The sequence below is a fragment of the Etheostoma spectabile genome, unplaced genomic scaffold (assembly GCF_008692095.1).
Source record: "Etheostoma spectabile isolate EspeVRDwgs_2016 unplaced genomic scaffold, UIUC_Espe_1.0 scaffold00005843, whole genome shotgun sequence".
Lineage (NCBI taxonomy): Eukaryota > Metazoa > Chordata > Actinopteri > Perciformes > Percidae > Etheostoma > Etheostoma spectabile.
The window spans coordinates 1-54,001 of NW_022603307.1; the positions used below are offsets into that span (position 1 = coordinate 1).

Below are 54,001 nucleotides of genomic sequence, written 5' to 3' on the forward strand. Positions count from 1 at the left end.
TGAAGGAAAATGAGAATTGAGCAGAAGTACGTAGGAGGGCGGAGCCAGGCTAAGGCTGACTCCTGATTGGCTTTTACTACACAGCATCTTCTTGCTGATGTCTTTAGCAGAAAAGTTTGCTTCAGCCTTTCGTATTCAGACGTCTCTTTATTCTGGCTCTTGATAAACTAAGTCTGTCTTTATTAAGTCCAGATCTAATAGATTTCAGAGTAATTGATCCCTATGCTTTAATAGCTCTAAACAGGCAGGTTAAGCCAGGGGGTGGGGGGAGTTGTTATTTCTCCCATGGCGCCTCCTCCTGGAGAAAGAGAGGATCACCTCTTTGACCTCCAGAGGATAAGTCAGTGCCAGCGTCCACGTCCTCCAGTCCATAAAGACAATCCAGTCAACATCTTTCAACTCTGTCCACGTTTTCTAGTTGGTTCTTGGGATTGTCCTATTACTAGTGTGGTGGTTGAAGTGTGATATGGATTTCTGACGTTTTACCTTTTTAGAAGAAAGATTACATCATGGTCTGAGGGACCTGTTAACAGTTGGGTTTTATAATCCTTTCTGGTTTGTTGGTTAAAACTAAGTCAATTCTAGAGTGTGATGTGTGATTCTGGGCGGGTTGTTTCTATTATCTTAGTGAGGTTAAAATATGCTGTTATCAGCTTGAGGTGTTCTGTCTTTTTATGACTACATATCGTACGGAGTGCTTTGAGCTGGTCAGAGTCGTCAGCATCTTAGCAGTAGGTTGGTTGATAGATGCAGATAGCTGTCAGAGAGAGAGAGAGAGAAGGAGAGAGAGAGAGAGGAGAGAGCGAGAGAGAGAGAGAATAGTGAGAGAGAGAGAGAGAGAAGAGAGAGGGGAATATTTACCCAACGTGTTCCAGTGTGATGTCACTGGGCCATTTGATCTGATTGCCTTTCAAGTTATCTTAAAATTCATGAGATGACCCCCCAAACAGCCCCCCTTTTTAAACACCGGGTCCCAAACAGTCCTATCCTCATCAAGTGTCCTAACATTTTTTAGTTGTTTATGTTTTCTGAGTACTGGGTTACGAATGTTACGTCTTCCCTTGTGTGGACTCTGTCCTTTTGTTCCGGGCGTTGTGGTGATGGCCTCCCACTGCAACGCTGGTTCCTGGCTCAGACCAACCGGGGGGCCGCAGTCGAGCTGACGTTGGCTGAGCACAGCGTTCCCCCACCGCTGGCGTGGATCAAGGGCAGCGGAGCAGAGATGGAAACCGCATCGGGCGACAGCAGGCAACCTTCGGTCCTCCGCTGCTGCATCGCTGATCCTTGGCCCAGCACTGCCGCTGACGTGCTGGGTAGTGTCTCCGACTCGCCGATGGCAGCTAGCTGCAGCTCCGCTACTGTTATACCGGTGTTTTGTGAAATCTTTAGACAGGATCGCGGAGTGGTCGACTACAAGCAAATAACCCCAAAAAACACTTTTTCCTGCCAGGATAAACTGTCCCTTTACCCTGTCAACAAAATACAGAACAGATGTGTTCGACAGGCTCACACTGTCAATACACATGAACGCCATATTCTGCGGGAAATAAAGAGACACGTTTATTTTAGCAGAAAACGCAACAGGTCAGGGGGGGTGGAGACAAGTATCCTCCAAGCTCCCGCTGTTGTAAAGCTGGCTCTCGGCTCGGCACAGCTATGTGAACTGCCGGCATCCAGATGGTGGTGAACCGGTTCAGCGTCTCTGTTCCAGCTGTTGTTGCACACGGGCAACCACTGCAACCCTGGCTCCAGTAAACAGGGTCAGCTAGAATTCACTCACACCTCCCATTAGTTCTTCTAACCCTTGTATCATTATCTCTGCATGTTTCCCCCTTGGGTCTACCAAAGGAGTCCTCAGCAGACGGCAAGCTGGCCACCGCAGCAGTAAAGGAGGAGGAGGAGGAGAAGGAGGATGAGGAGCCTGCAGCAGCAGTGAAGGTGGAGGAGGAGGAGGAGGAGGAGCACTTTACAGATAGACCAGGTCTAGACCACACTCCAAAATTTACGACCCAACAGTTCTAGTAGTTTCCTCCAGAGCAATGTAGCTGGGCACCGCAGAACAGGTAGCGGGACCATGGTGACAGCTGCTACCGTGATTTTGGAGCATCTCTGATCCGAGGGAACATGCTGGGGAAAAAGAACATAAGGACTCCGGGGAATGACTCCCCAGAGCTAGGTTAGTAACTAGGTTAGTAACTAGGTTAGTAACTAGGTTAGTAACTAGGTTAGTAACAAGCATTTCTGGGACATGGATGCACATAAATGAAAAGATGGAAAGATAGAGGAGAGAGGAGCTCAGTCCCCAGCTGTCTAAAACTATTACAACAAAACCAAGAGAGACAAGGTAAAGAGAGGAGCCTTGTCGGGCTAGAACTCTCCCCAACCGGATCGGGCTGTATGCCAAGTCTCCCTCTAGTTTATTATATGCTTGATTATATGATAGATAAATCTGACAACTATGACGAGAAGCAGGTGGGCCGGGTTAGGCGGACGCTGCGACTCCTCACTCCCAAACAATATTCAATTCTATGTCCTAACTATAAGCTTTATCAAAGAGGAAAGTCTTAAGCCTACTCTTAAATATGGAGACGGTGTCTGCCTCCTGAACCCCAACTGGAACCTGGTTCCACAGGAGAGGAGTCTGATAGCTGAACGCTCTGGTCCCTGGACCCAGACCGGAACCTGGTTCCACAGGAGAGGAGCCTGATAGCTGAACGCTCTGGCTCCCGTTCTACTTTTAGAGACTCAAGGAACCACCAGTACCCCTGCACTCTGGGAGCGTAGTACTCTTGTAGGGTTGTAAGGTACTATGAGCTCTTTAAGATAAGATGGAGCCTGACCATGAAGAGCTTTGTAGGTGAGAAGAAGGATTTTAAATTCTATTCTAAATTTTACAGGAAGCCAATGCAGAGAAGCTAAAACAGGAGAGATGTGGTCTCTTTTCCTGGTTCCTGTCAGAACACGTGCTGCAGCATTCTGGATCAGCTGTAGAGTCTTTATGGATTTTTCCGAGCAGCCTGATAACAAAGAATTGCAGTAATCCAACCTAGAAGTAACAAATGCATGGACTAGTTTTTCTGCATCATTTTTAGACAGGATATTCCTGATTTTTGCAATATTACGTAGGTGAAAAAAGGCGATCCTTGAAATTTGCTTTATGTGGGAATTAAAGGACATGTCCTGATCAAAGATAACTCCAAGATTCCTCACAGTGGTGCTGGAGGCCAGGGTGGTGCTGGAGGCCAGGGTGGTGTTGGAGGCCAGGGTGATGCTGGAGGCCAGGGTGATGCAGGAGGCCAGGGTGGTGCTGGAGGCCAGGGTGGTGCTGGAGGCCAGGGTGATGCTGGAGGCCAGGGTGGTGCTGGAGGCCAGGGTGGTGCCATCCAGAGTAACTATATCTTTGGATAATGCGTCACGGAGGTGCTTGGGTCCCAGAGCAATAACTTCAGTTTTATCTGAGTTTAACATTAGAAAATTACAGGTCATCCAGGTTTTAATATCCTGAAGGCACGTTTGAATCATTGTATTGTATCACGCCCTCAAAGGTGAAGGTTTGGTATTTTGACTCTTTCGACCCACAAATAACCTTAGAAATAGAAAAAAGGACTAATAGGAATGATGAATTAGAGTGAGAATGGATTGTCTAAAAACAAAGTGTGAGGAGATGTTCTTCTGTCTGCACTCACCTTTCCAGTGAGGAGAACACATGGGAGCCGCAAGACCACCTGGACCTGGACCTGATCACCGAGTACATGCAGAAACACGAGGAGGAGGAGGAGGAGGAGGGCAAGAGGAAAGGTGTCAGGGAGGCCTCGGGAGACTCAGAGGAGCGAGGGAGCAAGAGGAAGAAGGAGGAGGTGAGTGAAGGAAAGAGGTTACTCCAGACTGAAGACTCCCAGAAATCTAATCTCAATATTAATGAATGCACAAAGAGGGTTTCACAAATGTCTTTTAGGATTTATATATTATACCGTAATTCCTCAAAGAAAAACTGGTAGTCATCAAACTCCGCCCTCTGATAGTGGCCGGGGGGGCAACACGGGCAAATAAAGGCCAGGGAAATCAGAGTGGATAATCTCCTCAGGGCCTTTCATATAAGGTGCATTCAAGTTCATTGTAATGTACATTTCTACTAATTTAATTTAACATATTCAATATATTCAGGCCAAGTTTTAATCAAGGGATGCGTGGATATGCAAAACCTACTTTTCAAAACTCGGTTTACTGACCCATCTCCCTGAAACTCGGCATATAGCATCTTGAGGTTGCTGTTACAAAATGTTACTAAATTAATTTTCTTTGCGTAAATTGTAAAATATGATTTTTTTGTAAATAGAGACCCAGACAACCCTTTGGCATATCTCGTTAAAATGAAATCCTATCAACGTGAATCCTGAGATTCTTTTTTTTCATCCCACTCTGACTCTTGACCAAATCTGTACAAAGGTACATATTTTTTCAAAGTCTGCTTTATTGTCAATTTCTTCACATGTCAAGACATACAAAGAGATCGAAATTACGTTTCCCTCTATCCCACGGTGGAGACGAGACATTTTTAACAATTAGGTCACAGACAAACAAACATAACATTCAAGTAAACAATATAAAAATAAGAAGGCACATACAATGAAGTAAAAAGAGCAGCAAAATGTGAGTTGAGATGTGCAATTGTGCATACAGTAGACAGTCAATATAATAGTGCAAAAGTCAGGCCAATAAATGGCTGAGGTAGCAGAAGTGTGCTCAGAAGTGTTTCAGGACAACAACAACAAGTTGCAAAGTGTGCATGTGTACAAGTGGAGTAGTGCAAGTGGAGTGGTGCCGGTCAGCTTTTGTGGGTCCAAAGGTCCAGGATGTTATGTAGCTGAGGGTGGAGGGGGGAGAGGGGGGAGAGAGTTCAGCATCCTAACAGCCGGGTGTATGAAGCTGTTGGTGAGTCTGGTGGGGGGGAACGTAGGCTTCTGGACCTCTTCCCAGAGGGCAATTGATCTAACAAATTGTGAGTGGGGGTGACTTGCATCACTCACAATTGTGGTGGCCTTGCGGGTGAGGTGGGAGGTGTAAATGTCCTTCAGGGAGGGGAGTGAAGCAGCAATAACCCTTCCAGCTGTGTTCACTATGCGCTGCAGGGCTTTCCTGTTGTATTTAGAGACAGCAACACAGCTGGAGAGGATGCTCTCAGTGGAGCCTCGGTAGAACGTGGTCATGATGGCTGGTGGGGCACTTACTCGCCTGAGTTTCCGCAGGAAGTACAGGCGGCGCTGAGCTCTCTTCACCAGTGATGCAGTGTTGGTGGTCCAGGAGAGGTCTTCACTGATGTGCACCCCCAGGAGTTTGGTGCTGGTCACTCTCTCCACCACAGCACCGTCGATGGTCAGTGGCAGGTGTTGGATGTGACCTCTCCGGAAGTCAACAACAATCTCCTTAGTCTTGCTGACGTTCAGCAGGAGGTTGTTGTCCCTGCACCACATGTATGTTTTTTTACACACGTGTGTGTGTATATATACACACACACGTGTGTGTGTGTGTGTGTGTGTGTGTGTGTGTGTGTCACACTCACCTAAAGGATTATTAGGAACACCTGTTCAATTTCTCATTAATGCAATTATCTAATCAACCAATCACATGGAAGTTGCTTCAATGCATTTAAGGGTTTGGTCCTGGTCCAGACCATCTCCTGACCTGGTCCAGACCATCTCCTGACCTGGTCCAGACCATCTCCTGACCTGGTCCAGACCATCTCCTGACCTGGTCCAGACCATCTCCTTAACTCCAAACTGAATGTCAGAATGGGACAGAAAGGGGATTTAAGACCTTTGGAGCGTGGCCTGGTTGTTGGTGCCAGACAGGCCGGTCTGAGTAGTTCACCATCTGCTCAGTTACTGGGATTTAAACCCACAACCATCTCTAGGGTTTACAGAGAATGGTGTGAAAAGGGAAAAACATCCAGCATGCAGCAGTCCTGGGGGGGGCGGGGATTGCCTGGTTGATGCTAGACGTCAGAGGAGAATGGGCCGACTGATTCAAGCTGATAGAAGTGCAACTTTGACTGAAATAACCACTCGTTACAACCGAGGTGCAGCAAGGCCACAACACGCACAACCTTGAGGAGGGGGGGCTACAACAGCAGAAGACCCCCCCCGGGTACCCCTCATCTCCACTACAAATAGGAACAAGAGGCCACAATTAGAAAGAACTCACCAAAATTGGACAGTTAATTTTTTCTATTTTTGTTATTGCCACTCTTCATTCTAACCCCAACCGGCCCGTCAGACACCGCCTACCAAGAGCCTGGGTCTGACCGAGGTTTCTGCCTAAAAGGAAGTTTTTCCTCGCCACTGTCGCACTGTTGCTGCTCTGGAGGAAACTAGAACTGTTGGGTCCTTGTAAATTCCGGAGTGTGGTCTATCTGTAAAGTGTCTTGAGATAATTCTTGTTATGAATTGATACTATAAATAAAATTGAATTGAAATTGAATTGAAATTAAAGACTGGAAAAATGTTTCCTTGTCTGATGAGTCTGGTTTCTGTTGAGACCTTCAGATGGTGGAGTCAGAATGAGAACCTGGATCCATCAGGCCTTGTTACCACTGTGCAGGTTGCTGGTGGTGGTGTAATGGTGTGGGGGAGGTTTTTTTGGTACGCTTAGTGCCATTGGGCCTGGTTTAAGTGCCCCGGCCTACCTGAGCCTGGTTCCTGACCATGTCCATCCCTTTATGGCCCCATGTCCCGTCCTCTGATGGCTCCTTCCAGCAGGATAATGCCCCATGTCACAAAGCTCACATCATTTCAAATCGGTTTCTTGAACAGGATAATGAGTTCACTTTTGAGTGTTTAGCGATCACTGAGAAAGTGGCTGTAACTACAGTGTACTTTGTCGGATCTGCTTAAAACTTTTCAGGATTCATCAGAGTCCGCTCCTGACGACATCTACATGCCGAAATTCGCTCAAAGACATAGCGCCCCCAAGTGGCAACAGGAAGTAGGCCTAGAAGACAAGGTGCTTTACTTACTCCTAGAGATTTCATCACATCAACTTCAAATTCAGTCTGAGTCATCTCAAGATGTTGAAGATGAAAAGTTATTAAAAGAATTTTTTTCGTTAAACGGTGTAGGCGTGGCATGGCGGCCATTTTGAGTGTTTAGCAATGAAGATGAAAGTGGCTGTAACTACAGTGTACGTTGTCGTATCTGCTTGAAATTTCCCACAAACACCAAGAGTCCAGTCCTGAGGACACCTACAGGCCAATATGGCCTTTTGGAGATAGCGCCACCACCTGGCAACAGTAAATATGCCTTATAGGACAAACATCATCCGATTTACATGAAACTTAGAACGTGTGGTCTACATGTGATAGTGAGGTGGCCCCTATATTATGACCACGTCCAGTCACTCAGGCCACGCCCCCTGTCATAACATTTGAACCGTCTAACGTAGATACTTATGTGAGGTGTCATTGAACTCAGCAGAGACTTCCTTTTTTATGGGTGATGTTGACCCGCCCCACTATGATGCGGCCACGCCCCTTTCACAGTTATTGACCTGTATGACGTATATAGTCAAACTGGTGACCCAAGTCAGGTACAGTCTTGTGTGAGGTATCAATGAACTCAGCAGAGACTTCCTTTTTTGTTAGTGATGTTTGAGCCACCCCCCTATGATGCGGCCACGCCCCCTTTAACAGATAATGACTGTATGATGTATGGACTTGTGTGAGGGTTATTGAACTCAGCAGGGAGTTCCTTTTCATTGGCGACCATTTTCAGCGTGTGAATGACGCGCCAATGCGTGGTCGCAAGGAGAGGCGTCCGCCGGTATCCCCGACTCTCACAGGTTAGCGAGGGCCCTCCATCGCTGCTTGCAGCTTTGATTTTCTTTGGTTCTCAAATGATATTTTTTGTAAATAGAGACCCAGACAAACCTTTTACATATCTCATCCAAATTAAATCCTTTCAATGTGAATCCAGAGATTCTTTTTTTTCATCCCACAATGAGACTCTGGACCAAATCTGTACAAAGGTTCATATACATTGTGTGTATATATATATATATATATATATATATATGAACTGCCAATATGATCTTTACCATGTTGGAAGTGTTTGATCTAGTCATCAATCCTGGATGACTCAGAACCTTTACATACATCAAAGCTATTTTTTAAACCTCCATGATCACGACATATGCGCCGGTGTTTGTCGGTGGCATCAGTGATCCTCAGCAGTTTTATGTCAGAGCACAGCAGAAAGCTCTGCTGAGCTTCAGAAATGCTTGAGGAAATGTAGCTTGTGTGGACAATACCACATTACTTGCTCAATAAAAGAGGTACACCTCTGAAAAGCTGTTTGATTCAGAAACCAGACACGCTACTGAGAAGTAGTTAAACTAGTATCATTACTGCTCAATACTGCTGGAGATACAAGTTTGATTTAGCAACAACAAGCTAAAACAAAAGGTCAAAGGTCAACTCATTGAATCAATGGTGCCCCTCATTGCTAATGTCTATCAGGGACAATGGTTCTAAATTACTTTACTGCAGTAGACCTAGTCCAGCAACATAAAGACAACACAATAACCCCTACAGATACAAGTGCAATGTAAAAATCTGATAATTAAGAAAGGTAATGCATCAGACAGACTATGTTCCACAGACATGCTCTAAATGTGGACATAGTTTCTAGTTTAAGATAGATCTCTACAGCGGCACCTCACTAACTCACTCTCTGTTTTTCTGTCTAGAAACGGAGAGAAACAGCTGACAGCGGACATCACCGCTGTCCCCACTGTGACAGAACCTTCACATCAAGATATTTTAAGATTCATCAGATAGTTTACAATATAGAGAAGCCTTACAGCTGTGATCTATGTGGGGCAGCTTTCACACAACAGAGCACCCTAAAAAGCCATCAACGCATTCACACTGGAGAGAAGCCGTACAGCTGTGAACAATGTGGGAAAACGTTTTCTTACTGTGGTAGCCTTAAAACTCACCAGCGCATTCACACTGGAGAGAAGCCGTACAGCTGTGAACAATGTGGGAAAGCGTTTTCTTTGAGGAGTAACCTTAAAAAACACCAACTTATTCACACTGGAGAGAAGCCGTACAGCTGTGAACAATGTGGGGAAACGTTTTCTCAGAGTGATAACCTTAAATCTCACCAGCGCATTCACACTGGAGAGAAACCTTACTGGTGTGAACAATGTGGGAAAACCTTTTCTCGTAGTGATCACTTTAAAAAACACCAGCGCATTCACACTGCCTCGTTGTGAACATGTTCCAGAGCCAAGCTGTTTCCTCCTCCTCATGCCCTGATAGCTGTGTTGTTATATTCTGATCTTCTCTCCACATTGAAGGCTGACCAGCAGTAACTCTATCTTCTGAACAGCATGTATGTTGTCATGGCTACGACTACATATTACGCTCCCTCCCTTTGAAGGGGTCGTCCTGTCATTCATGTAAATAGTTTTAACCCTCTGCTTTGAACCGTAGTGGACTCAGTTCTGAGACGCAGGCAGCACAGTTGCTTTTCACCGACTGTAAGACCCAGGCGGACCCAGCAGAGCATGCTGGGAAACGCCGGCCTCTCAGCTGATCTAACAGCTGATTAGTTCTGAATCGACTTAACATTATGACGTTTTTTTCTAAACTTTTTATTAATTTTGAATTGGAGGGATTTTAACTGCTATTAGTTTAATTTGAAGGCGTATTCTGTCCAGAACACATGTTGTGAGGCTGATAGTGACGTTTAGAAGTCAGAGAGACTAAATCTGTTCAGATTACAGATCATCTCCAGTCTGTTGTTCATTAAAATCAGCAACAGATCACATGTAGAGCTTTTTGAGAGCTACTCTGTCATAATAAAAACAACTAGAGACTGTGGACCAGCTGATATATGGGTCTGAGAACATTATATCAAATCGGACCACAGTGTTCCTGTCACTTCTGTCCAGCCTGAAGGCTGCGGAAACATCTGGAAACTGTCCGACTTGGGAGCGGATTCCGTCCCCCGTCCCCCGGCTCTCGTCCCCTTTACAGGCGAGGAGCAGCTCGTCTCCAACGAGCCTCATGTGAGCTGTCCCGCTCTGTCCTCTACAACTCAAGGGACAGATGTGCAGACAGTGACTATTGAGTCTTGTAACTGCGAGGTATTTTCCAACTAAACTGGCCTCAAGCACCACCCTGGCCTCCAGCACCACCCTGGCCTCCAGCACCACCCTGGCCTCCAGCACCACCCTGGCCTCCAGCACCACCCTGGCCTCCTGCACCACCCTGGCCTCCAGCACCACTGTGAGGAATCTTGGAGTCATCTTTGATCAGGACATGTCCTTTAATTCCCACTTAAAGCAAATTTCAAGGATTGCCTCTTTTCACCTACGTAATGTTGCAAAAATCAGGACTATCCTGTCTAAAAATGATGCAGAAAAACTAGTCCATGCATTTGTTACTTCTAGGCTGGATTACTGCAATTCTCTGTTATCAGGCTGCTCGAAAAAGTCCATAAAGACTCTACAGCTGATCCAGAATGCTGCAGCACGTGTTCTGACAGGAACCAGGAAAAGAGACCACATCTCTCCTGTTTTAGCTTCTCTGCATTGGCTTCCTGTAAAATTTAGAATAGAATTTAAAATCCTTCTTCTCACCTACAAAGCTCTTCATGGTCAGGCTCCATCTTATCTTAAAGAGCTCATAGTACCTTACAACCCTGCGAGAGCACTACGCTCCCAGAATGCAGGGTTACTTGTGGTTCCTCGAGTCTCTAAAAGTAGAACGGGAGCCAGAGCCTTCAGCTATTAGGCTCCTCTCCTGTGGAACCAGGTTCCAGTCTGGCTCCGGGAGGCAGACACCGTCTCCACATTTAAGAGTAGGCTTAAGACTTTCCTTTTTGATAAAGCTTATAGTTAGGGCATAGAATCGAATATTGTTAGGGAGTAGTAGTTAGTCACATAGTTGTCAGATTTATCTATCATATAATCAAGAATATAATAAAACTAAAGGGAGACTTGGCATACAGCCCGATCCGGTTGGGGAGAGTTCTAGCCCGGCCGGGCTGGAGCTCTCTTTACCTTGTCTCTCTTGGTTTTGTTGTAATAATAGTTTTAGACAGCTGGGGACTTGTTTTGATACACTGAGCTCCTCTCTCCTCTATCTTTCCATCTTTTCATTTATGTGCACCCATGTCCCAGAAATGCGTGTTACTAACCTAGTTACTAACCTAGTTACTAACCTAGTTACTAACCTAGTTCCTAACATAGCTCGGGGAGTCATTCCCGGAGTCCTTATGTTCTTTTTTCCCCAGCATGTTCCCTTGGATCAGAGAGGCTCCGAATCTGGTAGCAGCTGTCGCCTTGGTCCTGCTCCATGTTCTGTGAGCCATGTTCAACTGCTACACTGCGGTGCCCTGCTACGTCTCACGTCCTGCTACGCCCTGCTACGTCCTGCACGTCCTGCTATCCTGCTACGTCCTGCTACTGTCCTGCTACGCCTGCTACGTCCTTGCTACGTCCTGCTGTGCCTTGTTAATGCCGCACAGCGTCCTGCTATGCCATGAACTACTACAAAGAACTGCTACAAACTACTAATTTTTTCTATTTTTGTTATTTCCACTCTTCATTCTAACCCCAACCGGCCCGTCAGACTCGCCTACAAGAGCTGGCGGGTCTGGGTCTGGGCCTGGGTCTGGGGTCTGACCGAGGTTTCTGCCTAAAATTTTAGTCGAGGATGAATCTTTATTGTTGAGAATACAGTTGAACTTTCAGTATTAGTGCCAGACATTAAACATAATTCAGAGATAGAAGTTGTTGTTTTTTGCATTTTGAGAATAAGTTGAAAAGTTGAAAAATGTTTGGAATAAAATCTAAGGTCCAGTTTTGAGAGAAGGGTCTAAATATCAGGAATAATGTTGAAATATGGAGAATAAAGTCAACAATTCTCATTTTGACTTCATTTTCTAAAAGCTGAAACCAATCTGAAGATCTTCCTCCTCTGATGTTCTCTTATGTCTGGTACTATGTGGACAGTTGGTGTAACCACCCTAAATCTGATGGTTTTTAAAAACAATAGTTCAGGTTATGCCACTTTGTATTAATTGAGTAATTTTAATTCTCAACATTTTTCAGCAGTGGTAAACATTTTGCGGTAACGTCCACCTGGTGGCCGCTGAGCAGCGCTGCTGTTCTTTACTGAACCTGTTGCAGACGGAGAAACAGCAGGAAATAATCTCCTGGACAAGGAGGGACAAGAGGGACAGAAGGGAGGGACAAGAGGGACAGGAAGGGACAGGAGGGACAGGAGGGACAAGAGGGACAGGAGGGACAGTCTTAATGGCTGCTGCACTAGCTAGTTCTGGAGGAAGCGTGGGTCTTGTGTTCAGTGTCAGTGTATTTGCTAAACTGTTTATAATGTTTATGCATATTATTAGTAGAGACATATGTGGCCGAAGTTAAATTACATATGCTGTGCTGACTTTAGAGCTGAGCTCATAGTATGTCTGTATGTTGCTGTAGTCTGATCTAAACATAAAGAACATGGAGCAGCGCTGCTTTTTTCTTCTTTTCTGAACCTGTTGCAGACGGAGAAACAGGGAACGCGTAGCTCTGAAAGAAAAAGAGAATAATCTCCTGAACAGTGAGTTATTTAGTTCTTTCTTTTGATGGTGGCGTCTGAAAACCTCTTCTCACTCGCTGTGTTGTGTGTGTGTGAAACTGCGTCTGCATCTAGGGACACCAGACCGGATCAGGACAGCACGTTGACATCTTGGACAGAGACACCCAGCCCACAGCAGTTATCAGGAGCTGGTTTTTATTAAACTACTTAACTGGGATCGTAGAGTGGAATCGTTATTTTTAACAGAAGTAGAACAAGAATGGTTTATAAAGCTTTTTCTATTTCACAGTAAAATGTCAAATAAATGAAATAAAATCCTCAACTCCTAAAAGGCATTCCTAGAGTAGAAATCCAGTTTATCAAATATATCTTCACCACCAGAATACAGCTCCTACATCAACACTGGACATCTTCATTTAACATCACATTTTACACATAGAAGTAAACATCGCATTCAATAACAGTTACCTGCATATTTATATATTCATATCCAGAATTCATAACTTTCAGCCCTGCAGCGATGTGAAGGTGACGCCAGCAGACGGCGCTGGTCCCATTCATGCAGGAATTTAACAGAACCTGTTTCCAACCCGGTACATGTGGACCACTACACTGAAGGGACTACTGCTGCAGCAACACTTAGACATGGAGTTTATGTTGTTATTACACGACATGTTGGCTTAGTAGATGGGAGTGTTACAGTCATAGTTGGACATTAGAAATAATATTTTTTTAAATAAAAGAGTTCCAGTGTGGTTGTGTTTTCATTTCTCTGCGTGAAGTCAATAATCATCTCCAGCCAAAGACTAATTAGTTATTGAGTGTCAGTGCATCTGATATCTATCTTCTCTTTATCCCTGAACCAGGACATCGCTGAAAGGATTTAAGTAGTGATCCACCTGGAGCTGCTATGTTTTTTGCAGGTAATGTTGGAGGCTGATCACAACCTGGTTACACTATGGAACAATAGTAACGTTGGAATGTCTTGTGTGTGTGTGTGTGTGTGTGTGTGTGTGGTGTGTGTGTGTGTGTGTGTGTGGTGTGTGTGTGTGTGTGTGTGTGTGTTTGTTGTGTGTGTGTGTGTGTGTGTGTGTGTGTGTGTGTTGTGTGTGTGTGTGTCCCAAGATGGCGATGTTATGTCCCGCCCTACTCTGCCTCTGATTGGCTAGTACACGTTGTCTTTGTTGGTCGGATAAGGCATGAGGAGTGTGATTGGTTAGGGTTGCAGAAAGAATACTATGGTAAGCCAATCAGAGCGGAGTAAGCCAGATAGGGCGGGACATGCCGTCACCGTCTGTTGGAAACTTAAACACACCCTCTTCTCATGCTGGACGGGTTGTTGTTGTTTGCTATGGAGATATAAATCGTCCGTACGAGTTTTGCTCGCTTTGGACTCACAATAGGAACACAACTGTAACGTTTCTGCTGTCCTGCGTCTGATTGTGTACCTGAACGCACCGCAGAGTCTCCGGTGGTGAGTACCGTTCCAGCTGGTCATATTTACCCGTTCAACAGCAGGGTGGACACTGAACTTCAGCAAGTCGCACTCTTCCTTTCAGCTCTAATAACATATTCATCACGGTCCCACGTCTTAGGCTAGCTACTGGAAGTTTAGAGAGCTAAGCTACAGCTTATTCTACATTACATGAAGCTAACGTTAGCCCACAAATAAATGGAGCTAGCTAAGCTTCAGCAACACGGAGCTAGCTAAGCTACATCAACACAGAGCTAGCTAAGCTACAACACCACGGAGCTAGCTAAGCTACAACAACACGGACTACTAAGCTACAGCTACACGGCTTAGCTAAGCTACATCAACACGGAGCTAGCTAAGCTACAACAACACGGAGCTAGCTAAGCTACAGCAACACGGAGATAGCTAAGCTACAACACACGGAGCTAGCTGAGTCCATCCAGGACGGGGGTTTCCTGCATTGATCCTCTGTCTTATTCTCTCAAGGAGAGAGGGACATCTACCAAAACCTTTTCAACATTTAGTTTGCAGGTATTTTTATTTTGTTTGTCTTCTCACACTAATGTAGCTCCCAACACAGAATTACATTACAGACTAGTGTAGTGCGAAGAATGTCAGATGTTTTATGCCACTACATTACTGACCCTCTAAGAAGGACTATCCACTACCTTACTGACCCTCTCAGAAGGAATATACCACTACACTACTGCCCCTCTAAGAAGGAATATACCACTACATTACTGACCCTCTAAGAAGTTGCAGTACATATCTATATTATATGATATGTACTACTGCATAATCTCTGGGCGTGACTGCTGACTGGAGTGTGGAGAGGTAATATTTTAGTAACGGCCCGTCCTCGGTGTCCGGTACCGCTGCTCCACAGACGTCTCAGACTCTTGTTTGAATGTTCCTCCACTTCTCAGAACGGCATGCAGCGGAGGTCATGGCTCCGCTGTAGTTGTTGACCTCGTTGATTTCCAGCTCTACGTCAGTAACGTTTTTCTGAAGTTGCTCGCAGGTTTCTTTAAGACCCCGTTTCTGTCGTCCCAGGTCCAGAATGTCTTTACGGCAGAAGTCCAGAGACCTTTTAAGACCGTCCATTTGAGCTGTGTTGTAGTGGACATCGTTTGGTCTGCTCTTTCTCTTTTTATTCTTCTCAATGACAGCTGTAATAATTGTGTTCTGCAGCTCAGAGAGCGACGGTTCTGTCGGTTTGGCGGGGACGTTTTTCTCCGTCCGTGACCTCTTGTCTTCTCAGGGTGTTGTTTCACAGGTGTAGCAGGAGAGGAACTGCAGTCTTCACCATGTCCCCGCTTCACAAGCATACGACTGAATTTCGCTTATGTTCCGTTTTTCTTTATTAATTACAACCTCCATATCGTCCAGTCGCAGGAGTTCATCTTTCTCAAGTTGTCCATCGCTAGCATGTGCTAACGTTAGCTTTAGCTCCAGCTAGAACCGATAGCTCCACCTGTCGTAGTTTCAGATCGCTGCTTCTTCAAATACAATATGAAACTTCTTTAGGGCAACGTAATGTAGTTACATTAATAATGTGTGCAGTTTCCCACATTATTATTCGCTAGGACGACTTCTCATGTCGCCATCCTGAGTCGACCTCCTAATATAATATTACACAGAGATACCTGACACTCTGGTCCTATGGACTGGTCCCTCATCACCCTCGCGTTCTCGTCCATTCAAACAGAAGATCTGAATCTAGTAAACATGGTCAGCTAGAAGTCACTCACACCTCCCATTAGTTTTTCTAACCCTTGTATCATTATCTCTGCAGTTTCCCCCTTGGTCTACCAAAGGTCCTCAGCAGACGGCAAGCTGGCCACCGCGCAGTAAAGGAGGAGGAGGAGGAGGACAGCCTGAAGCAGCAGTGAAGGAGGAGGAAGGAGGAGGCAGCCTGCAGCAGTGAAGGAGGAGCAGGAGGAGGACAAGGAGCATACTGCAGCAGTGAAGGAGGAGAGGAGGAGAGCAACCTGCAACAGTGAAGGAGGTGCAGGAGGAGGACAAGGAGCAGACTGCAGCAGTGAAGGAGGAGGAGGAGGAGGAGCAGCCTGCAGCGGTAGTGGCAGTGAAGGAGGAAGAGGAGGAGCAACCTGCAACAGTGAAGGAGGAGGACAGGAGCAACTGCAGCAGCAGTGAAGATGGAGAAGGAGGAGTATGTGTGGAGAAGGTTTTTGGACCGCAGAGTGGTGAAGGGAAGAGTAGAGTTTCTGCTGAAATGGAAGGGGTTCTCAGAGTAAGTATGAGTCTATAATATTAATACTTGGTGTTTCTTGGTCTGATATATATAATATATTTACATATTGCAATAAATGTCAGCATTGTAACACGCCCTCAAGTTGAAGGTTTGGTATTGACTCTAAGTTGCAGACACAAATAACCTTAGAAATAGAAAAAGGACTAATAGAATGATGAATTAGAGTGAGAATGGATTGTCTAAAAAACAAAGTGTGAGGAGATGTCTCTGTCTTCACTCACCTTTTCCAGTGAGGAGAAACATGGGATCCGCAAGACCACCTGGACCTGGACCTTATCACCGGTACATGCAGAAACACGAGGAGGAGGAGGAGGAGGAGGAGGAGAGGAGGAGTAGGGAGGGCAAGAGGAAAGGTGTCAGGGAGGCCTCGGAGACTCAGAGAGCGAGGGAGCAAGAGGAGAAGGAGGAGGTGAGTGAAGGAAAGAGGTTACTCCAGACTGAAGACTCCCAGAAATCTAATCTTCAATTTAAAAATGAAGCACAAAGAGGGTTTCACAAATGTCTTTTAGGATTTATATATTAACCGTAATTCCTCAAAGAAGAACCGGTAGTCATTAAACTCCGCCCTCTGATAGTGCCGGGGGGGCAACAGGGGCAAATAAAGGCCGGGGGGGGGGGGGGGGGCAACAGGGGCAATAAAGGCCGGGGGAATCAGAGTGGATATCTCCTCAGGCCTTTCATATGAGGTGCATTCAAGTTCATCGTAATGTACATTTCTACCAATTTAATTTAACATTCAATATATTCATGCCAAGTTTTAATCAAGGATGCGTGGATATGCAAAACCTACTTTTCTAAACTCGGTTTACTGACCCATCTCCCTGAAACTCGGCATATAGCATCTTGAGGTTGCTGTTACAAAACGTTACTAAATTAATTTTCTTTGCGTAAATTGTAAAATATGATTTTTTTGTAAATAGAGACCCAGACAACCCTTTGGCATATCTCGTTAAAATGAAATCCTATCAACGTGAATCCTGAGATTCTTTTTTTTCATCCCACTCTGAGACTCTGGACCAAATCTGTACAAAGGTACATATTTTTTCAAAGTCTGCTTTATTGTCAATTTCTTCACATGTCAAGACATACAAAGAGATCGAAATTACGTTTCTCTCTATCCCACGGTGGAGACGAGACATATTTTAACAATTAGGTCACAGACAAACAAACATAACATTCAAGTAAACAATATAAAAATAAGAAGGCACATACAATGAAGTAAATAAGAGCAGCAAAATGTGAGTTGAGGATGTGCAATTGTGCATACAGTAGACAGTCAATATAATAGTGCAAAAGTCAGACCAATAAATGGCTGAGGTAGTTGGGTTTTAGGCAAGTGGCATAATGGTGCAAGTTATGTAAGAGCAGCAGAAGTGTGCTCAGAAGTGTTTTCAGGACAACAACAACAAGTTGCAAAGTGTGCATGTGTACAAGTGGAGTAGTGCAAGTGGAGTGGTGCTGGTCAGCTTTTGTGGGTCCAAAGGTCCAGGATGTTATGTAGCTGAGGGGGGAGGGGGGAGAGGGTGGAGAGAGTTCAGCATCCTAACAGCCGGGTGTATGAAGCTGTTGGTGAGTCTGGTGGGGGGGAGCGTAGGCTTCTGGACCTCTTCCCAGAGGGCAATTGATCTAACAAATTGTGAGTGGGGGTGACTTGCATCACTCACAATTGTGGTGGCCTTGCGGGTGAGGTGGGAGGTGTAAATGTCCTTCAGGGAGGGGAGTGAAGCACCAATAACCCTTCCAGCTGTGTTCACTATGCGCTGCAGGGCTCTCCTGTTGTATTTAGAGACAGCAACACAGCTGGAGAGGATGCTCTCAGTGGAGCCTCGGTAGAACGTGGTCATGATGGCTGGTGGGGCACTTACTCGCCTGAGTTTCCGCAGGAAGTACAGGCGGCGCTGAGCTCTCTTCCCCAGTGATGCAGTGTTGGTGGTCCAGGAGAGGTCTTCACTGATGTGCACCCCCAGGAGTTTGGTGCTGGTCACTCTCTCCACCACAGCACCGTCGATGGTCAGTGGCAGGTGTTGGATGTGACCTCTCCGGAAGTCAACAACAATCTCCTTAGTCTTGCTGACGTTCAGCAGGAGGTTGTTGTCCCTGCACCACATGTATGTTTTTTTACACACGTGTGTGTGTATATATATACACACACGTGTGTGTGTGTGTGTGTGTGTCACACTCACCTAAAGGATTATTAGGAACACCTGTTAAATTTCTCATTAATGCAATTATCTAATCAACCAATCACATGGAAGTTGCTTCAATGCATATAAGGGTTTGGTCCTGGTCCAGACCATCTCCTGACCTGGTCCAGACCATCTCCTGACCTGGTCCAGACCATCTCCTGACCTGGTCCAGACCATCACCTGACCTGGTCCAGACCATCTCCTTAACTCCAAACTGAATGTCAGAATGGGACAGAAAGGGGATTTAAGACATTTGGAGCGTGGCCTGGTTGTTGGTGCCAGACAGGCCGGTCTGAGTATTTCACCATCTGCTCAGTTACTGGGATTTAAACCCACAACCATCTCTAGGGTTTACAGAGAATGGTGTGAAAAGGGAAAAACATCCAGCATGCAGCAGTCCTGGGGGGGGCGGGGATTGCCTGGTTGATGCTAGACGTCAGAGGAGAATGGGCCGACTGATTTAAGCTGATAGAAGAGCAACTTTGACTGAAATAACCACTCGTTACAACCGAGGTGCAGCAAAGCTACAACACACACAACCTTGAGGAGGGGGGGCTACAACAGCAGAAGACCCCCCCCGGGTACCCCTCATCTCCACTACAAATAGGAACAAGAGGCCACAATTAGAAAGAACTCACCAAAATTGGACAGTTAAAGACTGGAAAAATGTTTCCTTGTCTGATGAGTCTGGTTTCTGTTGAGACCTTCAGATGGTGGAGTCAGAATGAGAACCTGGATCCATCAGGCCTTGTTACCACTGTGCAGGTTGCTGGTGGTGGTGTAATGGTGTGGGGGAGGTTTTTTTGGTACGCTTAGTGCCATTGGGCCTGGTTTAAGTGCCCCGGCCTACCTGAGCCTGGTTTCTGACCATGTCCGTCCCTTTATGGCCCCATGTCCCGTCCTCTGATGGCTCCTTCCAGCAGGATAATGCCCCATGTCACAAAGCTCACATCATTTCAAATCGGTTTCTTGAACAGGATAATGAGTTCACTTTTGAGTGTTTAGCGTTTAGTTTTTTTTTTCGTTAAACGGTGTAGGCGTGGCATGGCGGCCATTTTGGGTGTTTAGCGATGAAGATGAAAGTGGCTGTAACTACAGTGTACGTTGTCGTATCTGCTTGAAATTTCCCACAAACACCAAGAGTCCAGTCCTGAGGACACCTACAGGCCAATATGGACTTTTGGAGATAGCGCCACCATCTGGCAACAGTAAATATGCCTTATAGGACAAACATCATCCGATTTACATGAAACTTAGAACGTGTGGTCTACATGTGATAGTGAGGCGGCCCCTATATTATGACCACGTCCAGTCACTCAGGCCACGCCCCCTGTCATAACATTTGAACCGTCTAACGTAGATACTTATGTGAGGTGTCATTGATCTCAGCAGAGACTTCCTTTTTTATGGGTGATGTTTGACCCGCCCCACTATGATGCGACCACGCCCCGTTTCACAGATAATGACCTGTATGACGTATAGTCTTGTGTGAGGTATCAATGAACTCAGCAGAGACTTCCTTTTTTGTTGGTGATGTTTGACCCGCCCCACTATGATGCGGCCACGCCCCCTTTAACAGATAATGACTTGTATGATGTATGGACTTGTGTGAGGGGTTATTGAACTCAGCAGGGAGTTCCCTTTTCATTGGCGACCATTTTCAGCGTGTGAATGACGCGCCAATGCGTGGTCGCAAGGAGAGGCGTCCGCCGGTATCCCCGACTCGCACAGGTTAGCGAGGGCCCTCCATCGCTGCTTGCAGCTTTGATTTTCTTTGGTTCTCAAATGATATTTTTTGTAAATAGAGACCCAGACAAACCTTTTACATATCTCATCCAAATTAAATCCTTTCAATGTGAATCCAGAGATTCTTTTTTTTCATCCCACAATGAGACTCTGGACCAAATCTGTACAAAGGTTCATATACATTGTGTATATATATATATATATATATATATATATATATATATATGAATATATATGAACTGCTATGATCTTTACCATGTTGGAAGTGTTTGATCTAGTCATCAATCCTGGATGACTCAGAACCTTTACATACATCAAAGCTATTTTTTAAACCTCCATGATCACGACATATGTGCCGGTGTTTGTCGGTGGCATCAGTGATCCTCAGCAGTTTTATTTCAGAGCACAGCAGAAAGCTCTGCTGAGCTTCAGGAATGCTTGAGGAAATGTAGCTTGTGTGGACAATACCACATTACTTGCTCAATAAAAGAGGTACACCTCTGAAAAGCTGTTTGATTCAGAAACCAGACACGCTGCTGAGAAGTAGTTAAACTAGTATTGTTACTGCCCAATACTGCTGGAGATACAAGTTTGATTTAGCAACAACAAGCTAAAACAAAAGGTCAAAGGTCAACTGGTGCCCCTCATTGCTAATGTCTATCAGGGACAATGGTTCTAAATTACTTTACTGCAGTAGACCTAGTCCAGCAACATAAAGACAACACAATAACCCCTACAGATACAAGTGCAATGTAAAAATCTGATAATTAAGAAAGGTAATGCATCAGACAAACTATGTTCCACAGACATTCTCTAAATGTGGACATAGTTTCTAGTTTAAGATAGATCTCTACAGCGGCACCTCACTAACTCACTCTCTGTTTTTCTGTCTAGAAACGGAGAGAAAGAGCTGACAGCGGACATCACCGCTGTCCCCACTGTGACAGAACCTTCACATCAAGATATTTTAAGATTCATCAGATAGTTTACAATATAGAGAAGCCTTACAGCTGTGATCAATGTGGGGCAGCTTTTACACAACAGAGCACCCTAAAAAGCCATCAACGCATTCACACTGGAGAGAAGCCGTACAGCTGTGAACAATGTGGGAAAACGTTTTCTTACAGTGGTAGCCTTAAAACTCACCAGCGCATTCACACTGGAGAGAAGCCATACAGCTGTGATCAATGTGGGAAAGCGTTTTCTTTGAGGAGTAACCTTAAAAAACACCAACTTATTCACACTGGAGAGAAGCCGTACAGCTGTGAACAATGTGGGGAAACGTTTTCTCAGAGTGGTAACCTTAAATCTCACCAGCGCATTCACACTGGAGAGAAACCTTACTGGTGTGAACAATGTGGGAAAACCTTTTCTGAGGGTGGTAGCCTTAAAAGCCATCAACGCATTCACAATGGAGAGAAGCCGTACTGGTGTGAACAATGTGGGAAAACCTTTTCTCAGAGTGGTACCCTTAAAAAACACCAGCGCATTCACACTGCCTCGTTGTGAACATGTTCCAGAGCCAAGCTGTTTCCTCCTCCTCATGCCCTGATAGCTGTGTTGTTATATTCTGATCTTCTCTCCACATTGAAGGCTGACCAGCAGAAACTCTATCTTCTGAACAGCATGTATGTTGTCATGGCTACGACTACATATTACGCTCCCTCCCTTTGAAGGGGTCGTCCTGTCATTCATGTAAATAGTTTTAACCCTCTGCTTTGAACCGTAGTGGACTCAGTTCTGAGACGCAGGCAGCACAGTTGCTTTTCACCGACTGTAAGACCCAGGCGGACCCAGCAGAGCATGCTGGGAAACGCCGGCCTCTCAGCTGATCTAACAGCTGATTGGTTCTGAATCGACTTAACATTATGACGTTTTTTTCTAAACTTTTTATGGATTTTGAATTGGAGGGATTTTAACTGCTATTAGTTTAATTTGAAGGCGTATTCTGTCCAGAACACATGTTGTGTGGCTGATAGTGACGTTTAGAAGTCAGAGAGACTAAATCTGTTCAGATTACAGATCATCTCCAGTCTGTTGTTTATTAAAATCAGCAACAGATCACATGTAGAGCTTTTTGAGAGCTACTCTGTCATAATAAAAACAACTAGAGACTGTGGACCAGCTGATATATGGGTCTGATAACATTTCATTAAATCGGACCACAGTGTTCCTGTCACTTCCTGTCCAGCCTGAAGGCTGCGGAAACATCTGGAAACTGTCCGACTTGGGAGCGGATTCTGTCCCCCGTCCCCCGGCTCTCGTCCCCTTTACAGGCGAGGCGCAGCTCGTGTCCAACGAGCCTCATGTGAGCTGTCCCGCTCTGTCCTCTACAACTCAAGGGACAGATGTGCAGACAGTGACTATTGAGTCTTGTAACTGCGAGGTATTTTCCAACTAAATAACACAAATGAGTATAACCTTTATAGTAACCAATAGAAATAATTAGGTACTTTTCAGATGATTATGGAACTGGTTAAGTAGAAGTAAAGAATGTGATGTATTTGGTGTAACAATTATAATGTAATCAACTAAAATATGATTATAACCAGAAGACAGAATGAAGGAGGTTATGATTTTAAATGTGATTATGAATAAGCATGTGATGAAATGTGTGTGTAGAGAATAAGGGAAGTGTGTGCAGAGCAGAGATGTGTGTATCTGAAAATGTGTGTGTATGTGAGGAAAGTTAGAGATGTGTGTGTTCCAAGAAAGATGTAAAAAGGGAAGACAAAGAGCGAACAGCGTTATTCCTCGGCGGATCCCAGAAGGCAACGGACTGGACCCAGAACAGCACCGGACCACAGGACCTCCAATAGCCTTGACTTTGACTATAAATATGAGTTGATGTGGACTCTCTCTTCAGCGCATACCCACTTATCGGGTTTTTTCTATTCTCTGGTTTTGATACTCTCTGCTTTTAGGGCAGAAAGGGAAAAGATTATTTCTGTATTCTCTACTTGTTTTTTGATTATTCACTAAATAATAAAACTACCTGAGCTTGTTGTGAGCTAGGAGACCAAAAGACTTGTATTCCTTGATTTTAGTCATTTAATTTCTCTCTCACCCCTCAGCTTTCCGAGGGCAGAAGTTCCCCTCCTGTGAGGGTAGTTAAGACTCTAGTAAAAATAAATAAAACTAACTAATTATTACTACATATAATTTTACTAATCCATTTTAAAAAGTGTTAAGTTAGCAAATCACTATGTGTCAATTAATATAGTCCTAACCATCTGCCCCGCTGATAGTAACGGGTGTTATTATACGGCAGAAGTGGGCATAGTAGGAACGGGGGGGGGGGGGGTTACTGAGGGGAAGGTATAAAAGGAGTTAGCCCTCAACCAAGCGAGAGCGATACGACGCCTCAGTAACTGTCACACCGTTCGACACGACGGCTGAGGATTTACAAAAACTATTTGAGGGATTTGGACAAAGCCTCAAGTTTCTTAAGGATCCTCCAGCTCAGCTCATCAAGAGATGAAGAAGCTGCTGGAAGCCGAGCTGAAGAGGGTCCAGCAGTATGCAGTGGATGTGACTCTTGATCCTGATCCAGCACATCCTGCTCTCATCCTGTCTGATGATGGGAACAAGTGAATCATGGTGATGTATAGAAGACAATTCCAAAAAGCTAAAAGAGGTTTTCTAATCGTACTAGTGTTTTAGGAAAACAGTGTTTCTCTTCAAGTTGATTTCACTTTGAGGTCCAAGTTAAAAGAAAGACTAAATGGACTTTAGGAGTGGCCAGAGAGTCGGTCAACAGGAAGGGAGACATCACACTGAGTCCTCAGTATGGTTACTGGACGATATGGTTGAGATATGGAAATGAATCCAAAGCTCTTGCTGACCCTTCAGTCCTTCTCTCTCTGAAGTCTCCTCCTCAGAAGGTGGGGGTGTTTGTGGACTATGAGGAGGGTCTGGTCTCCTTTTATGACGTAGATGCTGCAGCTCTTATCTACTCCTTTACTGGCTGCTCCTTCACTGAGAAACTCTTCCCATTCTTCCATACTGGTAATAATGAAGGTGGTAAAAACTCTGCCCCTCTGATCATCTCTCCTGTCAGAGTAAACTAATCAGAACCAGAACACTTTATACTTTGTGAGAATACAGTGCCTTCCTTGTTCTTTGGGTCTCATCATGATCTTGTCCATCTCGTCCCTTCCCAAGGGAAAGCTTTGTCTGAAGTAGTCTCTTCATTTCAGATTGTCTCAGTGAAGAAAGTAAACACAACTCAGTTGATCTATTTATATAGTACCAGCGTATGGTTACATTAAAGGTTACTGTTCTCTCATAATGTTAAGATACCAACATTAATCATACAGTTAACCAGCTAGCACACCATATAAGGTAACGTTAGCATTCATCCAAGTTAAACTAGCTAACATTACATTAATATTGGATGGCATCAACGGCCACTGCACTGTTTATATGCAGCGCGACAGCGAGGGAGCTTTTTGTCAGATGTCTGGAGATAAATAGCATTGAAAAGTACATTTCTACTAGTTATATACACTAATTTGTCTGTTAAGTACCTGCTGTAGTCACTAGAAAGAAAAGCTGTTTGTTGACACTATACCCAAAAACAATGGTGATGGTCATATACTGGATAGTTACCACGGCAACATCCACTTCACCGCCTACTCAGTCCCCCCCCCCCCCACACACACATCAACAGAGGAACAAGACGTATCTTGGTGTTGTACAAGTTTTATTTAGGCAGTTTCATCTCTTTTGGGGGGGTGGGGGTGATACAGAGGAGATCTGGACCTCCGTGTCCTTTAATGGTAGATACGGCCATGGTTGAAAGATTCTGTTGCTAAATGCTATTGAAGTATAGTGTAAATATAGAGTACAGTAGGAACATAAAGTACAGCGTGAACATGAGTGGCATCAGTGAATAAATAGATATTGCACATGGAACTGAGTAATTATTCATAGTCACTAGTCGTAGATAGTATTATGAATAGCATTCTCCTCTCACTTATTTCATTTATTGATTTATTTCTATTTCCTGTGTTGATTGATTTACACTTCATAGTTACCAGGTTGTATTATATGGATCTGATGACATCATCAACACATTAATTTGATGCATCATGACACACGTTATGTAGACGATATCTATTTAAACCTCCGTTAAACCCACAGACATTTATTATAACTTCCAGAAGAAATCAGTTTCTAAAGACACCAAATATGTCAAGATGAAGTTTGAGTTCATTTGCAAACAAATGATGCAAAACATCCACATTTATTAATATTTGATGAGCAGCCCCAGAAAACATATAGCTGAATATTTGATTGTGTGATGAAGCTTCATTTAAGAGTGAGGCCTATTCCATCCCATAATGTCTCCAGAACACAGTATGTGTCCTTGTTATACCGGGTAGAAAAAGTTAATGGATGGTTCTATCTTGTGTGAAAAGTCTTTTGGATAATTACTGGTCACTTTGGCCATTTTTTATTGGTTTCATGAATTCTGTAAGATGGTTTATGAGTCAAAGAAATGTGTAAATATGTGATTGTAGAATAAAAAGTGTAAAATAAAGCAGGTGTTGAACACAAGGCCTGAGGAAGCAGTGACTTCATCACTAGAGGAAATGTTCAGGAAGCAGAGCTTTGTCAGCACTGCTGGTCTTTAATAAAAACTGGTCTACACAACAGGATGGGGACATGGTCTAATCAAATCTAGTTCAGATATCTAGAAAGTTCTTTCTCACTAGGAAGAATTAAATACAGATATCTGCAATAAATATCCAGTCTAGCTACTAAATATTAAAACAGCCACTTGTACTATTTAAGGATTTAAATGTAGTTTTGACTAATTAAAGTTGGAGATATCTTGAAAAACAATTTCTACCAGTAAGAATGTTATTGTGCATATCTTTAATTACCATTCTGACTAGTTAGAATATCCCTTTGACCAGGAGAAATGCTATTATTAATATCTAAATGTAATGACAGATAGGAGTGTGGTGTGATTAAATGTTAAACGGCCTGCCGTAGCACCTGAGACCTTCTTCCTGTTTTCATCTCTAGATGTTCTGCAGAGCTTCTTCTAGCGGGGAACGTCTGACAATAACAACAACTTTAGTTTTCTATGGTGGAAGTTGACTTTATTGTTTAAATATGTTGTATAATCTCTCTGAAAGAGTCCAACAACAATAATTGATGAGTGCGGGGTCTTAATTTAAACTCTGAACATCTGAGAGCTGACGGCCGTCCTCATGTCCCAGCTGGTCTCCATGACTCCCTGCTCCACTGCAGCAGCAGAACAGGCCTCCATGTAGACCACTAACTGGTGCTGGGACCCAGAACCACCACTAGATGGATCCCAACACTAAGGAGTGATGAGACAGAGTTCCTGTCCTGCTGCCACGCCCACCACCAAACTAACTGAATCACAGCAACAGCCTTTTCACTTTAGTGGAAAGATTCTGGAGATTTTTCTAAAGATTTTTTGAAGTTATTTATTCCAATAGATCAGATTAGATCAGATTAGATTTAATATTAGATCAGATTAGATTATACTTTATTCATCCCACAGCAGGGAAATTCCCTTGTTACAGCAGCATTTTCTACAATAAGAGCAAAAACAAACAAATACACAAGTAAACACACAACAAGGGGGGGGGGGCTGAATGTAAGTGACATAAATAAAGGTTTGGTAAAGTGCGGTTGCCATGGTACAGGAAAACAATATTGCAGTGTAAGTGAGTGACGTTAAATCAAATTAAATTGAATATGTAATTAAAATAGTTTAGCAAAAGTAGGTAACCATAATAATATTGAAAAAGTAAGTACTTGTAACTGAAAACAATATATATAAATACAGATAGTAAAGATATCCAGAGTGTGGAGTAAATGAAAAACAGGAACAGGAACTACGACACTATCAGGTGGTGCAGGTGTTGTAGAGTCTGACCGTGGCCGGGGTGAAGGACCTGCGGTACCTCTAACACCGGGGGGGGGGTATCAGTCTGCTGCTGAAGGAGCTGCTCAGGGTACCCACAGTGTCATGGGGGGGGGGGGTGAGAGGTGTTGTCCTTCTCTCCCCTACTTCCTCTATGGGGTCCAGAGGACAGTCCAGGACAGAGCTCGCTCTCCTGATCAGTCTATTGAATCTGCTCAAGTCCTGGTCCGAGCTGCCCCCCCTCCAGCACACCACAGCATAAAGGATGGCAGAGGCCACCACAGAGTCATAAATAGTCCTGAGGAGAGTCCTGCACACTCCAAAGGACCTGAGTCTCCTCAGCAGATGGAGGACTCTGGCCCTTCTTGTATAGAGCATGGGTGTTATCAGTCCAGTTCAGTTTATTGTTTAGGTGAACACAATAACACCAAAAGAAGGACCACGAATTATTGCCATTTGCAAAATGAACCAGGTCTTAGTGAGACTAAGTCCCTCTCCTTGGTGATTGTTCTAAATATAAACCTGAAACTAGAAACATGCTCATTGGAGCAGAGTCTCTTTTGCTGATGCTGATTCACCTGGAGAATGCTGAAGAGTCTAATGAACTCTAACTCCAGTCTACACAGCAGCAGGTCATGTAGACCAGACTCTAACTCCAGTCTACACAGCAGCAGGTCATGTAGACCAGACTCTAACTCCAGTCTACACAGCAGCAGGTCATGTAGACCAGACTCTAACTCCAGTCTACACAGCAGCAGTTCATGTAGACCAGACTCTAACTCCAGTCTACACAGCAGCAGTTCATGTAGACCAGACTCTAACTCCAGTCTACAGTTTTCTTCCTTAAACACGTGTCAGTATCACTGGTTTTTTTTTTACAGGTGTGGTTTCAAAAGAACTGATAAAAACACTTAATTGGATAACATGTCTGTCTGTGTGTGTGTGTGTGTGTGTGTGTGTGTGTGTGTGTGTTGTGTGTATCTGACACATTTCCCACTTTTCATTCATCCAAATTGAAGCCAGCAATCCCATTTAGCATCATCTTTAAATTATCTACAAACATTGAATTATTATTTTCCACATTTTTCAAACATTCTGGGTATTATTCAACTTTTCTAAACATTCATGATAATTAAACCCATTCCCACTTTTTCAACTATTCTCACTACTTCACCTTCTTTTTACAGAGTCATCAATCTAGTGTAGCGTCAGCCTATCAACAAACAGCATTCACATTCTCTCAAATGTTTTATGTGTTGCTTTCATTGATTTGTCTGTTTTTAATGTGCTATATGTGCTGGTTGTACTGTAAAGTGTCTTTGAGTACAATGTAAAGCGCTAGATAAATAAAATGTATTATTATTATTATTATTATTATTATTATTATTATGAGTGGTGGTGAAGAGGCGGAGCCACACTGGACAGACAACAGTCCAACGTTAACTCGCCTGTTTTTGGGCTTCAGAGTTCCTGCAGTTTAAACTCTTTGGAGCTCCCACCTGTAGTACAGTATAAGGCCTTTTATCTTTGAGCCCCTGCCCCCCAAAATGTCTGCACGTCCCTGCTGGAGCCCTAGAACCCCCCCCATCTATATCTAAGTATGAGGAAACAAAAGCTAACCACAGAGCTGCAGTAAGAGGCGGGCCAACGCTGACGGACAACATTCCTGCTCCAAACTCGAGGTGTGTACATGTTGTTATGAGGTCAGACTGTTCCTCCCTCATTACATAATGAACCTGAAAACTGTCCAATCAGAGCGCTGACTGGCAGCCCTACAGGTCCCACCGGGTCCTGTTCTCAGGTCACATGACCTTTCTGGATATAAAGGTGTGGTGATGTGACGGATGTCAGTCAGATGAAGACAGACAGCAGCAGCATCTGTCAGTGTCTGCTGATGAAGGGACGACGTCTCTTTGACCTCATCTGAACGGGACTTTAACAGGTAACATCACACACCTTTGATGGAGAAACTCGCCTATCATTTGGGAGATTTTGGGGCGACATGATCTACTTTAAGATGAGAGCAGTGGTTCATTCTTTCAGCACTATTGTAAGATCTGAAGTAACTCAGTAATTATTCTATGATGTGGGACGTTTTGGCCAAAATGAGCCTTTTTATGTTCAGTTGAGTCCGATTTAATCAGCACCAGGAAACAAGTTAGATTTTAATCTCCGCTGACTTCACTGCTGAGATATGAGGGCGTGTCCCAACGAGAGCTGCTTTGATTGACAGGTGTGTGTCACAACCTTCATTCCATCAAAAGTGTAAATCTGTCTTCGTTTTGATTTGTGGACACACGTCCTCAACAACAAGATAAAGATCCTTATTAATATTAGGGTTATTTAATCCTGAACTATAGACTGAGTAAAACCACATCCAGAGGTTTCTGAAGGGACAAGTTGAAACCTGCAGTTTGTCTCCGTCAGTTACTGGAGCCGGGTAATCCTAATATGGGCAAAGAGGGCGGGGCTTGGGTGGAGCTGAGGTGTGATAGGCTGGGACAGTTTGTGGTGTTTTGGTTGGGCGGGACTGCCTCATAAGTAACTTCAGTCAAGAATCTGGCAAAATGCCAGCTGGCAAACGGAGGGTTGTCCCAGTCCAGACCAGATGCTCCTGCCATTGAGCCCTCAGGCCTCTCAGATAAGGACTCGGTCTTTTCATGAGACAAGCTCATTTCTCAAATTTACGGGGAGAGCTTCACTCACTCACTCCAACTTTCTTAAGCCAAATGAAGTGTTATCTGTACCCATTGGAGCTAACTGCATGTATATATACGCTACATAGATCGGGTCTACACAAAAACACACCATTTGCCGTGTAATAGGGTTAGTTTACAGCCATCCTGGTTGGGGATGTGGTGATTTTAGACGAGAGGGAGTATCCCCCTGCTGGAGATCAGATATATTGCAGCTTTACGGAGTCCCCCCCCCCCCCCCCCCCGCAGATATAGTGATATATAGATCAGATATAATGCAGCTTTAAGGAGTCTCTAACATACCTCCCTATGCGTATTTTCGTATTTTCACCCTTCATATTACTCTCTGCGGCATAAGTTCACACGCGATCATGAGGTAATGTAAGTCAATGGAGGCCAAACGGCGTTGATAAACATGCTAAAAAGTGAGCATACGTCTTGATACCACGCCAATAATGTCATATGAATTGGTGTGTCATACATACGCCATCTCCTGAGATCAGTCTGAAATGAAGGAGACTTTTATAATGTTCATGGCAGTTGTCATTAAAGGTTTAATGGATAACTTTTTATATTAATGAACGTCTGTTACATTGAAGCCATTGCTAAATAAGTAAGCTAATTAAGACTCTCAGCTCCTCAGAACTCACTCTGGATTTCTCAGTATGGCGTCATCCAGTGACATTTACAGGCTTAAATAAGAATTCCTCATGGGGACGGTGGAAACTACGCGCTATAGCTTTAAGTCTCATTTGGTAAATTATGACACTTTGAATGCTAAGTCAGAATTGTTGTTTTTTAGATTGGCTGCCATGAGACTATTGTAATTGTGTCATAAATATTTTACCTTGATCTCAAATGAAATGAACCACTTTTGACCTGTCATTAAGACACAAGACCAGTTCAGACCTGTCATTAAGACATAAGACCAGTTTGAACCTGTCATTAAGACATAAGACCAGTTCAGACCTGTCATTAAGACATAAGACCAGTTTGGACCTGTCATTAAGACATAAGACCAGTTTGGACCGTTCATTAAGACTTAAGACCAGTTTGGACCTGTCATTAAGACATGAGATGTGGAAGCTTCAGAGACACAAAATAACACCCCAAATCCCAGAAATTGTGTTTGATCTTTTCATAATATGGGCACTTTAACACTCTCAGCTCTACAAACCTCTCTCTATTTCTCATCATGGTGTCAACCAGCGATATTAGGTGTTGAATTGTTGTCATTACTTAGGGGACGTCATGGGGACAGTGGAAACTAGACTATAGTTTTAAGTCTCATTTGGTAAATTATGACACTTTTAATGCTAAGTTAACATTGTTGGACATGTTTGTGTTTGACATCTTGTCATTAGTGTACTCTGTCATAAATATTGAATATGTTTTCTTTAATTCCCACTATGTGTAGATATGGCTGCTGCAAACTATCTGCAGTCTGAAGATCAGTTCCTGTGCTCCATCTGTCTGGATGTGTTCACTGATCCTGTCTCCACACCATGTGGTCACAACTTCTGCAAGAACTGCATCACTGAACACTGGGATACTAATGACCAGTACCTGTGTCCCCTGTGTAAGGAGCGTTTTACCAGAAGACCTGATTTGAGGATCAACACCTTCATCTCTGAGATGGTTGCTCAGTTCAGACAGTCAGCTCAACAGAAAGCCAGCAGCAGCAGCTCAGAGCAACAAGTGTCCAAACCAGGAGAAGTTCCCTGTGACGTCTGCACTGGAACCAAACTGAAGGCCCTGAAGTCCTGCCTGGTGTGTCTGGTCTCCTACTGTGAGACTCACCTGGAGCCTCATCTGACCATGTCACGTCTGAAGAGACATCAGCTGATCGACCCTGTGGAGAACCTGGAAGGCAGGATGTGTACAGAGCACGATAAACCTCTGGAGCTGTTCTGTAAGACCGACCAGACATGTGTCTGCATGCTCTGCACTGTTTTAGACCACAAGACACATGATGTTGTTCCTCTGAAAGAAGAATATGAAAGAAAGAAGGCAGAGCTGGGGAGGACTGGGGCTGTAATTCAGCAGATGGTCCAGAAGAGACGACTGAAGATTCAGGAGATCAAACACTCAGTCGACCTCAGTGATGAAGCTGCAGACAGAGAGATAGCAGAAGGTGTTCAGGTCTTCACTTCTCTGAAGGAGTCTGTTGAGAGAGGCCTGAATGAGCTCATCAACACCATCAAAGAGAAGCAGAAAACAACAGAAAAACAGGCCGAAGCTTTCATCACAGAGCTGGAACAGGAAATCTCTGAGCTGAGGAAGAGAAGCACTGAGGTGGAGCAGATGTTACGCTCTGAAGACCACCTCCATCTTCTCCAGAGGGTCCAGTCCCTAAACACCCAACAACCTCCACCCACCAAGGACTGGACAGAGGTCAGGATCCGTCCATCATCATATGAGGGGACTGTGGTGAAAGCTGTGGTTCAGCTGGAGGAGACTCTCAGTAAAGAGAGGAAGAAGCTGGTTGCTGAGTCTGAGCTGAAGAGGGTCCAGCAGTATGCAGTGGATGTGACTCTTGATCCTGATACAGCACATCCTCAACTCATCCTGTCTGATGATGGGAAACAAGTGAATCATGGTGATGTGAGGAAGAATCTCCCAGACAACCCAGAGAGATTTTCTAAGTGTGTTTGTGTTTTAGGAAAACAGAGTTTCTCTTCAGGCAGATTTTACTTTGAGGTTCAAGTTAAAGGAAAGACTAAATGGACTTTTGGAGTGACCAGAGAGTCAATCAACAGGAAGGGAGACATCACACTGAGTCCTCAGAATGGTTTCTGGACTGTAGGGTTGATAAATGGGAATACGTTCATAGCTCTTGGTGACCGTGTTATCATTCTCTCTCTGAAGTCTCCTCCTCAGAAGGTGGGGGTGTTTGTGGACTATGAGGAGGGTCTGGTCTCCTTTTATGACGTAGATGCTGCAGCTCTTATCTACTCCTTTACTGGCTGCTCCTTCACTGAGAAACTTTTCCCATACTTCAATCCTTGTCCTAATGCTGGTGGTAAAAACTCTGCCCCTCTGATCATCTCTCCTGTCAGAGTAAACTAATCACTGATCTCATTTCAGGTATTAATTCATTTTCAATCAAGGGAACAAATGTACATATTCATATATTTTACATCTTATTTTCTACAGAATCTGTTTCCTGTGGTGACTGATTTACACTTTATTCCATTTATTATCATATGTTAAATGTGCAGCAATTCTTAGCAAATTCAATCAAACTTCATCTTGACATATTTGGTGTCTTTAAAACTGATTTCTTCTGGAAGTTATAATAAATGTCTGTGGGTTTAACAGAGGTTTAAATAGATATCGTCTACATAACGTGTGTCATGATGCATCAAATTAATATGTTGATTATGTAATCAGATACACATTATTAATATTTGATGAGCAGCCCCAGAAACACATATAGCTGAATATTTGATGTGTGATGAAGCTTTCATTAAGAGTGAGGCCTATTCCATCCCATAATGTCTCCAGAACACAGTATGTGTCCTTGTTATACCGGGTAGAAAAAGTTAATGGATGGTCTATCTTGTGTGAAAAAGTCTTTTGGATAATTATTGGTCACTTTGGCCATTTTTTATTTGTTTCATGAATTCTGTAAGATGGTTTATGAGTCAAAGAAATGTGTAAATATGTGATAGTAGAATAAAAAGTGTAAAATAAAGCAGGTTGGAACACAAGGCCTGAGGAGCAGTGAGAACAGAAAAGCTGGTTTACACACAAGTGGATTTCAGTCGAGGATGATCTTTATGTTAGAATAAAGTTGACTTTCAGTATTAGTGCCAGACATAAAAACAAATAAATCAGAGATAGAAGTTTTGTTTTTTTTTGCATTATGAGAATAAAGTTGAAAGAAATCAAAGTCTAAATCTTCTTTTGTTTAATTTAGGACAAGCACTTCGTTTTAAATGAGCTCCTTTGATTCGTGCTTTTAAAAAGCACATTGTGTTGAATAAAAAAGTTGTTAAATTGTCACTTTCATGTTTCTAACATTATTAGCTGATTATAATTGTGTGGTGGGCCGACATCAGAATTGCAGTTTAGAATTAATTTTGATTGTATTTACCACATTATATGAGTTGAAAAATATTGAAAATTTTGAGTGAATAACTCCCTAATTATAATTTAAGGGATATCAATAATTATAAGATAACATTAAATTTATTAAGTCAACTGTAAATGTATTTTTTATTTTATATACACTTAACACTTTTAATAACATCACCAAAATATTTTTGTGTAATCTGTTACAAAATAATTTTTGAGTTCTGTGAACTTATCAAGGTTTACAGTGAATTTTGAGTGTATTCTAAATATCAGGAATAATGTTGAAATATGGAGAATATGTCACTAGTCATTTTCTAAAAGCTGAAACCAATCTGAAGATCTTCCTCCTCTGATGTTCTCTTATGTCTGGTACTATGTGGAACGTTGGTGGAACCACCCTAAATCTGATGGTTTTAAAAACTTAAGTAGAGATAATGTGATCAATAATTGTCACAACACAAAGTAGGAGTTTCCTATTTTCATTTATTAATCAGACACCAATAGTTCAGGTTACGCCACTTTGTATTAATTGAGTAATTTTAATTCTCAACACTTTTCAGCAGTGGTAAACATTTTACGGTAATGCCCACCAGGTGGCCGCTGAGCAGCTCTGCTGTTCTTTACTGAACCTGTTGCAGACGGAGAAACAGCAGAAAATAATCTCCTGGACAGGAGGGACAGGAGGGACAGGAGGGACAGGAGGGACAGGAGGGACAGTCTTAATGGCTGCTGCACTAGCTAGTTCTGGAGGAAGCGTGGGTCTTGTGTTCATTGTCAGTGTATTTGCTAAACTGTTTATAATGTTTATGCATATTATTAGTTGAGACATATGTGGCCAATGTTAAATTACATATGCTGTGCTGACTTTAGAGCTGAGCTCATAGTATGTCTGTATATTGCTGTAGTCTGATCTAAACATATAAAGAACATGGCGCTGCGCTGCTTTTTTCTTCTTTTCTGAACCTGTTGCAGACGGAGAAACAGGGAACGCGTAGCTCTGAAAGAAAAAGAGAATAATCTCCTGACAGGGAGTTATTTAGTTCTTTCTTTTGATGGTGGCGTCTGAAAACCTCTTCTGTTAACGTAGCTGTCCTGTGGGACTGTGAGGGGGACAGCGCGGGTGAGACGGAGGAGCGGTTGTGTCTCCACTCTGGCGGCCATAGCGGGAGAGAGAGAGCGTGGTGGACAACAGGAGAGAGAGCGTGGTGGACAGAGGGAGAGAGAGCGTGGTGGACAGAGGAGAGAGAGCGTGGTGGACAGAGGGAGAGAGAGCAGGGTGGACAGAGGGAGAGAGAGTGGTGGACAGCGGGAGAGAGAGAGCGTGGTGGACAGCGGGAGAGAGAGCGTGGTGGACAGCGGGAGAGAGAGCGTGGTGGACAGAGGGAGAAAGAGCGTGGTGGACAGCGGGAGAGAGAGCGTGGTGGACAGCGGGAGAGAGCGTGGTGGACAGCGGGAGAGAGAGGTGGTGGACAGCGGGAGAGAGCGTGGTGGACAGCGGGAGAGAGAGCGTGGTGGACAGCGGGAGAGAGAGTGGTGGACAGGGGGAGAGGAGAGTGGTGGACAGAGGGAGAGAGAGTGGTGGACAGAGGGAGAGAGAGTTGTGGACAGCAGGAGAGAGAGCGTGGTGGACAGAGGGAGAGAGAGAGCGTGGTGGACAGAGGGAGAGAGAGTGGGTGGGAGCGGGAGAGAGAGCGTGGTGGACAGAGGGAGGAGAGCGTGGTGGACAGGGGAGAGAGAGTGGTGGACAGAGGGAGAGAGAGTGGTGGACAGAGGGAGAGAGAGTGGTGGACAGCGGGAGAGAGAGTGGTGGACAGCGGGAGAGAGAGTGGTGGACAGAGGGAGAGAGAGTGGTGGACAGCGGGAGAGAGAGCGTGGTGGACAGAGGGAGAGAGCGTGGTGGACAGAGGAGAGAGAGCGTGGTGGACAGAGGGAGAGAGAGCGTGGTGGACAGAGGGAGAGAGAGCAGGGTGGACAGCGGGAGAGAGAGTGGTGGACAGCGGGAGAGAGAGTGGGGGACAGAGGGAGAGAGAGTGGTGGACAGCGGGAGAGAGAGTGGTGGACAGGGGGAGAGAGAGTGTGGACAGAGGGAGAGAGAGTGGTGGACAGAGGGAGAGAGAGCATGGTGGACAGTGGGAGAGAGAGTGTGGACAGCGGGAGAGAGAGTTGTGGACAGAGGGAGAGAGAGTGGTGGACAGCGGGAGAGAGAGAGTGGTGGACAGAGGGAGAGAGAGTTGTGGAGAGGGAGAGAGAGTGGTGGACAGCGGGGGAGAGAGATGGTGGACAGAGGGAGAGAGAGAGTGGTGGACAGAGGGAGAGAGAGCGTGGTGGACAGTGGAGAGAGAGCGTGGTGGACAGCGGGAGAGAGAGCATGGTGGACAGAGGGAGAGAGCGCGTGGTGGACAGAGGGAGAGAGAGCGTGGTGGACAGCGGGAGAGAGAGTGTGGTGGACAGAGGGAGAGAAAGTGTGGTGGACAGAGGGAGAGAGAGCATGGTGGACAGAGGGAGAGAGAGAGTGGGGTGGACAGAGGGAGAGAGAGCAGGGTGGACAGCGGGAGAGAGAGCGTGGTGGACAGGGGAGAGAGAGCAGGGTGGACAGAGGGAGAGAGAGCAGGGTGGACAGCGGGAGAGGGAGAGAGAGCGTGGTGGACAGAGGGAGAGAGAGCGTGGTGGACAGAGGGAGAGAGCGTGGTGGACAGCGGGAGAGAGAGCAGGGTGGACAGAGGGAGAGAGAGCAGGGTGGACAGCGGGAAGAGAGAGCGTGGTGGACAGCGGGAGAGAGAGAGCGTGGTGGACAGAGGGAGAGAGAGCGTGGTGGACAGAGGGAGAGAGAGCGTGGTGGACAGAGGGAGAGAGAGCGTGGTGGACAGCGGGCTGGACTCTGAACTTCAGGCCTGAGTGTCCCATCGATGAGGTCTCTCCTCCTCTGGAGTTGGAGGATCAGGTCTGGGTTGTGTGAGACGTCCTCTACGGGACAGCCTCGCTGTGTTGTGTGTGTGTGAAACTGCGTCTGCATCTAGGGACACCAGACCGGATCAGGACAGCACGTTGACATCTTGGACAGAGACACCAGCAGCCCACAGCAGTTATCAGGACCTGGTTTTTATTAAACTACTTAACTGGGATCGTAGAGTGGAATCGTTATTTTTAACAGAAGTAGAACAAGAATGGTTTATAAAGCTTTTTCTATTTCACAGTAAAATGTCAAATAAATGAAATAAAATCCTCAACTCCTAAAAGGCATTCCTAGAGTAGAAATCCAGTTTATCAAATATATCTTCACCACCAGAATACAGCTCCTACATCAACACTGGACATCTTCATTTAACATCACATTTTACACATAGAAGTAAACATCGCATTCAATAACAGTTACCTGCATATTACTATATTATCATCCAGAATTCATAACTTTCAGCCCTGCAGCGATGTGAAGGTGACGCCAGCAGACGGCGCTGGTCCCATTCATGCAGGAATTAACAGAACCTGTTTCCAACCCGGTACATGTGGACCACTACACTGAAGGGACTACTGCTGCAGCAACACTTAGACATGGAGTTTATGTTGTTATTACACGACATGTGGGTTAGTAGACGGGAGGTGTTACAGTCATGGTTGGACATTAGAAATAATAATAATTAAATAAAAGAGTTCCAGTGCGGTTGTGTTGTCATTTCTCTGCGTGAAGTCAATAATCATCTCCAGCCAAAGACTAATTAGTTATTGAGTGTCAGTGCATCTGATTATATCTCTCTTTATCCCTGAACCAGGACATCGCTGAAAGGATTTAAGTAGTGCCACCTGGAGTGCTATGTTTGCAGGTAATGTTGGAGGCTGATCACAACCTGGTTACACTATGGAAGAATAGTAATGTTGGAATGTGGGTTTAAACGTGTGTGGTGTGTGTGTGTGTGTGGGTGTGTGTGTGTGTGTGTGTGTGTGTGTGGTGTGTGTGTTTCCTAGGATGTAGCGTTATTTCCCGCTCTACTCTGCCTCTGATTGGCTAGTACACGTTGCCTTTGTTTGTCGGATTGGTTACGTTAAGGCTTGAGGAGTGTGATTGGTTAAGGTTGCGGAAGAATGCAATGGTAAGCCAATCAGAGTGGAGTAAGCCAGGCTAGGGCGGGACATGCCGTCACCGTCTGGAAGAAACGTAAACACACGTGGAGCACACTTTCTTCTTCATGCTGGACGGGGTGTTGTTGTGCTATGGAGATATAAATCGTCCGTACAGAGTTTTGCTCGCTTTGGACTCACAATAGGAACACAACTGTAAGGTTTCTGCTGTCCTGCGTCTGATTGTGTACCTGAACGCACCGCAGAGTCTCCGGTGGTGAGTACCGTTCCAGTGGTCATATTTACCCGTTCAACAGCAGGGTGGACACTGAACTTCAGCAAGTCGCTCTCTTCCTTTCAGCTCTAATAACATATTCATCACGTTCCCACGTCTTAGGCTAGCTACTGGAAAGTTTAGAGAGCTAAGCTACAGCTTATTCTACATTACATGAAGCTAACGTTAGCCCACAAATAAATGGAGCTAGCTAAGCTACAGCTACACGGAGCTAACTAAGCTACAGCAACACGGAGCTAGCTAAGCTACAACAACACGGAGCTAGCTAAGCTACAGCAACACGGAGCTAGCTAAGCTACAGCAACACGGAGCTAGCTAAGCTACAGCAACACGGAGCTAGCTAAGCTACAACAACACAGGAGCTAGCTAAGCTACAGCAACACGGAGCTAGCTAAGCTACAGCAACACGGAGCTAGCTAAGCTACAACAACACGGAGCTAGCTAAGCTACAGCAACACGGAGCTAGCTAAGCTACATCAACACGGAGCTAGCTGAGGTCCATCCAGGACGGGGGTTTCCTGGCATTGATCCTCTGTCTATTCTCTCAAGGAGAGGAGGGACATCTACCAAAAGCCATTTCAACATTTAGTTTGCAGGTATTTTATTTTGTTTGTCTTCTCACACTAATGTGGCTACCAACACACAATGATTTATTTTCTTTTCATTAACAAAGAACAGTTACAGAGCCAGTATGTAAACATTCAAAAGTCAATAACCTTAAAAAACAACAAATTAAAATAAAAGAAAAAAAAGAAAAGTGTAGTGTGAATAAAGTCAGATGTATCACGGTACATAGGGCAGAGTTACCTCCTGTATACAACTCCTGATGGTTTATCTGAACATTTATTTTTGGTAATGTCAATTCCCCCGAGGAATGTACCACTACTGACCTCTAAGAAGGAATATACCACTACATTACTGACCCTCTAAGAAGGAATGTACCACTACATTACTGACCCTCTAAGAAGGAATATACCACTACACTACTGACCCTCTAAGAAGGAATGTACCACTACATACTGACCCTCTAAGAAGGAATATACCACTACATTACTGACCCTCTAAGAAGGAATATACCACTACATTACTGACCCTCTAAGAAGGGAATATACCACTACATTACTGACCCTTAAGAAGGAAATATACCACTACTGACCCTCTAAGAAGGAATATACCACTACATTACTGACCTCTAAGAAGGAATGTACCACTACACTACTGACCCTCTAAGAAGGAATATACCACTACATTACTGACCCTCTAAGAAGGAATATACACTACATTACTGACCCTCTAAGAAGGAATATACCACTACATACTGACCCTCTAAGAAGGAATATACCACTACATTACTGACCCTCTAAGGCCTAATCCCATTCCTTCCCTTACCCCTTCCCTTCCCCCTTCCCCTACCTTTTGCGCGTTCACGCGGCACCTAGTGCCGGTCCAATACGTATTACGAGCTAGGGGTAGGGCATAGATCAAGGGCTGTATACCCCTACGGATCTAGTGTGGACCCGACCTCACTAGAAAACACACAGGCATCAATGGCTGCTGCATCGACCAGAGAGACACATGAATGTAAGTACTTTCAGCTTTAAATAATTGATTAAAAAAGTTACGACAGTCTTGTTTTGTGGTCTATGCAGTCCTGTACATGTATACTTGCAACCATGTTCCTAACTGAAACTTTTTAAAAATCGCTAGCTTGCAATGCTAACGCTAATCGCTAACGCTAATCGCTAACGCTAACGTTGAACAGTCCCACATATTTCTGCCTTGAATGGACTGTATAGATCGCATAGATTGTGTAGCTAGATATAATTAATGGTCTATGATACATCGCTACGTGCTTAACATATACCGCCCTGTTCACACAGGAGGACACAGGAGGACACAGCAGCTGATCCAGGTTGGGGCTGAAAACAGCAGACGTTTCCTAATTCATATGTTCATGTTGTACCCATTCATTATTGCATTGGTAGCCTACTGTATTATTGTAATAATCTGTAATTAATTCCTGTTCATTGTTCATGCACTTGTTATATTGTTGTTGGTTTTGATATGGGACACTGATGATATGTGAGGGGGGGTTACTGGCCAAAAGGCTCCAGACTGGTCTGGAATATCAGAGCAGCTGTAGTTACAACAGTGTAGTGTGTGTGTGTAGTTTGTTTGTGGTCTTGTGTGTATTTTTTTAGTTTTACACATATGAGTGCCTTTTATTGTGTGCGACATGTTAGTTATGGTTCTAATAGTTGACAATGGTTCTGTAACATTATTTATGTAACGTTTTTGCTGTTATGTTCAATTTATCACCAATAAAGACAGATTTTGTCAACAAAATGTTTTTGTGAACATCAATGACATTCAAAACGGTGATAACTGAAACAGATATACAACAACACATGTATACAGGGTGTATATGTATGTATATGTACACATGATGCATGTGTATACACATTTGTATTGCAAACAGACCTAAGTACTACACAGATAAGTACTCTGCACTACCAAAGTGAACCTAAAAATAACTATAAAATATTAACACTGTTGTCCAAACCCACACAATCAACAGACCTAGACGGCATCTTGGAGGTTTGTGATCAATACTGTATGGTGATGTCACCAAGTGGTGTCCCAATTCATAGGGGTATGTTTTCACCCTTACCCCTACCCCTTGGCTTCAAGGGCCAAGGGGTAGGGGTAAGGGGAAGGAATGGGATTAGGCCTAAGAAGGAATATACCACTACTGACCCTCTAAGAAGGAATATACCACTACATTACTGACCCTCTAAGAAGGAATATACCACTACATTACTGACCCTCTAAGAAGGAATATACCACTACACTACTGACCCTCTAAGAAGGAATATACCACTACATTACTGACCCTCTAAGAAGGAATATACCACTACACTACTGACCCTCTAAGAAGGAATATACCACTACATTACTGACCCTCTAAGAAGTTGCAGTACATATCTATATTATATTATATGTACTACTGCATATTCTCTGGGCGTGACTAATAACTGGAGTTTGGAGAGGAACTCGTTATACTTTAGTAACGGCCCGTCCTCGGTGTCCGGTCCACAGACGTCTCAGACTCTTGTTTGAATGTCCTCCATTTTTTCAGGAACGGCGTGCAGACGGAGGTCATGGCGGCGGCTTTAGCGGTTTTTTAAGACCCCGTTCTGTCTTCCCAGGTCCAGAACTTCTTTATGGCAGAAGTCCAGAGACTTTTTAAGACCGTCCATTTGAGCTTTGTTCTAGTGGACAGCCTCTTTCATTTATCTTCTCAATGACAGCTGTAATAATTGTGTTCTCCAGCTCAGAGAGCGACGGTTCTGTCTGTTTGGCCGGGACGGGTTTTCTCCGTGACCTCTTGTCTTCTCAGGTTGGTGTCTCACAGGTGTAGCAGGAGAGGAACTGCAGTCTTCACCATGTCCCGCTTGACAAGCATACAAGTGAATTTCGCTAATGTTCCGTTTTTCTTTATTAATTACAACCTCCATATCTTCCAGTCGCGGGAGTTCATCTTTCTCCAAGTTGTCCATCGCTAGCATGTGCTAACGTTAGCTTTAGCTTACAGCTAGAAACTGATAGCTCCACCTCTCGGAGTTTCAGACCACTGCTTCTTCAAATACAAATATTAACTTCTTTAGGCAACGTAATGTAGTTACATTAATAATGTGTGCAGTAATTCCACATTATTATTCGCTAGTACGACTTCTCATGTCGCCATCCTGAGTCGATCTCCAGTCCGCCGGGTCTTACAGTCGGTGAAAAGACACTGCAGCCGCCTCGCTCTCGTGAGCTTGTCGTTTCCTACGTGTGCACGATGTCAGAGCAAGTCGGGATCAAGTCGGACACAAATCTACCCAGCATGCAACGGCCGGTGGTCGATTCTGCGCAGACCTGGCTCATCTCCAACGAGCCCAATATCAGAGGGAGACTCTCAGAAAGAATGAAGCTCCGCCACATTTCTAACGTCTTGGCTTTTATGCTTTAGTGTTTCTAATATTACACAGAGATTAGTTCTTCTAACCCTTGTATTATCTCTGCATGTTTCCCCTTGGTCTACCAAAGGAGTCCTCAGCAGACGGCAAGCTGGCGACCGTAGCAATAAAGGAGGAGGAGGAGGAGGAGCAGCCTGCAGCAGCAGTGAAGGAGGAGGAGGAGGAGCAGCTTGCAGTAGCAGTGAAGGAGGAGGAGGAGGAGCAGCCTGCAGCAGCAGTGAAGGAGGAGGAGGAGGAGCAGCCTGCAGCAACAGTGAAGGAGGAGGAGGAGGAGCAGCCTGCAACAGTGAAGGTGGAGGAGGAGGAGTATGTGGTGGAGAAGGTTTTGGACCGCAGAGTGGTGAAGGGAAGAGTAGAGTTTCTGCTGAAATGGAAGGGGTTCTCAGAGTAAGTATGAGTCTAGAATATTAATACTTGGTGTTCTTGGTCCTGATATATAAAATATATTTACATATTGCAAATAAATGTCAGCATTGTATCACGCCCTCAAAGTTGAAGGTTTGGTATTTTGACTCTTTCGACCCACAAATAACCTTAGAAATAGAAAGAAGGACTAATAGGAATGATGAATTAGAGTGAGAATGGATTGTCTAAAAACAAAGTGTGAGGAGATGTTCTTCTGTCTGCACTCACCTTTCCAGTGAGGAGAACACATGGGAGCCGCAAGACCACCTGGACCTGGACCTGATCACCGAGTACATGCAGAAACACGAGGAGGAGGAGGAGGAGGAGGGCAAGATGAAAGGTGTCAGGGAGGCCTCGGGAGACTCAGAGGAGCGAGGGAGCAAGAGGAAGAAGGAGGAGGTGAGTGAAGGAAAGAGGTTACTCCAGACTGAAGACTCCCAGAAATCTAATCTCAATATTAATGAATGCACAAAGAGGGTTTCACAAATGTCTTTTAAGATTTATATATTATACCATAATTCCTCAAAGAAAAATCGGTAGTCATTAAACTCCGCCCTTTGATAGTGGTCGGGGGGGCAACACGGGCAAATAAAGGCCGGGGGGAATCAGAGTGGATAATCTCCTCAGGGCCTTTCATATAAAGTGCATTCAAGTTCATCGTAATGTACATTTCTACCAATTTAATTTAACAGATTCAATATGTTCATGCTTTTCTTCTCGCTGTGTTTTTCTGGACTATGGTCCTCATGTAAAGTATTATTTTTGTGATGACATTTTATTTTTTATATATATTTTATGCCACACAGATATCAATCCCAACTTTATTAACATACACAAAGAGCGTAGTCATGGTAATGCATCAGCCCAACGTAAACAGACACAGACATGCTATAAATGATGTTTCTGGTTTTACTTAGCTCGCTTCACCATGGCGCCTTACTAACTCACTCACTCTGTCTGTTGCTATAGAAACGGAGATCAATGGACACGTACAGTACAGGACAAAAGTTTTCTTTATTTTCAGGACTATTTACATTGCAGATTCTCACTGAAGGCATCAAAACTATGAATGAACACGTGTGGAATTATGTACTTAACAAAAAGTGTCAAATAACTGAAAACATGTCTTATATTCTAGTTTCTTATATATATATATAGATATATATATCTATATATATATATGAACTGCCCATGTGATCTTTACCATATTTGAAGTGTTTGATCTAGGGCCACTCCTAAGGCCACACATACAATGGTGTACTAATTGGTTAAATTGGACACCCCAAAATCCTTTTTTAGGAACAAAAACAACTGTCTTTTGAACTTGTCTTTTTGTGCTATACAAAATGTCTTCAACGACCTTTAACCAAGTCCAGTTGCCCTTGATTTGAACCCTTCTTGGATACTATATCCTGGATGACACAGAACCTTTACATACATCAAAGCTATTTTTAAACCTCAATGATCACAACATATGCTCCGGTGTTTGTCGGTGGCATCAGTGATCCTCAGCAGTTTTATTTCAGAGCACAGCAGAAAGCTCTGCTGAGCTTCAGAAATGCTTTAGGTAATGTAGCTTGTGTGGACAATACCACATTACTTGCTCAATAAAAGAGGTAAACCTCTGAAAAGCTGTTTGATTCAGAAACCAGACACGCTACTGAGAAGTAGTTAAACTAGTATCGTCACTACTCAATACTGCTGGAGATACAAGTTTGATTTAGCAACAACAACAAGCTAAAACAAAAGGTCAAAGGTCAACTGGTGCCTCTCATTGCTAATGTCTATCAGGGACAATGGTTCCAAATTACTTTACTGCAGTAGACCTAGTCCAGCAACATAAAGATAACACGATAACCCCTACAGATACAAGTGCAATGTAAAAATGCATAATGGTAATGCATCAGTCAAACTCTGTTCCACAGACATGCTCTAAATGTGGACATAGTTTCAAGTTTAAGATAGATCTCTACAGCGGCACCTCACTAACTCACTCTCTGTTTTTCTGTCTAGAAACGGAGAGAAAGAGCTGACAGCGGACATCACCGCTGTCACCACTGTGACAGAACCTTCACAAAATTAGAATATTTAAAGATTCATCATACAGTTTACAATGTAGAGAAGCCTTACAGATGTGATCAGTGTGGGGCAGCTTTCACAATACAGAGCACCCTAAAAAGCCATCAACGCATTCACACTGGAGAGAAGCCGTACAGCTGTAAACAATGTGGGAAAACGTTTTCTCAGAGTAGTAGCCTTAAAACTCACCAGCGCATTCACACTGGAGAGAAGCCGTACAGCTGTGAACAATGTGGGAAAGCGTTTTCTTCGAGGGGTAACTTTAAAAAACACCAACTTATTCACACTGGAGAGAAGCCGTACAGCTGTGAACAATGTGGGGAAACGTTTTCTCGTGGTGATAACCTTAAAACTCACCAGCGCATTCACACTGGAGAGAAGCCGTACTCGTGTGATCAGTGTGGGAAAACGTTTTCTTATAGTGGTGGCCTTAATTCTCACCAGCACATTCACACTGGAGAGAAGCCGTACAGCTGTGAACAATGTGGGAAAACCTTTTCTCAGAGAGGTCACCTTAAAAAACACCAGCTCATTCACACTGCCTCGTTGTGAACATGTTTCAGAGCCAAGCTGTTTCCTCCTCCTCATGCCCTGATAGCTGTGTTGTTATATTCTGATCTTCTCTCCACATTGAAGGCTGACCAGCAGTAACTCTATCTTCTGAACAGCATGTATGTCGTGTATAAAAACAACTCTAGTACACTAGACCTCTGCAAACATGCCTAAGATTCAAGGTGTTTAGCCTTGACTTTGACTATAAATATGAGTTGATGTGGACTCTTTCTTCAGCGCATACCCACTTATCGGGTTTTTTCTATTCTCTGATTTTGATACTCTCTGCTTTTAGGGCAGAAGGGGAAAAGATTATTTCTGTATTCTGTACTTGTTTTTTGATTATTCACTAAATAATAAAACTACCTGAGCTTGTTGTGAGCTAGGAGACCAAAAGACTTGTATTCCTTGATTTTATAAAAAAAATACAGTGCCCTCCTTTGTCTTTGGGTCTCATCATGATCTTGTCCATCTGGTCCCTGCCCAAGAGAAAGCTTTGTCTGAAGTAGTCTCTTCATTTCAGATTGTCTCAGTGAAGACATTAAACACAACTCAGTTGATCTATTTATATAGTACCAGCGTATGGTTACATTAAAGGTTACTGTTCTCTCATAATGTTAAGATAACATTAATCATACAGTTAACCAGCTAGCACACCATATAAGGTAACGCTAACATTCATCCAAGTGGAACTAGCTAACATTACATTAATATTGGATGGCATCAACGGCCACTGCACTGTTTATATGCAGCGCGACAGCGAGGGAGCTTTTTGTCAGATGTCTGGAGATTAATAGCATTGAAAAGTACATTTCTACTAGTTATATACACTAATTTGTCTGTTAAGTACCTGCTGTAGTCACTAGAAAGAAAAGCTGTTTGTTGACACTATACCCAAAAACAATGGTGATGGTCATATACTGGATAGTTACCACGGCAACATCCACTTCACCGACTACTCAGTCCCCCCCCCCACCCCCCCCCCACCCACACAAGATAATCAGACAGAGGAACAAGTCGTATCTTGGTGGTGTACAAGTTTTATTTAGGCAGTTTCATCTCTTTTTTTGGGGGGGGGGGGGGGGGGGTGATACAGAGGAGATCTGGACCTCCGTGTCCTTTAATGGTAGATACGGCCATGGTTGAAAGATTCTGTTGCTAAATGCTATTGAAGTATAGTGTAAATATAGAGTACAGTAGGAACATAAAGTACAGCGTGAACATGAGTGGCATCAGTGAATAAATAGATATTGCACATGGAACTGAGTAATTATTGCACATAACTGTCCAAGAATATTGAGATTCAGATGTAGACGTGTGTGTTATTAGTCCAGTTGTGACTCTCTAAGTGTGTAATGCTTGAGGAGGAGTTATATAGTCTGATAGCCACAGGCAGCAATCACCTTCTGGGGCCCTATTTGGGGGGGGGGGTCTCAGCCAGTGTGCTGTCGAGTGGGGGGGGGGAGTCGTAGATAGTATTTTGAATAGCATTCTCCTCTCACTTATTTCATTTATTGATTTATTTCTATTTCCTGTGTTGATTGATTTACACTTCATTGTTAACAGGTTGTATTATATGTATCTGATGACATCATCAACACATTAATTTGATGCATCATGACACACGTTATGTAGACGATATCTATTTAAACCTCTGTTAAACCCACAGACATTTATTATAACTTCCAGAAGAAATCAGTTTCTAAAGACACCAAATATGTCAAGATGAAGTTTGAGTTCATTTGCAAACAAATGAAGCAAAACATCCACATTTATTAATATTTGATGAGCAGCCACAGAAAACATATAGCTGAATATTTGATTGTGTGATGAAGCTTCATTTAAGAGTGAGGCCTATTCCATCCCATAATGTCTCCAGAACACAGTATGTGTCCTTGTTATACCGGGTAGAAAAAGTTAATGGATGGTTCTATCTTGTGTGAAAAGTCTTTTGGATAATTACTGGTCACTTTGGCCATTTTTTATTTGTTTCATGAATTCTGTAAGATGGTTTATGAGTCAAAGAAATGTGTAAATATGTGATTGTAGAATAAAAAGTGTAAAATAAAGCAGGTGTTGAACACGAGGCCTGAGGAAGCAGTGAGAACAGAAAAGCTGGTTTACACACAAGTTGGATTTAATGAACCTTTTAATGTGAAGCAGTGGCAGGAGGAAACGTTTGGTTCCAACAACCGTGATTTTAAGGTTAAACTACGTCCAAAACATCTGTAAGAAAAACTGGATGAAAGTTCTTATTTCAAGAATCATACCAAAGACAAATATATTTCCCTTTAGTTTCAGTGGTCAAAGGCACACACATCACTGCAAAACACTAAAATATGTATCTAAGTGAACAGGATGAGTTTATATCTGGATTAGGAATCTAAAACAACAAGCGTTTTATTTGTAGCTCAAAGTTGTGCATGAAGACCGTCCTGCTGTTGTATATAAGCCCTGTCAAGACAAACGTCAATAGTTAATAATAATGTTAAAATCATGCAGGTGTTATTTAATGCAACTTAAACAGGTGAACACCATAACAACCGCAGTGCTGACTCCACAGTCATGGTGATTGTTTCACTACAGTAACCACAGCAACCAGCGACCACTGGATGGACCAGGACCCAGAGAGCCAGCCAGCATGGGGTCACTATGCTGTTAACCAATCACTGAGAGACCCTCAGGATGCCGTGTTACCATGGTCCGGTAAATAGTTTGGGCTGCTAGTAGTGAAGAGTATTCTTCCTCTTCGTCTTATCGAAGGGTGTCTTCACAGCTCAGTGATCCCCCTCAAACTAACTTATCTCATGGATAAGGTACAGTACCTAACTCATACAGTACCGCCTCTCTTCACCTCCTGTTAATAAGCCAGGGAAACCCTGTCTGGGTGTAAGGGCGGGGCCAGACGTTGGTAACATTGGGGACTCAGACGAATCTTAGGGGGGCATGCTCCCCTGGGAGATTTCTTCCCTTTACAGCAGCTATATGCACCGTTTATAAACCAGAGAAAAGTTGTGTGTGACTAAAATCATGTCTGAACATGAGGAAACCAACCTAACAACATAATAACAGATTCCTTGGAGTCAAACTCTTTCTACATGTTGTTACAAGTTCAGACTGTTCCTCCCTCATTACATAATTAACCTGAAAACTGTCCAATCAGAGCGCTGACTGGCAGCCCTACAGGTCACATGACCTTTCTGGATATCAAGGTGTGGTGATGTGACGGATGTCAGTCAGATGAAGACAGACAGCAGCAGCATCTGTCAGTGTCTGCTGATGAAGGGACGACGTCTCTTTGACCTCATCTGAACGGGACTTTAACAGGTAACATCACACACCTTTGATGGAGAAACTCGCCTATCATTTGGGAGATTTTGGGGCTACATGATCTACTTTAAGATGAGAGCAGTGGTTCATTCTTTCAGCACTATTGTAAGATCTGATGTAACTCAGTAATTATTCTATGATGTGGGACGTTTTGGCCAAAATGAGCCTTTTTATGTTCAGTGGAGTCCGATTTAATCAGCACCAGGAAACAAGTTAGATTTTAATCTCCGCTGACTTCACTGCTGAGATATGAGGGAGTGTCCCAACGAGAGCTGCTTTGATTGACAGGTGTGTGTCACAACCTTCATCCCATCAAAAGTGTAAATCTGTCTTGGTTTTGATTTGTGGACACACGTCCTCACCAACAAGATAAAGATCCTTATTAATATTAGGGTTATTTAATCCTGAACTATAGACTGAGTGAAACCACATCCAGAGTTTCTGAAGGGACAAGTTGAAACCTGCAGTTTGTCTCCGTCAGTTACTGGAGCCGGGTAATCCTAATACGGGCAAAGAGGGCGGGGCTTGGGTGGAGCTGAGGTGTGATAGGCTGGGACAGTTTGTGGTGTTTTGGTTGGGCGGGACTGCCTCATAAATAACTTCAGTCAAGAATCTGGCAAAATGCCAGCTGGCAAACGGAGGGTTGTCCCAGTCCAGACCAGATGCTCCTGCCATTGAGCCCTCAGGCCTCTCAGATAAGGACTCGGTCTTTTCATTAGACAAGCTTAGATCTTCAAACTTACAGGGGGGGGCTCCACTCACTCCAATCACACGTGTTAATCTTAAAGTTGTAGTTTGATGATGATGTCATCTTTCTGGTACATTATGGTAGTGTTTGGTGTGGTGCTGCTAGCAAGGCTAAAACAACAAGACAGCCTTTATTTCAGGAACTAACAGCTGGTTGAACAGAAGCTAACAGAACAATGACAAACTTCAGCTCTTCTCAAACTAAGAGAAATGTTTCCTGCAATCCTAAAATGGTCATAAATCTATTCCAAATGCAATGAATGAAGTGCAGAGGAGGAAATAGTGTCCTGTTAATTAGTTTGTACCTTAGAACATAAACACTGAGAAACAATCTAATTTACTGGTTTATATCGCTCTCTCACTTTGCTTGTCCAGGCTCACAGCGCAACATCTCACCTTGACAACAGGAAGAAGTTGGCCTTTTTGGGGGGGGCAGATGCATGGCATTTTGCCAGCATTAAATGTGATAGAGAGATCTCTTTGCAGCCTTCTATCCCACAGGGGATGAAGAAGAGAAACATTTGTACAAGACATCAGCATGGGCTAGACAAATAGACTTGCAAACAAGACTAGGACAATACATGAGAATTAATGTGTGCAAGTGTAACTGTTAAGGAGCTGTTTGGCCTTTTTGAAATATGTGATGGATGATAGTGTTCTGATGTGATGTGGGATGTCATTCCAGATCTTGGTAAAGGCTGAATTATAGTAAAAGCTTTCTGACCAAAGTTTTTTTTTATATGGAGGAAGTGGAATAAGGGCCTTTGAGACCGACCTAGTAAGGCGTCCTGGTCTCATGTGTGTTGGAAGAAGTGCAGCAAGTGCTGATAATGTGGCATTTTGAATCTGAAAATAAAATGCAGTTGCGTGGCTGCTCATGAAGTTTGGTAAGTCAAAGCCTTAGAAAGTGCAAGTGCAATGCAATGGTGAGACCACTTGGAAGGTCACTGTGGATCTTGAGAGTTCGATGTTATAGTCAAGCTATTGGTTCAATGATTTCCTTCTTGGTAAGAGACATAATAGGACAGTAGGACATAGTTAAAACACAATTGCATGTAAATAGGTTTCAGAAACAGAAGAAGAAAGATATTATCTGATCTTGTTAAAACATAAAGTTTCTGATTCAAGTTAGGCACTTGTTCCCGGTATTTAAGGATGTGAATCAAGTAACACACCAAGATATTTGTAAGTCTTTGTGACGACAAGTTCTTGGTTAGCAAAAGTAATAGAATCAGTAAAAAGATTTTTTTTCTGGAAGAGTGAAAATACGTATATTCAGTTTTCTGAATATTGATGGGTAAATGGTTATTTTTCACCAGTCGTGTAGAAGCTGAAGATCAGATGATAATTTTGACTTTATAACATCAGGATTGAATCAGAAAGAAAAATCACAGTATCATCAGCATACAGTAGACATTTTGAAAGATTACGCACTTGAGGGAAATCATTGATGTACAAAAAAAAAGTAAGGGTGTCGTGGGTAGCAGGGAAAGGAGGACCAAGATGCAGGTTGGCAGGTTCAGGGACAATTTTGGGTGGGACGGACGGAGACGGTGTGACTATAGACGGATCAGGTGTAGGACCAAATTTGGATGGGATGGACGCAGGGACAGGGAGGAAGACGGGACAGGAATGGTGACAGGGACAGAGACAGTGACAGAAACCAACACCGGGACAGGGACAAACACGGGGACTGAGACAAGCACGGGGACAGATGAGGGCACAGGGACAAGCACGGGGACAGGGACACGAACAGGCACAGAGACAGGGACAGGAACAGACACAATGACGGGTACAAACACAGAAACAGGGACAGACACAAGACCAGGGAGACTGGAACTAAGGGGGCTAACATATGAGGAACTGGGGTTCCTGGGGGCCTGGGACTGAGGCCAGGACAAGAGGAAGCCAGGGGACCCCTAGAACCGGGACCAGGGGGACCCCGGGAGCCAATGCCCAAGGAGGGCAGAGGCCCAGACACCGGCTGGGGATCGGGGGCGCTGACCGCCGACTGAGGGCCACAAATGTTGGCCGTCGGCCGGGGCCAGGGCCGCAAAGCGTCGGCCAGGGTCAAAGGTGCTGTGCCTCTGGTCAGGGTCGGGTGGTCCGGTCAATCGGTCAGGGTCTGTGGGGTCGGTCAGCTGGTCGGAGTTGGAGGGTTCGGTCAGCCGGTCAGAGTCAGGTGGCCGGTCGGCCGGTCTGGGTCAGGGGGCCGGTCGGCCGGTCTGGGGCTGGGGGGCCGATCGGCCGAGAGCCCAAGGCGCCAGTCAGCGGCGCCTGGGGTCCGCCTCGTTGGCGGGAGACGGCGGCTGGGGGTGCGCCTCGTCAGCAAGAACCAGCGGCTGGGGGTCCGCCTCGTTGGCGAGAACTGGCGGCTGGGGGTCCGCCTTGTCGGCGGGGACCCGCGGCTGGGGGTCTGCTTCGTCATCGTCAGCCGGCGCTCAGCATCCGTGGTCCTCCCCATTCATGACGAACGGGCGGAGGGCGTACTCCAGCCGCTCCAGGTCCGCCACGCCGCCTCCAGAGAGCACTGGGTCCATAGCTGGTTGGAGGGTGCTGAACGCCGCCTGAGGGGTGCTGGGCGCCGCTTCCGCTGACTCCAGGGGGGGACCGAACTCTCTGTCAACCTCCTCCCACCGCACCATCATCAGGTGCCACGTTAAAGTGGAATCCTCCTCGTGAAGGCGGCGGAACTTAGCTGACATGAGGTCTGCCGCGGGCTCGAGGGGTGGAGGAGGGGTGCAAAAACATAACCCGCTTGGTCCATAATCTTGGTTAGATCATTCTGTTGTGGGTAGCAGGGAAAGGAGGACCAAGATGCAGGTTGGCGGGCAAACACAGGTGACTTTATTGAAAAATAAGGAGCAAACCACAAGGGCAAAAACAGTCCAACAAAAAGTCACAGGGAGCACTGGAAAGGCAATCCAGGGAACACAAGATGTCCAAAAACCAACAGGAAAAGAGTCCAAAACAGGCCTGGCAACAAAAAACACAAAAACAGGTAAAAAGCACAGGGGGAGACTCACGAGGGATCTCTGGCACAGGAAAGCTCACAGCAACAGGCAGACAGGACACCACGGTAGGACGCACAAACTGGAATGATCCAACAAGAGACAAAGGGAACACAGGGGTTAAATACAAAAGGTAAAGAGGTAATGGGGAACAGGTGAGACGTCAGGTTAAGCACATTAGGGTGGGGTCTAGACAATCAGACAAGCACAAAGACTTAGACTTAGACTTAGACTTAGACTTCTCTTTATTGATCCTTTTGGGATGACTCCCGCAAAGCTGGACAAGACTAGACAGACTAGACATGACTAGACAAGACAGGAAACTGAACTATCAACATAACACAGGAAGTAGAACAGACAGACACTTACCGGAGAAAACCAAGAACACACAAGTAGGCCAGAAGGGAAAAAATAACCCCATAAAAACCCCAGACCATAACAAAGGGTCCAAGAATGCTGCCTTGTGGAACACCCATATCAGAGTTTGGGGTTGGGATGTGCATGATTATTTTAATGGCTTGCAACCTGTTCGTTAGGTTGGAAGCTGAAGAGAAATTAAAGTGTATTAAGCAAGATCTGGTGGTTCACTGTGTCAAAAGCTGTTACGAAAGTCAATAACAATAGCTCCAGTGATGTGACCTTTGTTAAGAGAGCCACGTATTTGTTCAGTGAGGAGTAGTGATGCAGACGTGGTTGACCGTGTTGACAGTCACTGTTGTTTGTTTCAAGGTAAGAACTTAGCTGGTTATCCAGGGCTTTTTCAAGCATCTTAGACATTACTGGAAGTATAGCAATAGTCTGTAATTTGAAACAAGAGTATGATCACCGGATTTAAAAGAGTGATTTGAGACATTTTCCAATTAGTGGAAAGATAGATAAACTGATACATTGGTTGATTAGGTGCTAAAAAAAGAGGAATGAGGCTATCAGCATGAGTCTTTATAATGAAGAGTTTACACCATGGATATTACGGGCATGAGAATTTTTTAGTGAGTGCAGTATTTTAATCACCTCGTTCTGAGAATCTCAGAGAATGAAAACTGATCAGGTGTTGAAGAGAGAACTGGTGAGAGAGAGCAGGGAGTGGGAAAATTTGTTGCCAATTCTTTAACAGATGAAATAAAATAATCAGTGAAAGCATCTTTTCTGAATCTGAGATGAAATGAATAAACAAAATTTGAATAACATTTTTTTTCCTTTTCTCAGTTTCACCTGTGATGACCATAAGGGTCTGCCACAAAGTTTCCTATTAGTAGCAGATTGTGTAAGCGGCTGTTGAAACAGACCGCCTTAGCCTTTTGTAGTTCAGCTGTACATTTATTTCTAATTTGAATGAAATTATTTTACTCTCTGGTGTTCCACTCAACCTATGCATTTTAAGGAAGAGGCTTCTGTTTTGAGGAGTAGAAATATTTTTGGATTTATCCATAGTAATTTACTCTGCCCAGGTCCACCTTGCTGGCAGTAGTTTCCCGACACGAATGTAATGCTTGAATTAAACTGTACATTTCGATAACATGTTTTCTGTTCTTTCAC

General features: G+C 44.2%; 2 protein-coding genes and 1 long non-coding RNA gene across 3 annotated transcripts; all 3 read left to right on the forward strand.

Moving 5' to 3' along the window:
• Nucleotides 1-16,040: 16,040 nt before the first annotated feature.
• On the forward strand, nucleotides 16,041-45,513 carry LOC116677808 (gastrula zinc finger protein XlCGF7.1-like). The gene is made up of 3 exons (XM_032508059.1): nucleotides 16,041-16,332; nucleotides 42,983-43,145; nucleotides 44,760-45,513. The coding sequence occupies exons 1-3, from the start codon at nucleotides 16,238-16,240 to the stop codon at nucleotides 45,375-45,377; spliced, it is 876 nt and encodes a 291-aa protein (XP_032363950.1). The 5' UTR covers nucleotides 16,041-16,237; the 3' UTR covers nucleotides 45,378-45,513.
• LOC116677809 (uncharacterized) lies at nucleotides 29,044-42,484 on the forward strand. Its single transcript, XR_004329061.1, has 3 exons — nucleotides 29,044-29,137; nucleotides 35,106-35,107; nucleotides 42,469-42,484. It is a non-coding gene; the product is annotated as an uncharacterized LOC116677809 (long non-coding RNA).
• Nucleotides 31,309-33,147, forward strand: LOC116677807 (zinc finger protein RFP-like). Its single transcript, XM_032508058.1, has one exon. It carries the CDS (start codon nucleotides 31,311-31,313, stop codon nucleotides 32,958-32,960), a length of 1,650 nt encoding a protein of 549 aa, XP_032363949.1. The 5' UTR covers nucleotides 31,309-31,310; the 3' UTR covers nucleotides 32,961-33,147.
• Nucleotides 45,514-54,001: the final 8,488 nt, after the last annotated feature.

Bases quoted from the DNA above. Each gene is read 5' to 3' on its own strand.
- LOC116677807 (XM_032508058.1), top strand. From the start codon at position 31,311: ATGGCTGCTGCAAACTATCTGCAGTCTGAAGATCAGTTCCTGTGCTCC.
- LOC116677808 (XM_032508059.1), top strand. From the start codon at position 16,238: ATGGAGAAGGAGGAGTATGTGTGGAGAAGGTTTTTGGACCGCAGAGTG. The intron at 16,333-42,982 runs GTAAGTATGAGT...TCACCTTTCCAG, and splicing joins AAATGGAAGGGGTTCTCAGA to TGAGGAGAACACATGGGAGC. The intron at 43,146-44,759 runs GTGAGTGAAGGA...TTTTCTGTCTAG, and splicing joins GCAAGAGGAAGAAGGAGGAG to AAACGGAGAGAAAGAGCTGA.